The sequence below is a fragment of the Xenopus laevis genome, chromosome 9_10S, assembly GCF_017654675.1.
Source record: "Xenopus laevis strain J_2021 chromosome 9_10S, Xenopus_laevis_v10.1, whole genome shotgun sequence".
Taxonomy (NCBI): Eukaryota; Metazoa; Chordata; class Amphibia; order Anura; family Pipidae; genus Xenopus; species Xenopus laevis.
In genome coordinates, this window is record NC_054388.1 from 78,446,913 (window position 1) to 78,513,769 (window position 66,857).

General features: G+C 37.9%; 2 protein-coding genes across 4 annotated transcripts; one reads left to right on the plus strand and one right to left on the minus strand.

Annotated features, from left to right (window-relative positions):
- The first annotated feature begins 32,447 nt into the window (after nucleotides 1-32,447).
- Nucleotides 32,448-36,110, plus strand: c2orf69.S (chromosome 2 open reading frame 69 S homeolog). Of its 2 annotated transcripts, XM_041578391.1 has the most exons (3): nucleotides 32,770-32,906; nucleotides 33,350-33,432; nucleotides 34,304-36,110. In XM_041578391.1, the coding sequence occupies exons 2-3, from the start codon at nucleotides 33,421-33,423 to the stop codon at nucleotides 35,120-35,122; spliced, it is 831 nt and encodes a 276-aa protein (XP_041434325.1). In that variant the 5' UTR covers nucleotides 32,770-32,906; nucleotides 33,350-33,420; the 3' UTR covers nucleotides 35,123-36,110. The 2 variants fall into 2 exon arrangements, with proteins under 2 accessions (XP_018094483.1, XP_041434325.1); XM_018238994.2 differs by lacking the exon at nucleotides 33,350-33,432 and having other exon boundaries at nucleotides 32,448-32,906.
- Nucleotides 36,111-46,106: 9,996 nt separating this feature from the next.
- On the minus strand, nucleotides 46,107-58,462 carry maip1.S (matrix AAA peptidase interacting protein 1 S homeolog). Of its 2 annotated transcripts, none has more exons than XM_018238996.1 (5): nucleotides 58,003-58,462; nucleotides 55,416-55,487; nucleotides 49,871-49,997; nucleotides 49,179-49,329; nucleotides 46,107-46,689 (listed from the first exon to the last, which is right to left on the minus strand). In XM_018238996.1, the coding sequence occupies exons 1-5, from the start codon at nucleotides 58,285-58,287 to the stop codon at nucleotides 46,611-46,613; spliced, it is 714 nt and encodes a 237-aa protein (XP_018094485.1). In that variant the 5' UTR covers nucleotides 58,288-58,462; the 3' UTR covers nucleotides 46,107-46,610. The 2 variants fall into 2 exon arrangements, with proteins under 2 accessions (XP_018094485.1, XP_018094486.1); XM_018238997.2 differs by having other exon boundaries at nucleotides 49,164-49,329.
- Nucleotides 58,463-66,857: the final 8,395 nt, after the last annotated feature.

Consider the following 66,857-nt stretch of genomic DNA (forward strand, 5'->3'; position numbering starts at 1 on the left):
TGCTAGTAAAAAAATGGTTCTATTAGTTTATCACAAGATCATTATAAGGGATTATATTCAAATCATCTCCAGCAACAATAGTGCTACATTTACAAATAAAAGTTAAAGCAGGGGCAGTGGTTTATTATTTTAAATGAATTGTATTTGCAGCAATTTATTGTCTAAAGGCAGTATATGCATGAAGCTCTCTCTGGCATTAAAGGGTTAAAGCGCTTTTCGATGGCAGCTCAGTACAAAACCAGACCTTTCCACTTGTGCTGAATTACAGACCACACAAAAATCCCTAATAGAAGCCAGCTGGTATCAGGCCTGTGTCACCAAAGGAATCCAGTGTCTTGCTGATGTCTGTTTCTGTTGCAGGTCAGACTTACCAAACCCACTCAGACACAGCGCGCAGTGCCCGTATAGCCTTTCTTTTTAACCTGTTAGAGCTCATTATATGGCTAATAGGAAGTTACCATTGTTATCCTTTCCATATTTCTTCCCTGCATGTGGCCATTATCACTATGCCTTGCATTTCTGAGACCCAAATCTGCAAGGAATTGTGATGGTGACCAGGTATAAGGAAGGCTGTCTGGGGTATCCCCAAAATACCCAGTTAGTGAAGCCTTTTCCACCTCCCTCCCTGGCCCACAGCATGCCCGCAAGAGGAAGGACTGGAAGGGGCTTTGCGTCTGAGCCCCCCTGCCCCTAAGTCCAACGCTGCTAACATACATCCACCCACTGATGACTGACACATTGTTTCTTGCACCATTTAAATCAGCTCTCTCACCCAGCTCTGGCAGCTACAGCTCCCAGAATTCTCAGCCAGCCAAAATGTTTGCAGCTGTTATTTAAATATGCAAGTTTTCCAAAGCTTCATATAAATAGACAGTCCAGCTTATAAATTCATGAACTTTAAGGGGCCTATATATTGAACCTCAAATTTTTCTGGTCAAGGGGAAAAGTCAAAAAAAATTTTTAGTCATATATTTTTTTTAATTTCTCTAAATCTATTATACTCGAAACCTGCTAAAAATCAGAATCTGAAAGTACTCCAGCTAAACCCTGTCATAGTCATGTAGAATTAAATAACTTTTTTTTGTCTTCATGATTGTCAAGAGTTTCGGGTTATTTGATGCTGGTTTACGTTCGATAACCCAAAAAATGTTACTTTTTGGGCAACAATTGGAAAAAGTTGCACAATTAAAATCCTCCCACGATTTTGTGGAGACGTTTCGATCAGAATTTTTAGTAAATTAAACAAGCTCTTGGTTGGAAGTTTTATTTCTAATAAAATGGGAAAAATTACAGTTTTAATAAATAGCTCCCCAAGTGTACATCAGGTAAGTGAGACCCTGTGGCCCTTCAGTTAGGGCATTGCCTGGTATTGTAAGGTGGTAGCAACTCACAGGAACAACGCAACGTGGAAGTTGACATTATCTCCACCCAAGCTTCTCAGCATAACCAGACTGTAACGGCTGATACAAGCACAGAAGTATTTTGGGATATTATGAATAAAACTGGCAATGCATGGAATTATAATGGATGAAATTGGCACTACGTCTATTCTGCCAACTGTACAGGGGTTATTATTTCCTTATTTGAATTATTTTATTAAAATTGAGTCTATGGGAGATGGCCATCCTATTTTGGGGAGCTTTCTGGATAACAGGTTTCTGAATAATAAATCCCATACCTGTATTTCTGTGTATAAAGAACAATTGCCCCTACCCCCCTATATAGTATATTCTAACTGATTGAGAAGAGGAAGTGTTTTGTGTTATCTAAAGTAATAAATCTGGTCGTATTCATACCATATAAATAAAACAAGATGTTAATGCTATTTTCAGCTGTGCACTAAAACAACAGACGGTAACATTTTGCAGCATCATATACACATAAATAATGAGGAAAAAGATGTATTTAGTATCTATTTTCTACAAACCCATCATTCAGAAGAGTTTTACCATAGTAATCTATTTAAACAGAAAATGCTTCATTTTTGACTGAGCAGCTTGTTCTTTATTATAACAAGGCAGCACTTGGTACCTGACTTTAAGCAACAATAAAACCAAAGCATTCTAAATAATAGATCTGTCGTTTTAATATTACAAAGGCACATTTAAAAAAAAAAAAAAAAAAGCATTTTCCAAGAAAGGCTATATATCACATGATATGAATATGAATAAAATAACATATGCAAAACCTAATGGACATTATTATTAATTTATTATGAGACAGTACAAGTAAAAGTGGCTACTATACATTTTATAATTCTCATGCTTCCATATATAATAAAAGGCATTATGTTTGCAACAGGGGCACTAACCCATGAGATTCAATAAAATGCTTGCTTTTAAATAGGTGACCAGTAAATGCTAGCCCTTTGGGTTACTAAACCTAGGCAACATATTACATAACCACAATAGTAGAGTAACAACTACAATAATGCGTATAGTTCAAGCAATTACTAAACTCATTCAGTTGATCATATATTAGTGTTGTATTATGCAGGGGAATATGTAAGGGATGTACAGTACCAAATCAATATAGAATGTGCCCAAGTGCAGGAGCAACTCCAGGGCTGCAAGGTGAATTCTAAGGTAAAAACCTGGAACGTTGCACCTATACACTTTTCACATATACCAAATTATCCACAAAAGATTTCCATGCAGTGGCTTAAGTGAAGAGGAAGCAGGTCTCATGACCATGGGGGAGCTGCTTCTTCTATACAGGGTGCCAATGAGTATGGATTATGGGTAATGCAATTTCATATGTGAATTTTTTTAAGGTAGAAATATTTGGTTAAAATGGAATCTATGGGAGATGGCCTTGACTGACCTAATGGTTTCTGAATCCCATACCTGCATTTGATAATCTTCTTGCTTTATTATACCATGACTCAATTATTAGAAAAAATGATAAGTGATGGTAACATAATGTTACCATATTTTTAAAGTGAAATCCAGGAACACATCACCCAAATTGTTTGTAATCACTTTACTTTCTTCCCCAGTGGTCATAAATGAGGCTTTAGCTCTGAAGTACAGGTATTGGATCCATTATTTGGAAACCAGTTATCCAGAAAGCTCTGAATTACGGAATGGCGGTCTCCTATAGACTCTGTTATAATCAAATAATCCAAATTATTTCCTTTTTCCCTGTAATAATAAAACAGTATCTTGTACTTGATCCAAACTAAGATATAATTAATCCTTATTGGAAGCAAAACCAGCCTATTGGGTTTATTTAATGTTTACATGATTTTCTATTAGGCTTAAGGTATGAAGATCCAAATTACAGAAAGATCCATTATCCGGAAATTCCCAGGTTCCCGAGCATTCTGGATAACAGGTCCCATATCTGTAGTAAATCAGACATGTCATTTCCACAATGGGCGACACTTGCGATGAACAAGAGATTCATACACATACAGTATATGCTAACCTGAACAAGTGCAGTTGCCAATAGCAATCAGTTAGCAATTATCTTACATTTTCTACTACAAGTTGGAAAATGAACACAAGACATGATCGGTTGATACGCCACCCTCAGTGGCGCAACTCCTGGTGGAGCAGGGGATGCGATTAGACCAGGGCTCGCACCCCCGCAGGGCCCCCCGGCAGATCGCGCCCCGCTGCAGCCGGCTGCAGCCGTGAAGAAAATCGACACGGAAGGGGGTGGGGGGCTGGCGTACAGGATATTGCCACAACTCCAGTACATCACATTCAACTGTCTATGTAATGTGCCACCAGCACTTTACACCGTTATTGAATATTAAAGGAAAACTAAAGCTCCAAAAAATAGGGTAAAAATGCTATACCTTATGGGGCAGATTTACTATAGGGCGAAGTAACACTGGCGACGATTCGCCAGCGTTACCGCTTTCAGGCACTTCGCCAACTAACGGGCGCAGGCGTAACTTCGTTAGCGGTCATTTGCACTCTGGCGAATGGATGTTACTTTTTAGATTTTACTGAATGTTACCTTTCGCCAGTCTCGAAAAGACCAGGTGAAGTGCACTGGAATCTTCTGTTACTTACATCATATTTTTAGTGGGGAAAGTTTTTAAGTGCCAATGAACGCTGGCGTCTTTTCCTTTTTTCAGAATGATAGCCTGCAAAAGTCCTTGAAATTTTTTTTGTGTAACCGGGTTCCCCCATACATTTTCTAAAATATGGAACATAAACTATACAGTGGGCTCATGTGTAGGGCATTATAACAACTCTATTTTCTTTATTAAGGTTCCCTGGACTTGTGTAATGTAATGTATTTGCTGCAAAATATACGTTCAGTCAACCATATAATTCCACGCCGTATGCAAATTAGCCTGAGCGAAGACCCATGACTAGGCATAATCTGACTAGGCATAATTGCACATAATAGCGCATCTTCGCTTTGATTGCCAAAGTAAAATTTGCCAGCGTTCAACACTCTGGACGCAACTTTGCATTTTAGTAAAACAGTGTTGTCTGAGCGACTTTTCGCATGGCGAATTTTCACTGCTTAGTAAATTGAACCCTTAGTCTTAAGTTTCTCTACCAGCTCAAATCCACTACAACCATTTAGAAATGAAGATCTGAGCTTCTAAAGATGCTTCCAGTAGCTAATGATTTCCTACTCCTATGCGTAGGGGCATATTTATCATGCTGTGTAAAAAGTGGAGTGAATCATGTGACACCAAGAGCAACCAATTAGCAATTTCAACAGTTAGATAACATAAGCAAAGATTTGATTAGTTGCTATGAGCAACATACACTTTTTACACAGCATGATAAATATACCCCTTAGTTTCTCAAGAGCTGCTAAAAGCAAACTGAGCATGTGCAGTGACATTGACACACTATAAATAGATTGCCTTACGGGACAAGATGAGGAGCTGTTATGTACATCTTTGAAGGTATTGACCATGACTTTATATAATAATGCCAAACCTCTTGACTGGAACAGTAAAAAAAGCAGATTCTGCGCATTAATGATCTTGCAACTAGAAAACAAAAAAATGCTTTTCATACTTTAGTTGGCTTGTTTTAAAAACCAGGGACAGAAAACATTCTTTGGACATAGAATCCGGAAGCTGTCCAGGAAATTAGGTTGCGTTGTCAGCTTCACGTTTTCAACAGAGATTGTTTTTAAAGATGCACAAACCTATCATAGAAATTCCTACAAGAATTTGTCCTAGCAGCTTTCTTTCTGGAATCTAGGCTGATAACAATGGGCTGAAATTTGTGGTCAGCAGTTAAGTCTAAAAGTTGAGTCTAAAAGCATTTAATATTTGTGGTTATTGTGTGAGCAAGAAGAAAACCATCTTGTGGCTCCATATTCTAATTCCAGATGGAAAACTTCTACTTAAAATAGAAGCGAAAGACCAAACATAAATTAGATTTGGTAGGAAAAAAAAACTATGGAAGAAGAAATGGCCTTTTATTTACCTAATGTTTCCATCCTATGCTTGAAATATAGTTACCTCTTATTTAACCCCTTTGCTCTTGGCTCTTCAATGCAGAATTTGTTTGCAGTAAAATAGCGTGAATATGCCACTATGCTAGAATCAAGATTATTTATAATAATTCTGCCTAAAGTTCCAGCAGTCCACATTTGGCTTTTTGATAGACAGTGAATCTCAATGACATTGCCCATAGGTTCACAGATCATTGACACAATGGTGAAATTCCGCCACTCTTCATTCATGTCTATGGGATTTTTAAAAGCGTATTTATCAATGGGTGAAAGTGAAAGTTCATCCTTTGATAAATACGCCTTTCAAAACTCCATAGGAATTAATGGAGAGTGGCGGAATTTCACTCTAGAGGACTGTGGTGACCTCTAACTTCACTCTTTGATAAATATACCCCAATGACTATTTGAATTTTTAGACATACATTTGGGAGATGACATATCATAAGGAAGCCTCCAAGGGTTTCAGGATACTGTATCTATAGAATTTAAGGGAGCCTATTTATTTGTATATAAAGACATCTACAGTGAGGTTTACAATAAGACAGCTCCTGTTGATAAGCATAAGCAATTCTCAGTTATAGTACTATTTACACCTAGCACTTTATTGACCTCGTGGGGAAAATAAGTAGAATATGTATTATTTGGTTACATGTATCTGCATACCTTCCAGTCTAACATCTAATTCCCAAACCACAGCATTCTAATTCATCCTACAGGTGTTTATTGGGTTGCAGTCAGAGCTATGTGCAGGCCATTGAAGTTCTGCTCCCACCATAGCAAACCCATTCTGTAGGGACCTCACTCTGTGCATTGAACATTATTGTGCCGAAACAGCAGGGTCTTCCCCAAACCCTTGTGACAAATGAGGAAGCATGGAATACCATCCTCCCTATGGATAGTTCTTGTGCTAATATTGATTCCAGAGAGAGCAAATATTTTACATAATAAATATCAAGTCTAAGGGCAATAGTGGCACATGGGGCTTTTTTGAGCAATTACGTGATTTGAATGTTGTAGCAGAGACCATGCTCAGTATTGTCTAGCTTGGTATTTACTGGCGCTTTGTAGCTGCAATAAATAGCACTGTGTATCAATGCCCTAAGAGAACATATAGGGTAGATTAATTTATGAAGGTGTCATATAAGAAACATTCAGGAACATCATACTGAAACTCACACTGAGAGTTAGGAAGAAGATACAGGATACTATAATGACTGAGCCAACAAATTGAATCCTCTCATATTTCTCTTGAGTGGCCCCCTATATATGGTATTATCTGTTTGCTGGTGTTTTCTAAAGTTTATACTTAATATTTCCATATTATTAGACATGCCATTAGACAGTGCCAGTTCCAGGAATCTGTGTATGTGCATAGGACTTGCAGATGGATCAAGCTCAAATAAAGACTCATCAGTATCATACACACTTGTAAAAACTTCACTTTCTGCAATTGCCGTTCAAGTAAAGGCCCCTAAATGGAGCACAGCAGACCTTCATGTAGAAATGTAACAATCCCAGCTAGTTATATGAAAATGTGTACAAATTCCACTTCTGTGTGTATCATAAATACACAAAGAAAAAAATTCCTGTTTTTCTAATGGACTCACATAGTGTAAGAACTAAACAAATTTAATGATCTTGTTGTTTCTTCCATCAATTAAATATTATTATCCAGCGCTTACACGATATTAGCATTATAAAGGTACAGCAAAGGCTGTACAATTAATGACAATCTGTCACCTTATTAAAACAGACATTGTTATTTGTTCTTAAGGGCTCTTACTAACGAGTAGGGATGTCGCGGACTGTTCGCCCGCGAACTAATTCGCGCGAACATCGGCTGTTTGCGTCCGCCGAATGTTCGCGAACGTCGCGCGACGTTCGCCACTTTGGGTTCGCCTTAGCTGGCGCTTATTTTTGACCTCTCACCCCAGACCAGCAGATACATGGCAGCCAATCAGGAAGCTCTCCCTCCTGGACCACCCCCACACCCCCTGGACCACTCCCCTTCCATATATAAACTGAAGCCCTGCAGCGTTTTTTCATTCTGCCTGTGTGTGCTTGGAAGAGCTAGTGTAGGGAGAGAGCTGTTTAGTGATTTGAGGGACAGTTGATAGTAACTTTGCTGGCTAGTAATCTACTTGATACTGCTCTGTATTGTAGGGACAGAACTCTGCAGGGATTTGAGGGACAGTGAGTTTAGGTTAGTTAGCTTTGCTGACTAGTAATCTACCTTCTACTGCAGTGCTCTGTATGTAGCTGCTGTGGGCACTGATCTCTTCTGATCTCTCATCTGCTGACTGCTGCCTGTAACCCAATAGTCCTTGTAAGGACTGCTTTTATTTTCTTTTTTGTTTTTTTTACTTTGCTACTGTAAGAGCCCAGTGCTATTAGTCTAGCTGTGTTGGGGAGTGGGACTGGTGTGCTGCTCCTCCTAGTAGTTCACCACTACCAGCACCAACCAGAGTCAAAATTGTTACAAAGTATCTTATTTGCACCTGTTAGCTGTTCTGAGCTCTCTGCCAAAAGCTAATTAAGTTAGAAACTGTTTTTTTTTCTGGCTGTTCAGTGCAGAGAAAAGAGGGACTGGTGTGCTGCTCCTCCTAGTAGTTCACCACTACCAGCACCAACCAGAGTCAAAATTGTTACAAAGTATCTTATTTGCACCTGTTAGCTGTTCTGAGCTCTCTGCCAAAAGCTAATTAAGTTAGAAACTGGTTTTTTTTCTGGCTGTTCAGTGCAGAGAAAAGAGGGACTTTCCAGTACAAAAGAGGGACAGGGGGTTGAGTGGTCAAAAGAGGGACAGTTGGGAGGTATGCAAGTGCCACCTAGCTGTGTGAGCTTTTTCACATTCCGTGTCCAGAAACATCACCTGAGTGACGTAGTGTGATTTCTGCCCTTTACAGCACAAAACGCAGCGCTGTGTCAACAATGTATTTTTCAGATACATTTTTGCCCTTGATCCCCCTCTGGCAAGCCACTGTCCAGGTCATTGCACCCTTTAAACAACTTTAAAATAATTTTTCTGGCCAGAAATGTCTTTTCTAGCTTTTAAAATTCGCTTTCCCATTGAAGTCTATGGGGTTCGCGACGTTCGCGAACCGTTTCGCATTTTTGGACGCAAGTTCGCAAATATGTTCGAACATTTTTTCTGCCGTTCGCTACATCCCTACTAACGAGTGGTTGAAGCTGCGTTCCGTTTTTCTGCGTTCAGCCGCAGGGGGCGCAGGAATAGACGCATTTAGCTTTTTTCAGTGAGTTTGTACTCACACAGGCGCGTGTAGGTGCCGAACGCAGGAAAAATGCAGCGCCTGTGTGAGTACAGCCCCATTGAAAAAAGCTAAATGCGTCTATTCCTGCGCTCCCCTGCGGCTGAACGCAGAAAAACAGAACGCAGGGGGGCGCAGCTTCAACCGCTCGTAAGTAAGAGCCCTAAGAGCTATGTAGGATAGCACAACCTTGTAAATATGATAAGCCAAGCCACTGGAACTAATAAGTATGCAGTCATTGAGGCTTAATGAAGCTGTTGGACCATAAATGAATTTTTGACGTGTAAAATAATAAAGCACATATCACAGACAACATCATAGGAAGACAGGCCTGTGAGTACTAATGGAATGCGGTTAAGTCTCAGAATTTGCTCTAGGGTGAACTAAATGTTAAAAATAAAGGAAAGAAACATGCTAATATAATGAATAATTAAGCGACACAACAGCCACTACAACAAAACCGCATTAACAAATAACAAGTTTTCTTGCTTATGGAGAGCAGCAGGTCATTTCTAATTAAGTGCCCCATGTGTCTATAAAAACAATTACATCTTTAACATAACCTTATTAGCTTTCTTTGGGAGTAAAATCTTGAGTACAAGCAAGTACATTTCTGCTGGTGAATGAACAGAGAAAATGGAATTCTTTAAATGCCAAAGGGTCTTAATTATATGAGTAAACAATCAAACATATGCATTAGATAGGCAATGCCAGCAAGGAATCTGTAAGCTATAGGGTAAAAGCGCATATGGGTTACAAAAGGCATTTCTAGCCCAGACTTCATTAACCTCATATGAGCCTCGAATCTATCACCTTGCTTCACTAAAAGGTTTAGGGGCATATTTTTACATACAATAACCACATATATTCTATTGCAGTACTGTTTGTACAAATATACCTTGCGTTCTGCAACGTGTACACAACATAAGAATTTCGACAAGACTGCCACCCACAGAGCAGAGCCAAGGCAACATAACTAACACTGATTTTACAGTATTGCAAAGCAAGTCAAATGCTAATTGTACATGGGTGTTGTTTTGTGATCGGAAAACTATTTCCCAGATTCAACGGCCAATACGATACAGTGTTTAATGCATGGGTAGATAATGTAATCATATGTTTGCATTCTGGATATGTATGGAAAAACTATTTAGAATCGAATAAAAGTTGAGAGTAACAACAAATAACTTGACCCAATTATTTTGTTACATGTAGCCAGCATTAATGAAGTGGTTCCAAGTTATTATATGGCATTTGGCTGCTATTCAACTTATCACAGCCAACAGCCCTATGCATGGTAAGAGTCTCTGTTTAACCAGAACCTACCTTCCATGAGCTATTGACTTGACCTGCCTCCTTATTCCTACTCCTTCCCTTTTTTGGACCCTACTGCATGCTCACTGAGCCCCGGAGTGTTCAAGGTACTGGTGCACAAGCGGGTGGCTACAGAGAGAGTTTAATGTGAGATTTCATATTAAAAGCGTCTCTTTGCATGCACATGGGGCTGACCCACCCTAAAACGTTGGGTTCTTCACCCTTTTGTACAATAGTCTCAGGAAGGGATACAGCAAACGTTCTAAAGCATGGGATGCCAGCAGCATGGGATGCCACCAAATTAATATAAATTAGCCACAAACAAAATATAGAACTTGACAGATGCCAGAGTCAGCAGCAAGTAACTGTGTTTATCCTATGAGTCATTTGGTCCTATCTGGGTGTTTGTACAGAAATATTTGCTAAGAAATATGTGTCATTTACGTCACTGCCATGCAAACTGTAGCACACAAGACAATGGAAAATCAATCAGAACATTAGTGGAGAATTTGGCAGCATTAAGCATTCTCTAAGTAAAAATTTGGTTGTACTTGAAAAAGTGTCAGTGGTTTTTATTCCTCCACACCCCCACACCCCCACCCCCTTTTAGGGCTCTTACAGACGAGCGTTTGAAGCTGCGCTCCCCTGCATTCCGTTTTTATGCGTTCAGCCGCAGGGGAGCGCAGGAGTAGACGCATTCAGTTTTTTTCAATGGGGCTGTACTCACACAGGCGCATGTAGGCCATCCATTAGGGATTTCCATTGGAAGCAGCAGACTTTGCATAAATGGTGCACTTACAGGTGTGCTGAAATCATCAGAGTAAGTAAATAATCCATGTACATCCCAAACATGCTTTGGTTACCAAAGGTCCCCTTTTATTTGGCTCAGATAGGTCAGGGAAATCATTACAGTGTCTAAGCAAAGCAAGCTGCCTAGTTTCATTATACTTCTGTAATGTGGTGAGGTTACGAAGAGCTGTGTTCTGTTGTTCACAATGCATTGCTCAAGATGGTAGCATTTACAGAAGCCTGCCTATAAATGAATGCATACCCTTGAGGCTCTGCTCATTCGATAATGGGGCTGCCTTGAGCTGTGGCTCTGTAATTGATACTGATAGTCCTACCATAGAGTTACTTGTGCTGCATACAACACTCATCATTTACTGTAGACTAGGCACAGTAATTCATGAGAATATATTATCAGATAGGAAAGGTATCTATTTAGATCTCTCACCCTTTAAACAAAACAGGGATTGTTTGTCCATATATTGCAATATATTTAAGCTGGCCAACTAAGTCCAAGTCATCCCTGGTATGGCTAGTCCTACACTCAACTTGAATCTGATTCATTGAGAATTATATTGCTTCGGTATACATTTTACACAGGAGCTAAGTTTTACCTGCAACTTACCTGCTGCTTTCAAAGTTAAAACTCCCAAACATGGTTGCCCTTTTATTGGGCCACCAGTGGGATCACCTGACTATAGCTGGAAAGGGTGGGAGCTACAACATGGAGTTGGTCACTGCTCCTGTATAAACCATAACAAACTTGTGCTCACCACTAATTTTTAAAAAAACATTATGCGGGGGTGCAATGAGGCTGGCCATACCAAGGATGACTTTGGCGTAGTTGGCCAGCTTAAATATATAACAAGGGGAGTTGTGCTCACCACTAATTTTTAAAACCATTAGGCAGGGGTGCAATGAGGCTGTGACCACAAAATACTTATAGACAAATACAAGATTCCTCTGCACTCAACCCATTATCAATATATTTAAGACAGAGACATTTTGTGCATACTGCTACTGAAAAATGCCTTACCCTTTAAACAACACAGGGATTGTTTGTCCATATATTGCAATATATTTAAGCTGGCCAACTACGTCAAAGTCATCCCATATCTGGCCAGTCCTATGCTCAATTTTCATCTGATTCATTAAGAATTCTATTGCTTCATTATACATGTTACAGATTTAAAAAGATGGAAATGGAAATATACAAACATAACTGCAAGAGAAACAATCCAGGTTTACACATAGGCACCAAAAAAAAGCTGCAAAAAAAGTAAAAATTATTTTACATAAAGCTGAATTGAGAAATGTTCACATATAGCGGCCCTTTAAAAAAACAGCCCCTTCCCTTTTGCGTTATGGGAACCCTTGCAATTATCCACATAATTTGTCCCTACTTTTTATATACGGTTGCTATTGTTAAATATGTACACACTTTACAAATATCAATACCAGAACACAAGATATTTGCAGTAGAAATTGCTTAGCTGTATTTTACCACAGAGGCTCCTGCTACAATAAATTGGACAATGTGTGATGTGGTGAGAACATGTGCAGAGACAGACAATTATACATGTGCAGCTCATTTGCTGACATGTGAGTGGCATGTTTCAGCATTAACTGTTTCTCACTTTTTTTAGATAGAAAACACTTGCCAGCATAGCACTGCTTGAAATGCTTGACATATTGGAAACATGCTTGGCTTTAGACAATTTACATGGTGGTTATTATAATGGTCTCTTGAGATTGCCATCAAAACGGTTACTGAGAGTACTGCTGTGGATAGCTCCATCAATTGAAAGACTCTAGAAATCAAGTCAAATTATTGTAGCAATGGTGTAGGAAGCCTTGTTTTCAAGTCAAATTATTGTAGCAATGGTGTAGGAAGCCTTGTTTTCCCTTACTGGCCCAGACCACAGAATCTAAAAAAAAGTTCATTGGGAAAGAAGCATTGTAAGTGTAGAGCTGAGCAGAGGAGGCACAGTATTGATAATGTAGTGGGGCATGACACATATTGTCCAGATTACTACCAATGGGCATTCCTTAAAAATATTATACATAAAATGAACACAACACACATTATAAGTATGACTATACAACTGGACATTTAGGGGCAGATTTATCAAAGGTCGAGGTGAATTTTCGAATGAAAAAAACTTGTACTTCGACTAGGAAATAGTCCGAATTCGATTCGAATTTGAAAAAAATTAGAATATTTTTTACATGAGTAATTAGTGAGAGCAAATAGCTTGCCTATATTACTATATACTCTCTGGTGTACTGCTGTGTTCCCATTATAATATGGGGTGTTGGTGGGGGCCATAAGGGCAAATCTGTTGCAACACTGTGTACTCTGTATTTTAACTACATAGCCACTGCAATCAGCTGTTCTCTTCCCCATGCCCTGTCCCCAATTGAAGCACCATTGCCTTTATTCTATTTTCCAGAAGTATTGAATAAAACATTTTGGAACATTGTGGCTACACTACAATTTCTAAAATACACTACAAATTATTCTGTTTTGGTTCTCAAAAACTCCTTGAAGCCCCAGAAATTGGCACTACACAAAATAGGCTATTGTTTTTTTCACAAATAAACATAGACCTATAACAATAAATATTTGCTATACATCCTAAGATTGAATGATATTGATTATTCTTGAAAAGTTTTTGTGATAAAATGGCTAAAATTGTATATAATCCTTAAAAGTTGAGTGAGAATTTCAGGCGTCAAATTCGAGAAATTTGTACCTATATCAAGTCTTTTCCTGCACCAGATTTTTCGAGTCATTTTATTGATATACAGGTATGGGATCCATTATCCAGAAACCTGTTATCCAGAAAGCTCCGAATTACGGAAAGGCCATCTACCATAGACTTCATTATAAGAAAATTCCAATTTTTTACAATTATTTTCTTTTTCTCTGTAATAATAAAACAGTACCTTGTACTTGATCCAAACTAATATATATTAATCCTTATTGGAAGCAAAACCAGCCTATTGAGTTTATTTAATGTTTACATTATTTTATTGTAGACTTAAGGTATGGAGATCCAAAATACTGAAAGATCCCTTACCCGGAAAACCCCACGTCCCGAGCATTCTGGATAAGCAGTCCCATACCTGTATAAGGCAAAATTGTAGCTGGCACTACACAAAATAGGCTATTGTTTTTTTCACAAATAAACATAGACCTATAACAATAAATATTTGCTATACATCCTAAGATTGAATGATATTGATTATTCTTGAAAAGTTTTTGTGATAAAATGGCTAAAATTGTATATAATCCTTAAAAGTTGAGTGAGAATTTCAGGCGTCAAATTCGAGAAATTTGTACCTATATCAAGTCTTTTCCTGCACCAGATTTTTCGAGTCATTTTATTGATATACAGGTATGGGATCCATTATCCAGAAACCTGTTATCCAGAAAGCTCCGAATTACGGAAAGGCCATCTACCATAGACTTCATTATAAGAAAATTCCAATTTTTTACAATTATTTTCTTTTTCTCTGTAATAATAAAACAGTACCTTGTACTTGATCCAAACTAATATATATTAATCCTTATTGGAAGCAAAACCAGCCTATTGAGTTTATTTAATGTTTACATTATTTTATTGTAGACTTAAGGTATGGAGATCCAAAATACTGAAAGATCCCTTACCCGGAAAACCCCACGTCCCGAGCATTCTGGATAAGCAGTCCCATACCTGTATAAGGCAAAATTGTAGCTGGGAGTTTGGAAAAATAATGAGAACATTTTGAGTTTTAGTAAATTACTCCTCTAATAAGTGCAAAAAAAAGTTCATGTAGAAGTCAAAATCCTAGGCAAAACTGAAGAATTTTTTTTAAAGTTTTTCAGGTTTTTCTAATTATTTTTGAGAGTATATAGACTCATTCAAAATGATGAATAGAATGTGAATTTGCAACATTCAAGGTTTTTTTCTCATTTTCAATTGATCAAGTTTTTTTTCAAGTTTTTTAATAAATAAGCATACATTCCAGTTTGATAAGTTTCTCAAGTATTTTCAAATCACAGAATTCAAATTTTGATGAACAGGCCTAACCATATTGCTCTAATCGTATAATCCAAAACTGGTGGTATAATTAGGGTAATGGTATTATTAAGGGAATAGTTATGCTAAAAATTGTGTGGGTTTGAAAAGTGAATATTCCTGGCTGTAAGTTAATAGCTGGTAAATTTATAGTGGTGCTTTGTTTTCATTTATGTACCCTTCTTTTGCACACACTAAAACCTTTATTTCTGTGTGAGTTTTTTTTTTAGAAAAGCAATTTGGAAACCTTTCTGGAAAACGTTTGGTAATATATTATATCTGGAAAAGAAACCAGAACATTGTAATCTTAGTTTCACTAATCACATTTTATGCTACAAGTATATTACATTACCCTCAACATTTACAAGACAATATCCCTAACACATGACAACATAGGTAAGAATTATATCTTTGTGTACAGGATACAGAGAACACTTAAGAAAGATGAAGTTTAGTTAAAAAAAATATAATCAATTTTCTTTTGTTTCTCCGATTCGGTGCTATCTTATAGAACAGGGGTCAGCAACCTTTACTATCAAAAGAGCCATTTTGCCCCACTCCCACTGAAGAAAAATAGTCTGGAGCCGCAAAACATACACAGCTTATACACTTTTTTAACCTTTTTTTAATTTTAACTGTTACAACAACAGAATACAACAAACAGAAGTGCATTGTGTATATGCAGCTCTACTTTGAAATAAATTAAACACTGAATAGCCCTATTAAATGCTAGTGTTCTCATCTGTTTAATGTGACTTCTGTTTCTGAAGCTCCATGCTGATCGTCTCTCTCTTGTCTTGAGTGTGTAACTGCGGTAAGGACCATGATGAATCATCTTGCTGTGGCTCAGTGTTGCCTGTCACTCCTGGGATTTCTATACAGCCCTCACACCTGCTGGCGACTTCTTGCATGTGCTTACCGGGGTCGCACACTCAAGAAGCCACCAGCAGGTGCGAGGGTTGTAAATACGACCTGACAGACAAAGCCACAAGACTGAGCCGCAGCAAGCAGGATGAAGAGCCGCATGAGGCTCTGGAGCTGCAGGTTCCCTACCCCTTATAGAACAACAAAACCTGCCCATGTAGTGTTAAGGTCAACAGGCAAAACACTCATATTGGGTTTTATTAATCTTTATATCATATTTTAATTGATTTATGTGGTAATCCAAATTACAGAAATATCCCTTATCTGTAAACCCACAGGTCCCAAGCATTCTGGATAACAAGTCTTATGCCTGTAGTATCATGGCTGCATTAGTATTTGTCAAATAGCTGCACATACAGTGGGGTATATGCTCTTCCAATGGCCACATCCTGAGTGCAGAGAGTCACATTGCAGTACATCACATAAGGACTTGCACCGACACCTACAAAAACACGTCTAATTTTACACAAGTGCCACTTAATCATTAAAAAAAAAAAGTTTACACTCACACTCAAGTCAAGTTTTATTGTCAAACTTTGATCAACCTTCTACTTGGGAAGGTTGATCAAAGCTTGATTTCTTTATACCAATTTTGAATTTATTACCTTTTACAATTGGAAAGTTCTTCAGGAAATTATGATTTGAAGAGGCCTATTTATTAAATTAAAATTTGGGAGTTTTAGCATTTTTTCTACTTCGAATAAGCCCATATTGTAAAATACCTGGCACGGAGGTAACACAAAATAAATACATACACATGCTAAATGGAGAATTTGTTTTAAATATTTAATTACTGTACATATATACATTAATATGGTAAATAGAAATACACAATTGGAATATGATCGACACCCTTACAAAAGTAAACATGTGTTAAGGTCTATTTCACATTGCTACTACCAATATTAATAATAATAATAATGCATATATATAAAGTGCAAACATATTCCACAGCGCTGTGCAATCCCTGCTATGTAAAATGGATATACACAAGGGGGGTTGTGGGAGCACCCGCATTGCTAAGTAAAAATATATAGAAGTATAAGGGAAGTGCTACTGGCATATCCAAATGGGTCAGTGCACATTCCCTGGGCCCCTGTCTAAGTAATTCAGTAGATATGCAAATGCATGTGTTAACAAAGACGGGGGTTTTTAGTTGCAAAGTTATGATCATAAAGTTGAAAAGCCACCATACCACGTCAAGGTAAACCCCATATGGCGGTCCCTAACTTGTTTACCTACCAGTCATAGTATTGAGGATCCTGTGTCTCTCTGCATAATAGCATTAGTAAAGTAAAAAGTAAAAGTCTGCTGAACCTTGGTTTCTGGAGGCCTAAATCCTCCCCCGCTGCTGAATTGTAGCTTTTAAGAGAGAGTGATTGCCCAAACCAACGCCCATTTTTGACAAAAAAGTATAAATATGGTGCAGTTAAAAGCATAGGGCCACTATTAATTAATAGGGGTGGGGGTGGGTATGGGGGGTGCTACAAGCCACAAGAAGCTTAGCCAAAGCTACAGGCTGTAAAAGCAAATACACAAGGGGGGTTGTGGGAGCACCCGCATTGCTAAGTAAAAATATATAGAAGTATAAGGGAAGTGCTACTGGCATATCCAAATGGGTCAGTGCACATTCCCTGGGCCCCTGTCTAAGTAATTTAGTAGATATGCAAATGCATGTGTTAACAAAGACAGGGGTTTTTAGTTGCAGAGTTATGATCATAAAGTTGAAAAGCCACCATACCACGTCAAGGTAAACCCCATATGGCGGTCCCTAACTTGTTTACCTACCAGTCATAGTATTGAGGATCCTGTGTCTCTCTGCATAATAGCATTAGTAAAGTAAAAAGTAAAAGTCTGCTGAACCTTGGTTTCTGGAGGGCTAAATCCTCCTTCTTGTGGCACCCCCCCATACCCACCCCTATTAATTAATAGTGGCCCTATGCTTTTTAACTGCACCATATTTATACATTTTTGTCAAAAATGGGCGTTGGTTTGGGCAATCACTCTCTCTTAAAAACTGCAATTCAGCAGCGGGGGAAGATTTAGCCCTCCAGAAACCAAGGTTCAGCAGACTTTTACTTTTTACTTTACTATTATGCAGAGAGACACAGGATCCTCAATACTATGACTGGTAGGTAAACAAGTTAGGGACCGCCATATGGGGTTTACCTTGACGTGGTATGGTGGCTTTTCAACTTTATGATCATAACTTTGCAACTAAAAACCCCTGTCTTTGTTAACACATGCATTTGCATATCTACTGAATTACTTAGACAGGGGCCCAGGGAATGTGCACTGACCGATTTGGATATGCCAGTAGCACTTTCCCTTATACTTATATATATTTTTACTTAGCAATGCGAGTGCTCCCACAACCCCCCTTGTGTATTTGCTTTATGTAAAATGGATGGCAGAAACCAACCATATACATAAACAGAAAATGCACTGTTTTTTTTCTTGAAATTAATTATTAGATACACCAAGCCTACTGATATCTTAATTAGTGCCATTGGATGAGACATATTATATTGTTACATAGTTACATAGTTAAATCGGTTTGAAAAAAGACAAAGTCCATCAAGTTCATCCCCTCCAAATGAAAACCCAGAATCATTACACCCCACCCTACTCTCAGATAAATTCTATATACCCATATCTATCCTAACTATAGAATTTAGTATCACAATAGCCTTTGATATTATGTCTATCTATGGGGACCTTCCCCATAGGCTAACATTGCACCTCAGTAGGTTTTACTTGCCGAAGTAGGGGGTCAAAGTTTTTTTTAAAGAGAGTCGAAGTTTTTTTTAAAGAGACAGTACTTTGACTATCGAATCGTCGAAGGTCAAAGTAGCCAATTCGATGGTCGAAGTAGCCAAAAAAATCATTCGAAATTCGAAGTTTTTTTATTCTATTCCTTCACTCTGTAAATGTGCCCCTTATTGTATAACTTGCATTTATATTATTTTTGCCAAAGTGCATAACCTAGTGCATTTATCAACATTGAACCTCATTTTCCAGTTTGCTGCCCAGTTTTCCAATTTAGACAAATCACTCTGCAAAGTGGCAGCATCCTGCATGGAACCTATAGTTCTGCACAATTTAGTATCATCTGCAAAAATAGAAACAGTACTTTCAATGCCCACCTCCAGATCATTAATAAACAAGTTGAAAAGTTGAAATATGTATTATATGCATTTTACACAGTGCAGTTTTTGTCCCAATGTAAGCACATTTTAATTAAGCAAATAATGTTTTTGAATTAATTATTATATCATACCCAGAATGTTCTATTATTTGTGTTCTGAAGAAAAGTATGAAGTCTGCCTTAAGAAAGCTAGAACATATATGGCAAGGATGTTTGCGGTAGCATTATTATTAAATCCATACACACAAGCAAAACGTAGACAAAACAGTGGAGAGGAACTCTATAAAAACAGGGGAGTGGGGTGAAGCACACAGACAAAGGGATATGCTATTTTTATTGTTCCCTCATAACATGTTCTCCCAGAAATCAAAATCATTTATTTAGAGTGAATAGAATAAGCCAGATCTTATTCATGATAAGTGTATTGGATTGGCTGCACATAAGTCTGGCATTTCAGTAAAATAGGAAGGATATGGCTATTTTGGAGTAATTGGAATACACCCATCACAAGGTTTGTTTGATTGCCTCCAAATGTTTTTGTATTATGATTTGAATACCTATGTAATTATTAATATAGCAATAATAATACATAATTTAATACTTTTCTTCCAAGTAAGGTGTAATACAACTGTCAAGGCAGCTATTTTTGTTTGCATTAGGATGCTAGGCCACTAGGATACACATTCATGTATTTAAAGCCCTAAGAAGTATTGGGACTTATTTCCACTCATAAATTATCAATTTATATAAATTTTACTTTTTTTGGGTTTTATCCCAAAATCTGTCTTTTTGGGATGATATTTGCCATCTGTTACAGGAATGCAAATCCCGCCCCAAAATACCACCATTCTTTCCAAATGAATTGCTGCACAGAATGAATACAATTAGTTTGATAAATTACTGTACAATATCTTGACATGTCTTGACATACTCCAGAACTGGCGGTAGCTAAATGGCCGCCTAAGGTTTAGGTGCAGGCATGAACCAAAACAGCGTTGTGCATATCTCAATATTGTGTCACGCTATTTTTATGGCTTTGAATATCAGCCTTTAGTTTGTTGAAATCAATTTCTGTTTTGTTCGTAAAGTAGAAGGATAGGCTTGGTGCGCTTGGGGTGCTAGGTACCCCCAAGTGATTGTATTGACTTACCTGAAACCCCGCGGGTGCTCCTATCAGCGATCTTCTTCCGTCTTCCTCTTTCTTCGTGCCGCTGCTCATGCACAGTAGAACAAAAAGCTGAACTTTAAAAACTCAGCTATTCCGTTCAACTATGCATGCGTTTGTCCCGGGAAATTTGAAGAAAGAAGAAGACGGAAGAAGATCTCTCCGTGGTGCTCACTGGTATAACCCCGGACTGGTGCATTTTTCTGCTGATAGAAGCACCGGCCCGGGGTTTCGGGTAAGTCAATACAATCACTTGGGGTGCCTAACATTTGGCACCCCCAAGTGCACCAAGCCTTTAATTCTCCTTTAAAGGAAAACTATACCCCAAAATGAACACTTAAGCAACAGATTTCATTTTTTTCATTTCATATTAAGTGGCATATTAAAGAATCTTACCAAACTGGAATATATATTTAAGTAAATTTTGCCCTTTTACATCTCTTGCCTTGATCCCCCATTTCGTGATGGTCTCTGTGCTGCCTCAGAGATCACCTGACCAGAAATACTACAACTCTAACTGTAACAGGAAGAAGTGTGGAAGCAAGACACAACTCTGTCTGTTAATTGGCTCATGTGACCTAACATGTATGGTTTGTTGGTATGTTTGGGAGTACAGTGAATCCTACGATCCCAGGGGGCGGCCCTTATTTTTTAAAATGGCAATTTTCTATTTATGATTACCCATTGGCACATACTACTAGAAAAGTATATTATTATGAAAATGGTTTATTTACATGAAGCAGGATTTTACATATGAGCTGTTTTATGCAATATCTTTTTATAGAGACCTACATTGTTTGGGGGGTATAGTTTTCCTTTAAACCAACCCAAATCTCTTCTTTTGTGCACTAGGCTTTTCTGTTCTTGCAAATCAGCATACCCAAAGAGAAAGATACTGCATCCTGGAATTGCAGTGACCATCCCTTCAGCAATGTCTGGAAACACTGTATGAGATACAGTATATATTTGAGACATGGCAGAGACAAACACCAGAACATTCATGGAATATATATATATATATACATACTAAAGTCCTAATTAAGCTAACAGAACTCAGTCTCAGTCAACTGGGAGTCATTTTGATTGGTCACAATCAGCTTTGATGCAATGAAATGCACAACCACCTTCTTGGTTAATGTCAATAAAGAGGTTCTAAGTACTTACCACTCATGTCAATTTCTGAAAAAAGACATGTAGAGTGCCTATAATAGTTTATTCTCTATGTAATCATTGTAAAAAAAAGGTTAGAAGGCAAATGGTATCTAATGGCTTAGAAGAGATACAATAGTGACATCTAGTGGCTTCAAGACTATACAAATCCTATGAATAATTATATAATATACTCCCTAAAAGAACATACAATAATTTTAAAGGCAATACCCCATTGAGATAGTTTTAATTAATGATGTCTGCTTTTTTTAGTATTTCATAAGTGTACTCATTTTACTACATTGCTTTATTAAAAATGATTTACAAACTCACCCCTGGGCACTTCTGCATATTTTTCCAATGTTATGTTTGACAGTGGATAAATAGGTACAAGATCTACAGCTCCAAGACAGAGATGCATTCCATCATGCTCAATTAGGTCAATGGAAGCAAAGCCTTCAATGCATGCAGACACCACTGACTCCCCTATATACCAAGGCATTAAAACAGTTTTTGAATACATACAGTATAATTGTGAAGTCAGAAAAGGTACAACAATGGATGAAGTATGTTGGAAATGACATGAGGAGGAAAAAAGCACATTATACCTGTGTATTGTAGACAGACATGCAAGTTTACTAGCTGGCAGGATAAGCCCAGACAGGGTTCTGAATTGCAGACTAGATAGTTAGCTAGAGAGATAAGGGAAGTATATCTTATAGATTATTAGGAAAACACTTTTTTAATCAAGAGGTTAGGAAGTTCATACAAATGGATAATCATAGTTTGCCTGCCTTGGAATCTTGTAGTTTGTGTACTACAATATTTATACCTTTACTAAGTATACTTTTGGCCAAGAGGGTCTGGTCTTTGCAGCCTACCCTAACAATGGCCCTGTTTCAGAGAGAGCATCTATCTATCTATCTATCTATATTTCATTTAGGTGTCAGACCAGCTAACTACATCACTAAGAAGAGTTAAACAAGAACGCATGAGAAGGAAATGAAGTGTTAGTGTCTTCATAAAGAGTTAAACATTTTATGAGCATCTCATTTCTTGAGCAAATGAAGTAATTTAATTAACATCTTTTTTTAATTCCCTTGGGACCTGTTTTTCACTTGCTCAGCTAAAATAATGTTTACACATGTTCTTCTGAGCTCTTAAAGTAACAGCAAGCTTATTTATTAAGTAATAAGGCCTTTTATAGTCCATTAATTATATCCACTGACTAACTGCATATCATTGCCTAGCAACCGAGGGTTTCGTCAAACTCTTGACTACAAAATAACACAAATTTTAACACAAAACACATCATTTGACAGTGGTTAATGCAGCATATATTTTCCTGTGCATCTTGGAAAATGTGATTGCCACTATATCATGCATCGCAATATTAAACCCTGTCGAAATACTCCCAGATGGATCATTTCACCGCACAATTGCACAATGTGGCTTACAAGACTTAAGAAGTCAATTTTAAAATAATCTAGTGTTTAAGGGATACCGTCATTAAAAAGTCAGCGGGCCTGAAAACAATATGTGATATTGAGTAGAATAATGCTGTATAATAGTTTGCTTAAAATGCATTTAAAATGTCTTTAAATAACTGAATATACGTTACACAGTTACTCTTTGATCTATGGTGTGGCGAAGCAAGGCCGAACACACCCAAAACTTAAATGATTATGCAAGGAAAATAAGGGATATTATCACTTTTTAATTAAGCTGCAACTCACGGTTATTAATGGCGAATAATCATTATAATATTTAAAAAAAAAAATAAAAATATATATATATATATATATATATATATATATATATATATATATATATATATATATATATATATATATATATATATATATATAGCACCATGTCAACTACTAAAATCATCTAGGCAAATTAATGTAAAATTGATGAGAGTCCAGGTATGGGATGCGTTATCTGGAAACCCATTATACTAAAAGCTCCAAATTATAGAAAGGCCGTCTCCCATAGACTCCATCATAATCAAATAATCCAAATTCTTAAAAATGATTTCCTTTTTCTCTGTAATAATAAAACAGTAGCTTGTACTTGACCCAAACTAAGATATAATAAATCCGTATTGGAAGCAGAACCCGCCTATAGCGTTTATTTAACCTTTACGTGATTTTCTAGTAGACTTGAGGTATGAAGATCAAAATTATGAAAAGATCCATTATCCAGAAAGCCCCAGGTCCCAAGCATTCTGCATAACAGGTACCATACCTGTACTATTCTATGCACTTTTGCAATTTACATGCATTTTTTTTAATTCCAAGATATTAAGGGATAGTGTACATGTATTGACTTATTTATCAAAAAAAATCAAATTTGTAAGGTTTAGAGATTTTTTTCTACTTCAATTAGACACAAAATTAAAAAACCTCAAATGTTTGCCTATTTATTAAAAATCGGAATATAAAAAACTTGATTGAATACAATTATGGAAAAAAAACTCAAATACATCGAATTTGTGAGTTTGCTAGTTCAAAAAATCTCAAAAACCTCAGATTTAAAAAATGGCCTAAATTTTGCCTAGGACAACTACCACTGACTTCTACGTGAATTCGCAAATTTTTAGATGCCGAAGTTTTACTTTGAGTTTTTCGAATTGTTTGTGGTTATTAAATATAACAGTAAATTTTCTGCATGACTTCTAAGTGAATTCGAAAGTTTTTAGATGCTAAAGTTTTACTTTGAATTTTTCGAGTTGTTTGTGCTTAATAAACATAACAGTCAAGTTTTTGAATACGTAATTCAGATTTGTGAGTTTTTGTGCCAAACAATTTGAATTATGACAAAAATTTTAATTGAACATTGATAAATCAATCCTGTACTATTACTATAATTGAATTTTGTTTCAACAGCACCACCTGGCAGGAGGAGGGGGTCATTCTTCTATTATACAGAGCGCTGATAAGGCCCCATCTAGGATACACAGTACAGTTTTGGTCTCTAGTGCTCTAGGACATTATTGAATATGAGGGAAGCTATGAGGAAATACTGGCCAAATTGGGGTTGTTCACACTGAAGAAGAGGAGCTTGAGGGGCGATATTATAACTATGTATGAATATATAAGGGGATCATATACTATCTCTGATGCTTTATCTACCAGTAGGTCCTTCCAGCTGACACGTAGTCACCCATTCCGATTAGAAGAAAGAAGGTTTTGGCTAAATATTCGGAAGTGAGAGCCGTGGAATTCTCTCCCTGAATTCTCAGCTGATACATTGGATAGCCTTATGAAGGGATTGGATGGCTTTTTAGCAAGGGAGGGAATATAGGGTTATGGAAAATAGCTAAAGTTGATCCAGCCAGGGACTGGTCCAATAGCCACCTTGGAGTCAGGAAGGAATTTTTTCCCCTTCTGAGGCAAATTGGAGAGGCTTCAAACGGGAGTTTTTGCCTTTCGCTGGATCAACTAGCAGTTATACAGGTTATATATAGACTTAAAAGACCAGTAACATAAAAAAAAAATAGAAAAAAAAAATGTGTTTCTTTGTAACGAAAAAAAACTTTTAACTTTTAAATCGTAAAGCTTTTATTAAGAAATTATTACCAATTCTCTGTGTGCGCTCCTCTTTAGAAACGGCGACAGGGCTATGATCCATCGCGCTGCGCTTGATTTCTCCTTCCTGGCTATCTCCTATAGAAGGCAGGGAGGAGAAATCGAGCGGCACACAATGGATCATCGCCCTGTCACCATTTCCGAAAAGGAGCGCATGCAGAGAACCGGTAAGTGATTTCTTAATAAAAGCTTTGCGATTTAAAAGTTAAAACTGTCTCGGTGGGTTTTTTTTGTTACAAAGAAAACATTTTTAAAAAACATTTTTTATGTGACTGGTCCTTTAAATGGTTGAACTTGATGGACGTGTTGTCTTTTTTCAACCTAACTTATGTTACCGGCTGGTCTGATTTTCTTATGGTTAGGAAAGATGTGAGAAAACTACCTAGTGGTCAGAATGGTGGACATCTGACCAGTAGGTGGCACTGTTACACAAAATGCATTCATTAAATCGTAGATGTATCCCTTAATATCTTGGAATTTAAAAAAACAACAAAAAAATGATTGTAAATTGCAAAAGTGCTTAGAGTAACGCTCTCATTAATTTTACATTTACTTATTTTAAAGGTTTACTTATGATTTATGCACAAGATTTCCTTGAGCCTGTCAGAGTTTCACTCGGTGCCTTAAGTTTACTAAAAATAAGCCCAATAAGTTGTTTTGCCTCCCATAATCATTAATAATTTTTCAGTGTTGATCAAGTACAAGGTACTGTTTTATTATTATTTCTTAACACATAATACTACTAGAATGTCTGTGTTTTGTGCATGGGGGTGCAGTAAAGTATGGTGGGGGCTCCATGCACCCACTTGGCCACACCATATTCTATCCAGTCCAACTGCTGACAAGCCCAAACCTCACCCCTTTAATGTAAGCCCAGGCTCCCCATTTTTGACTAGGCCCTGTTGCTACCTCCCAGCCCTGGGTTATTGTATGGCCCATAGAACTACTGCACTTGTATCATGGGAGAACAATGTTATCTAAATGCTGGATGTTCAGAAGTGTTGTATTTGGATGCACTTTACCTGCAATTACAATACAAATTCTATTTCCTGAGAGGTGAATAATACTGATAAAGAAAAAGGTATAATTAAATCAATTTTGTTAGTGAGTAAGGGCTCCCTGAGTCAACTTGAATGTATACTAATATACATTATAACTATTTATACTAATATAACTATTTTACTGCTACACATTCCAAACAACACATTAACAGACGATGAACAAAACAATAAAAAGGACATAATTAATAAAATCTATACAATTACATTCAAAATTACGTGCTCAATGTTAATAGAAACAGAAGAGCTTACCATACAATTGTGTTTGTAACACAGACACAGATTTAAGGGTTTTAAGTGATGGCATTCCAAAGGTTAAGGCATTGGCCCATAAGTCAAAAATGATAGCCGCTCCAGACTCACCCCTTGTGGGTTTTCTTACTCCACTCAGTTCCACTCCAGTACCAGGTGCTCAGCCACCAACGCCCCAGCTGTGCCTTATTGATATAAAAACAAATAGGCGGCACTCCGGATAAAATTAATAAGGAGAATTTATTCCAACAGTAGATGGATCCACATGGCCATTTCTCCCTATTCCTTTTATCCGGAGTGCCGCCTATCTGTTTTTATATCTATTGGCCCATAAGTGCCAAGATTAAATCTTATGCAGTGCTAGTACTCTAAGAGGCAGGTTTTCAGGTTCAATTTGAAGAGGCCCATGGATGGTTCTTTTAACAGGATTCAAGGCGGGAATTCTATAAGTAAGGGGTATTAAGGAAGTCAAGCTGTTGGTGAGAGGACAGCACCAGAGACAGGTACCTTGAAGTAATGTATCTCTCTCCCTCTTGCAGGAGTTGAAGCTATAAAATCAAGCAATTTGAGGGACAATGGCTTAAGGATAAGCACTGACAGGTAAGCATAATGTAGGCAATAAACAGGAGCAAATCTAGTCATATGACTGCTAAGTTCAGTCAATAAGCAATTTTCCTGGGCATTAGACTAGTGATATGTGTTTTGTGAGTTGTAGAGCACCAGAATGACTGCTTTATATTTGGTTATAGCAAACAAAGCTGATGCCATGAGAAACACTTTTCTTAATGTTGGTAGAAATGATGGCTAAATATCTAGAGGGGACATATTTATTGCCCAAACACAAATCAAAGGAGGTAGTAATGTACCAAAAGTAAGAGGTGTTGATAACCCCGGCATACCACCAAGTAACCCAAAACTAAATATCGCATATAATGGGTTTGCACACTCTAAATAATATACAAGCAAAAGGTGGTAAAGTAAATTTCTTTTTATATATAGATAGATTCTATCCCCTTGACAAAGGCTAGTGGGCCAAACGTTGGGGTATTCTCATCCTTTAGCAAAGTATATCCGTCCATTGTGGTTTGTTTTTTTTCTTTAGCTTTGAAATTGGTGGTACAGGTATCGGACCTGTTATCCAGAATGCTCGGGACCAGGGGTATTCTGGTTAAGGGATCTTTCTGTAATTTGGATCTTCATACCTTTTAGTCTTCAAGAAAATAATAAAACAATAAATAAACCCAATGGGCTGGTTTTGCCTCCAATAAGGATTCATTATATATTAGTTGGGATCAAGTACAAGGTCTAGTCATAGAGGCGGGGCAGGCAATTACTTTCACTTACCATTCAGCACTTTCTAGATGTCACTGCACTCTTCACAGTCCCCTCTTTTTTTACCATTTAATTGTGTAGAAAGTGCATGGGGATGGACATTAGGTCCACCATTCTGGTGCACAAACAAGATTCTGACATGATGTCCACAAAAAGGCCTGCTTGCTATAATTATGAATTCCCAGACCGAAGGAATCACTATTCAAATAATTTATATAGTGCAATTAAAGTTTATTTTGCTTGACCAACGTGATAAAATAGGATTTGTAATAATTTTTTCAGATGACAGGTCCCCGTTAAATCTCCTTGTGTGCCATTGCCCTAATAGTAAAAGTTAAAGGAGTTTGTTTGCTTAGCAGTATTCCTGTGTTGCTATTTGAGTGTGCACCAGGGCCAGCCTGTAAGGTGTCTGATCTGAGCTGCTCTGTTACAATATATAGAAGACTGCATTGGACTGACCATCTTTCATCAACAAAATAAAAATTGCTCCAGGACACGCAATGTTGCCCACTGAACTATTCTGTGGCACTTTAGTGTCATGGTCCCACTGAAAAAAACTGAATTTAATAAAAATTTCAGTCCATCAGCAAACAATGCAGTCACTTTAGTGTGGTGGCCCCACTGAAAAACTGAATTAAATGATACTTTCCCCAAGTGCATCACCAAACACTTGTGGCTAAATCTGTCATGCAGAACTGAGGGGGATGGGGTTACCCATCTCTTCCATGATCGGCACTTGTGAATTCCAATCTGGAGCCATTTACCCTACGGCTGGCCCTGATAGGAGTTTATTCTTGCCCATGTGGATTTAATAGCATTGTGTGGAAGAAAATTGACCATGATACTGTATGATTTCTTACTTTACTGTACCTGCTGTAAACAGAAGCACAGATTAAGAGTTTAGGTCCAATGGATAAAGATTTCTCTTCCCTTAGCATGTACAAGTCTAGAGAAAAATCCATGCCGAGAAAAGTAGGGAGAGATAAAACAGTGTTGAAGGTCAGTGTGAACCCACACACCACTCCTTAGTTGACAGGGTAAGTAGCACAGGTTATTAATATATCGATATATCTAACTTCTGCTCAAAAATTAGTCTGCCTTACCTATATGCCCCAGTGAAGGAACTCCATTGCCTATCACTTACTTCTGTTGGGGTGGACACAGGACCTTTGCCTCATACTTACTAGACAATCTCAGATGTTTTGGATTTAAGTCTCATTGTCATCCAAAAGTTGCCTTCCAGGCCATAGTGGGCTTCAGGTGTACCAGCAATGAGGCACATGGACTCTGGGTGCCATAACAAGAAATCTGGCTCTGAAAAAGGTAGAGGTACTTTGGATCTTAAAATAATTTTATTATCAATTTAAGAGTTGGTCTCTTACAACAGACTATGGAATATTATTCTTAAAACAATATATTTGTGACAAATGTTATTTACTTAAAACACATAGTTAAGAAACAAATATCTAATTTTTTCAAGAAATGTTTACATATGCCCACAGCTTTCTATTATTTTAAACTGCTATATATCTAACAGCAATTTTGAAAACTAAGTAGAAACAGAGAATATCGTTAATAGACTTCGATATACAAGTATGTTGTTGCACCACCACAGACAAATAAGCTGCTTATACATAGTGAATGGGAATTAGTACAATTAAAAAAATTGGTAAAAAACTAAAAATGAAGAGCCTAAGGCATTTTCTAGCAAATATTCTTTATATTGTTTCTTTATGTGCTAAATGAGAGTATCCCATTTGTGAGTGATGAGGCAATGATTCTGTCAATCTGGCTCCTATAAAAACTTATGGGCAATACAAAAGTTCAAGACAATAGCTCTTTCAAAACACTGAGGAAGCAAATCATTATTTCCTAGTCAGCATGGTTTAAAAGAAGGGGATGGGGGGGATAATGGGTTAGAGACAAAGAGACAAGTTTTTAATACATTTCAGTATTATAAGCATGCCACAAAAACATAATACAGACAAACATTGTTGGGGCTAAAACTAAGATAAGCACTAATACGCTCATAGTTTCTGTGGTTTTGGAAATATCTGCAAAAGACCCAAGAAAATAATTTGTGGAGTCTACTAGGCATGTTAACATTCCATTTAGGTTTCACAGTCCAAACCAGTTTCATAATCCAAATTTCATGACAACTGACAAAAGAACTGTCCAATTCAGATCTATCAAGTACAAAGATTATTTTTGCTTGTTTTTTTATAGTTCTACATAGTGTGGGTAGAAATTAACACACACTATCAAAACAGTATCATTAAACTAAAAAGGGATTATTCTCGCTAGAAAACCGAAAAGGATACATACATTTTTTTCTTTTTGCCCGAGGCACTTGATTTCCTCTCCTCTTGTACAGCAGGATGCAATATGGAACATGAATTACAAGAAACCATGGACACTTCATCTTAAAGAGTGTAAGTTAAACAGTAGAGATAAACTATATCACCAAAACAGACAGAATATAAGTAAAACAAAAGCATCCAGAGATCCAGAATGTACAGTGTTTAGCTGTCAAAAGATCTGTAACAGAACAGTAAAATGTTGGAGACTTGTTTGGTGCTTTTTACAATAAACTGAAAGTCTCCCACAAATCCTAATTTCAGTGGGTTTCCTACATCCTACATGACCAACATTACATTTCAACAAATGTATGTTGCTTCCTGTTGCCAACAACTAATATAACACACAGGGATGTACAACTCCTTCTGTTGTTTTGTTGTTTCATGGTAATTATATAGTGCTGACACATTTTTGCAGCACTTAACAGAGATTTTACATCATTCACATCAATAGGCATCATACAGTGGTTAAACCAGTAGAGTTCATTTATGATGCAAGTGCAAACTGAAAAATTCAAGCACAAATAATTAAAAAAAAAAAAATCAAAATACAACCTTTTCCCTAAATTTCCAGTGTAATATTAGGAACATGTGAAGTTTTGCATATTAAAACTTGTGTGTGATGCACCAATATGGAAGCAAAGCAACATCCATTTTCGTAATTTGCCTGGAAGTTGGGCACTCAGAATTTCCACAATATTTGTGATAATGTTGCATGCAGGAAGTGGCACAATTCTAACACTGGCATTAGAATCCAAATCATCTTGCCACAAGTCAGTTGTGGTTGTGACAAAACTGCTTAGGCAACCTGGAATTACTTGCAAGTTTAAGTTGATGGTAATCAACTGTTCCCATGCATCAGTGGGTGCATTAATGCATAATACATCAGAGAATACAGGATTGTCTGTAGACACTAGAGAAGTTGATATGGGAGGTCAAGAGGAATTGACGACTTTGAAAATCATGAGAAGGATTTTGAAAGAGTTCAACTGCAAAAAGGAATTGAGAGTATACAACAGACTGAAGAAGGGTGAGAGGTTTGGGAAGGCCAGATAAAGTACTTAATAAGCTATAGGATGAGATGGTCCTTGAAACAAGGTGAACATTGTGTAGAAAAAAAATAACAGGTTTTAACTGTGACGTCAAATATTTCTAGGTTAATGAGCATACAATTAACAATAATAAATGGTCTGTATATATTTAGATGTTAGCTTAAATGAAAGGATAAATTTACTGTAAAAAAATGCAAAACAGCAAGCAGGCACAAAAAAATAATAAAACGAAAACGTAGGATGAGCAGAAGATTATTCTTTCAATGTCTCATTAGTGAACTACAGTGACATCTAGAGTTGCCATTTGAGCATTACCGAACATTGGTTGTACATGCACTTCGCATGGAAAAGGTATATATGGTAAGATAATGTTTCCAACACAGGAATTTTTTGATAAATTGTATAATAGAAATGCTGGGAAGCCTTCGGGACTCCTCAGATTGAGCCTTAATATAACAGTTGCTAACTATACTTAAAATTAACTTACCATTTTTGTCATACAATGCAGGTCTTGCAATTTTCTCTACAACATTCCTTTTCCTGGCCTCTGAAATGTTTAAAAGAGAAGCGGCAACGCAGACCGAACTTGCTGGATGCCATTGCACTTTGTTAAACAGACAAGTATATTATTTTTAATTGCTTAATATTATGATTAGAAAATATTTTATGGAGAGAATCACCTGAATCTGCACACTTGGTAACTTTGACTTAAAGGGGTGGTTCACATTTGAGATAACTTAGTATGATGTAGAGAGTGATATTCTGAGACAATTGCTAGGGTGCAAATTCCCCTAGCAACCATGCACTGATTTGAATAAGAGACTGGACTATGAATAGGAGAGGAGCTGAATAGAAAGATCAGGAATATCAAGTAGCAATAGCAATACATTTGTAGCCTTACAGAGCATTTGCTTTTTAGAAGGGAGTCAGCGACGCCCATTTGAAAGCTGCAAAGAGTCAGAAGAAAAAGGCAAATAACTATAAAACTTTAAAAAATAAATAATGAAAACAAATTGAAAAGTTGCTTAGCATTGGCCGTTCTATAATATACTAAAAGTTGCCTTACAGGTGACCCACCTCTTATAGAGCTTTCTCATTGCCTGATTAGGCTTTCACTATGGATAATGGCATATAGGGCCATTCCAACTGTTATATCCTCACAGTGATTAATAGCTCTGTGGCCTATAAATCACCCCCATTCATGGCAATTTCCTACAAGCAGCACTTGCAGGGAATGAGATTTTGCTGGAAAATGTGCCAATCAGTTTCACAGTTGCAAGGGCTGCAAAACCTCATGCAGGAAATCCCATACAAAAGAATGGTGGGAGGTTAAACATTCTAATGCAACAATAATTCATGTATAACTTGACAACAACCCCGGCATCTGCTGGCAGGCGTCTAAGCAAGATGGGCTACAATTACTGCAATAATGACGTATACATTGTCTTGATGCAAAATGTTGCTGTGCAGAATACTGCCCCCCTGCGCTTCTTATCCCACAAGGCCCCCAAGAATCCTTTCATCACGTGAATCAGTCTCTCTTCCCCTGCCGACTGACAGACTGGCTCACGTGACTCTCCCCTACGTCTGACATTGCTCAGTCACAACACTGGCACGCGCCGACCCTGTACTCGCCTCTGTTTCCGGTCTTCTCTTTTTCCCACTTCCAGACCCAGGGAATTGCCCACGTGGGGCGGTGATGTCACGTGATTGACAGGGGAAAGTCCATTTTGCAAGGCATAGGAACTGGGCACTAGCTTTGGCCCCATGCACCAAGTGCCTCGAGCGTTGCGATCTGGCCGCAAGCTGCTGCGTCAAACAGTGGCCGGGGTCATTATCATGTGCGCTGGATTTTCCTCAGTGCCCAGCTCTTCAGCCATCTACAGGTTGTCCGCCGTGCCCGGGTGCGAGGCTACCAAGTGCAATGACGTTGTGCTGTGCCGGGCTCGGGAGAGCTGCCAGAAACCCCAGCATGTGCTTTATTTCCCAGGGGACGTGCAGGTGAGGTGGAGACTGGTGTGTAGTGTAGTTACAGAGCTTTGCTCTGCAAGGGGGTGTTCAAACCTGTAGTTCAGCAACTGGGAGAGTGCATGCTGAATGGGGGATTCTGGGAACTGTAGTTCAGCAACAGATCTGCAAGTGTTTCAAAAGGCTGGGCACCTTATCTACCACCAGGCAGGAACCTGCAACCTAAGCTAAATGCCTTACACTCCCTCTGGCTATATTGTCCAGTCTGAGCTGGAAAGTGTGGCCAAGCTAGATCTGGATTAGAATTCAAACCAGGCCCTGCCATGTCAAGTACACAGAGGCTCAAACAGCACCTTGGCCTTCAATACCAGCCACTAGTGATGTGCGGACAGGCCCAATACCCCTGGGTTCGGACCGACCTAGAAATCTAGGTTTTCAAATGCCGGTTTTCCGACTTCCTGGTTTGTCTTTTATAGACGCTGCACCTGCTTGCCCTGCCCCTTTTGTGATGTCATCAGCGGGTCTATGAAAGCAACCTGTAATTCAGATGCGGGCTAAGGTAGGGTCGGGAAAATCTCGACATGCACATCACTACCAGCCACATATTGATTCCAAATCCTGCATGGCTAATTAGCAGTTAATATAGATGCATGCTGCAGACAAACAGGCCCCAATTTGTGGAGAGGCCACCAACGCCCGGGCCTAGGGCGGCAGGATTTTAGGGGGCGGCATACTGCCCAACCACACCCATATTGGTTCAAAAACACTGGGGATCCGCAGGGGATACAATAGTTTTTTACATTTCCTGTGCTCCAATTACCATTGCGCACAGGAATGAAAATTTGAGCGAATAAAAGGGAGGAGAGGGGGTGACGAACGACAGCAGGTTTAGGGGTGTCCGCTATGTAAATCCGGCTCTGCAGACAAAACTGATGATATGCAGCATGCATATAAGATAATTGGTAATTACTAGCCATGCATGGTGTGAATTCAATATGTGGCTGGTATCAAAGGGCTAAGGTGGCAATCCTACCCAAAAGGCCAAATACATAGTGACTGTCTATGGTATCTTACTGGAGGCATTTGCCAGAATCTACAGATTGCCAGTCTGGACCTGGGTCATAGTAGAATGATAATTTGGGTGTCCAATCCAAGCAATGGAACAATACACAAGTGGCCATACACCTGTAATGCCTGTTGTCTTCACTTTGTTAGGGGAACATATTACAGTGGCATCTTTGAAATCGTAATCATTACAAATAATGCTCTTCTTTTGTGCCTAGCACACATCCACGCATCCCATAATGATTATACCTCTACCTGTGTGGTAGTTTTGTCAATAAAACTTTTATATTTTTGTCCCCTTTCATACCCTCCGGCAGAAACAATGAAGCATAATCTAACAAGCTGCCAATGTATTTTGCTTTCAGAATTATCGTGATGTGATGGCAAGCCATTCAGAAAATTTCCGATGGAAACGGTGGAGTCTAGAAGATGTTGCTGACATGCTTTCCCAGCGCTTTCCCAATAGTTACATCTGGATCATTAAATCATCACGAATGCACTTGCACAAATTCAGCTGCTATGACAACTTTGTGGAGAGCAACATGTTTGGAGCTCCGAAGCACAGCACTGAGCTGGGAGCATTTAAGCAACTTCAGGCACTGCTAACAAATGCTTTTAGTGCAGCACAGAAGATTCTAGTATCACATAATAACAAATACAGTGTAGACAGAGACTATGATCTGTCTAAATTTGATATATGTACTACATACACTACAAATGGTTGTCCTTCCAAAAAAGACAATTTAATTCATCCTACAATGAATCTAGGTATTCCTTCCTTAAAGGATTCATTGTCCATTACAGTGATTGGATTCAGTAAAGGGTGTGTTGTATTAAATCAACTACTTTATGAACTGCAAGAAGCCATCAAAGATAAGGATATTCAGTCTTTTATTGCTAACATCAAGGCCATGTACTGGCTTGATGGGGGCCATTCTGGTGGCTGTGACACTTGGATTACATATCCTGATCTCCTAAAAACCTTTGCCCAGACAGGCATTGCAGTGCACACACATGTAACGCCGTACCAAGTTAGGGATGTTATGCGTTCCTGGATTGGGGAGGAGCACAGAAAATTTGTGCAGCTCTTGAAGCAATATAATGTAAAGCTTGATAACCGGCTGCATTTTTCTTATGAAATGCCTTCCCTAGATAATCATTTTCGAGTTCATGAAGTGTTCTGAAGTTATCACACACCTGCCTGTGGCACTAACTACAGTGAACTAGTGGCTCACATCACATGAGATAAAGGACAATACATCATTTTCTATGCAAATTTCATTTCAAGCAACAAGAGCCTCATTCCTTGCATTAGTATGATCATAAAGCTAGGCTGACCCTGCATGCAGTATTAGCAGTTTCTTCCATCAGTTTGCTGCATTGTAATATTTACACTTTATTAATATACTTGGTTAATAAGCTATGCATCAATTTGTGTCCAGAAGACTTGGTTTTGTAGTGAATTCTGTTCACATTCTGTGGTTAATGTAGCAGGTTTTGGGAACATGTTAGTGTTTATTCTGTGGACCTTGTCCTATGTGTTTTGTTTTCAATGTTAATAACTACATGCGTTCCTTAAATTAATTCTGTAGTCACACAATTCTGTTAGTGTTATCACAATTCATAACAAAAATAATTATTTTTTTATCTTGATCATTCCAGAGTGTACATCTTAAGTCTTAGCGGGGCAGATGGTGGCTGTTATACAGGGCTGCCATCAGAAATCATGGTGCCCTGCAGAACAAATTTTTCTGTCCCTGCCCCAGACTCCACACACCCCAAACCACAGTAAAACATGCAAAAAAAAAAACAATTAGTTATCAGCGCCCCCATAAAACTTTAAAAAAAAATAAAAAAAATCTTCAATTGTGGCCAGGGCCCCCCTTACAATTTCAAAAACAATTAGTGGTCAGGGTCCCCCCCTCATAAAACTTAAAAAAAAAAAAAGCTTCATTGGTGGCCAGGACCCTCCTACAAGTTAAAAAACCATTGGTGGCCAGGGTCCCCCTTACAAGTTCAAAAACAATTAGTGGTCATGGCCCCCCCCTCAAAAAACTTGAAAAAAAAAAAAGCTTCAATGGTGGCCAGGGCCCCCCTACAAGTTGAAAAACCCATTGGTGGCCAGGGTCCCCCTTATAAGTTCAAAAAACAATTAACGGTCAGCCCCCCCCCCATAATGCTTAAAAAAAAGCTTCACTGGTGGCCAGGGCCCCCTACGAGTTAAGAAAAAAAACCATAAGTGGCCAGCTACCCTTCAAGTTAAAAAAAAAAGAAACATTGGTGGCTAATACCCTCCCTTACAAGTTTAAAAAAACATAGGTGGTCAGGGGCCCCATAGAAAATTGGTGGCCAAGTCCCCCCCCCTTACAAGCTATGGCTAGGGTCCATTGGTGGCCAGGGGTTTAATTAAAAAAAAAAACCATTGGTGTTCAGTGGAACTTACCTAAGGTTCTTCCTTGTCCTCATGATGGCAAATTCTTCGGTTTTGTTCTTCAGCATTCAGCTCCTTTCAGGGTTTGGGTCTTTCTGCGACTTTGGGTATTTCTGCCGCTTCAGGCCTTTGCACACTAGTAAGTGGGGCCCAGCTTTATCTGAGAGTGCAGCACAGCCAGGCCCCCCTTTCACCTTCGATTTTGCCAAGCCCGGGACAACTGCCCCCAATGTGCCCCCCTGATGGCGGCCCTGCTGTCATATATACTATACATTCTCATACAGTCTGTAGATGTGGGCACAACTGTAATACAGCTTGAATTAAATTTAGTCTTTGTAACTAGTTTGGTTACATTTACAAGGCAATGTCAGCAAAATAACACTTGTATTTATGCCTGAAACCAGTTTATAATCTTTCATTAGGGATGTTTATTTTAATTTTACCACTTTCATAACTAAAAAAATTCCACTGAATGGAATGTAATCTTTTTGACCCAGTTAGTACATTAGACTCCCCTATGGTATACTGCCAGGATTGTTCACCAGTGCTTTTTTTTTTTTTTTTTACAGCAGACTAATCCAGATTAGGATTACACACCTAATTGTAAATATTAAACAGTTGCACCCCACCAACCTGATCTGACAAGCAGCAGCACAACTGTGCCCAAGTGTATACAAGTATATACTATGTGTGAGGCCTTAATTAGATTCTCAAAATCTGTCATGTCTAGAAAGTTCATTTGTAATGTTTGTGTGAAGCTTTACCAGCAGGGCTGGAAAGTTTGTATGATTTTTAAAAAATCCCTATGATAAAAATAAAATATTACTTTGTTGTAGGGATGCACTGAATCCAGGATTCGGTTCGGCCTTTTTCAGCAAGATTCGGAAGAATCCTTCTGCCCGGCCAAACCTAATCATAATTTGCATATGCAAATTAGGGGCAGGGAGGGAAATTGTGTTACTTTTTGTCACAAAACACGGAAGAAAGAAATGTTTTCCCCTTCCCACCCCTCATTTGCACGTTCGGTATTCAGCCAAATCTTTTGTGAAGGGTTCAGCCGAATCTTGCGTGAAGGATTCAGGGGTTCGATGGAATCCAAAATAGTGAATTCGGTGCATCCCTACTTTGTTGAATGTACTTCCTCTGTTATAAGAACGACATGTACCCACCCACTCTCTTGAGCACTGTATACATACTTCCCTGCTCAGGTTTATCACTCATGTCACTATTAAAGATACATCTGAGCAGAGAAGGCTTCACAGGTTGCCTCTTGCATGCTGGTTTGTTGGCTGCTGCCCCAGGAAGCACAGGGAATATCTCCCTGTTATAAAACAAAAACTGCAGCTATAATGATATTTAAAAATAAATTAAAAAGCAGTGCAGTTTCATATAGTTTTATGGGTGGGTATATGTCCCCTTTTAAGGTGGAAATCTACAACTGATACCTTACTGCCATCTAACATGCTTTCACTTTGGTAGCTATATTTCAGTAACACTTAAAAAAGGTATAGGTTGTAGATGCCCAACAACAAAATGATGCACTAATGATAAAATACTGACATAGTCTTGTATGGATTTGGATACTGTAACATTTAGATCAAGGTAACAGTCCGAATAAAATAAATGATAAAATCAGGGTTGTATTGTATTGCCTTTTATCAAAAATAGATCTTTTTTGTAGATCTCTTTCAGTTGATTACAAAATGCAGTTACCTTTATTGCTCTACTGTCAACCGATTACATTGTTAAATGTAATATTACCTAATATGGAGTTGGGCCATTCTAGTTTGCTTGTCTTGGACTATGCTTATGAGCAGGTACATACACTCCTTTCCATGCAGCAGCAGCAGCCTTCATATAGAAGTGGCCTTACAAAGATAAAAAATTATGAAATGTGTTATTGGATTGGGGTGGCAATATTTTGGCCATGTCTCTGCAGTGACTAAAAAAACACTTATTTTATCACCTCATTTTTTAGTATTGATTTGGAAAAGAATGTATGGCTACAAGGGTTTCCAAATGATTGAGGCATTTAGTTATTCCAGCAGAAAGGAGTAGCTATGGGAATAGGAGCTGTAAGTAACATATTCCAAGTGAAAACTACATTAAAGTCCAATGAAATTTGAGGAACCTAAGTTTATATGGTTCATGGAAGATATAAATTTGATAATAGCAGATTAGTAGTCAGCACAACTGCAACTCACTTCTTTGGCTGGGTGCACGTCCTCCAGTGGCCACCTTCCACTGGCAATATTAGCGAAGAAAATTAGTCCAGCACCCACTGTTTCATGAATAAAACGGCCTTTATTGGACCAAGGGCATTACAGCAACGTTTCAGACCAACTGGTCTTTTATCAAGCTAACCAACATGTGATTCAATAGTGCTATTTATACACTCACACACCATCTAGTGGTCATTAGTGACAATTAATATATAGAGAAAATGGACTAATCATTAAATCATCATTTTGCATATAACAATATGTCATTATAGCAGTATACAAAATCAGTGCCAAATATAAATAAGAAGACGACCAAATGTGAAAAATATCTGTAAGACATAAAAGATAATACAAAAAATATAAACAACAGTATTAAAACAGATAAAAGTATCAATAAAATCATCGGAAGATAGGACTCAGATCATACTCTTTGTTTAGGCCCCCAGGTTCCAGAGTTTCCAATTTTCTGATCCAATAGGCCTCTTTATACAACAGCTCCTTTAGCCTATCTCCTCCCCGACGCTTAGGTTCAATAGTTTCCATAATCTGAAATTTTAACTGATTAACTCTATGAGCATGCTCAATAAAGTGACCAGCCACTGCTTGATCTTTCTTCCCCGTCCTAATTGCAGATTTATGCTCACGTATCCGTTCACGGACCGTTCTCTTGGTTTGTCCCACGTATGCTAGTCCGCATGGACATTTAATAACATATACTGCATACGTGGAGCTGCAAGAATAACGACCTCTTATTTTTATGGGGTTACCCCTTCTGGGGTGAAAAACATTTTCCCCTGTTTGCACATTTGAGCAACAATTGCAGTTAAGGCAGGGATAAGAACCAACTTTCCCCCTAATTTCCATATTTTTATGTTTACTATTACTTCCAATATCTGAATGTACTAGCATTGAGCCAAGTGACCTCCCTTTCTTATACGCTATAACTGGGGGTCTGTCAAATGCCGTTACTTGGGGTAAGTTATCTTTGACTAGTGGCCAGTGTCGTCTTAGAATATTTGCAACCTGTTTACTCAGGGTGTTATATTCTGTTACAAATGTGACATGATTTTCCCTGTGCTTCTCTTTCCCTTTTAGCATCTCTGTTCTTTCCTGATTCTTTATTTCTTCTAGTTGACTATTTAGAAGGCTATCTGGATATTCCCTCTCACGAAATTTGTTACACATTTCCGACAATCTTTTCTCTGCTTTCTCACTAGAGGTTACTATTCGCTTTACTCTACTTAATTGAGATTTAGGCAGTGCTCTCTTAAGTTGTGGTGGGTGGAAGGACCGATAGTGTAGTAACAAATTTCGATCCGTGGGTTTAACATATAAATCCGTCATTAAGCACCCATCTTGTTTGTACACCCTAGTGTCCAAAAATGGGATCTCCTCCAGATGAGCATTTAGGGAAAATTTTATGAAGGGTAGGGAACTGTTTATTTCCTGAACAAACCTCTCAAGGGTCCAATATGGCCCCGCCCACAGCGCAAACACGTCATCTATATAGCGTATCCATTTTTTACAGTGTGTTTTAAACAGTTCGTTATCATATATAAATTTTATTTCAAATTGATTCATGAAAATGTTTGCGTATGCGGGGGCCACATTGGACCCCATTGCCGTGCCCCTTATTTGCATATAGAAGTCATTCTCAAATTGGAAATAATTATTGTGCAAGAGTAATTCCAAACATTGTAGAGCAAATTTTTTTTGGGAACCATCCATGGAGTCATCTTTTAGCAGCTCAGATGCGACAGCCTCCACACCCCCATCGTGTGGGATGGAGGTGTAGAGGCTCTCCACATCAAGAGTCACCAACCAGACCCCTTCGATATCCTGTGAAACGCTTGTTAGTATAATCAAAAAATCACTGGTATCTCTAATGTATGACTGATGAGCCACTACATATGGTCTGATGACTTTGTCAACAAAAATTGCAATAGGGGAGAGAATTGAATCCACACAGGATACAATAGGTCTACCTGGGGGATGTTCTAAGTTTTTGTGAATCTTGGGGAGGACATAGAATACTGGAGTGAGAGGACTATGTTGCTGTAGGAACGCTGCCAATTTCCCATCAATTATTTTTATTTCCAACGCTTCACTGAGCAATACTTTGATTTTTTGTTCGATTTCAGTTGTAGGATTTTTATTTAATTTGCGATACGTTGTATCGTCACTAAGTTGGCGTAGTACCTCAGCAACATAGTCCTCCCTGTCCAGCAACACCAGTGCCCCTCCCTTATCAGCCGCCTTAATCACGATTTCCGGTGAATCTACTAGATTTATCAGTGCCCGGTATTCATCTTTATTCAGGTTATTCGGTAATAGGTGAATATCCCCCTTCCGATACTTTTCCTCCAGTTGATGCACTTCCCTGGAAACATGCTTGATATACATTTCTACAAAAATGTTATCACTCTTGGGCATAAATGTACTGGGGGGTTTAAGATCTAAAGAATCCCCACAGAAAGTATTAACAGGATTCAATAACTCCCCACTCTTGACATTGCTGAACTGCACCTTTAAACGTAATGTTCTATATAACCTGAAAAGTTCAAGATCTAATTTGAAAAAATCGGGTTTGTTAACAAGACAGTATGATAGTCCCTTGTGTAGTACCTGTATTTCAGTCTCAGTCAGTATCTTGTGGGACAAATTCACCACCGCATCCGCCGGCGTTTGTTGGCCCCCTGCTGTTTTTTTCTTGTGATGTTTTCTCCCTCCTCGTTTGTATCTGCGCGGTCTGGCGTGATTGAGCCCTGCGATCCACCTAAAAAAGAAAGAGAAGTGTCCTGCGGGTCAGACGCTTCCGTAGAGGCGCGTACCCGTCTGGTCTCTCCTGTTCTCTTAGCGGCGTTCTGTGGCCTTCTGTTTGCTGCGGGATATTCGTTCCGGTATGGCACCCATTTGTACACCACTCCGTCCTCATAGTCCATCGCATCACGTTGAAATTTATTGCGCTTGCGGGTCTGTACTTCCATCCGAAAGCTCTGAAGATGGTCCGTCAGCTTTTTCTTCCCCTCTGCAACCACCGCTGGACTAGCATGGTTCCGCAACTTGGTTTCAACCTCATCGCTACTTTGTATCACACGAGGTAATTCTTTATGGATCTCTTCAATTATCGCCACCATCAGGTCTAGGGAGCATTTGTTCAATATAGCTTCCCATTTTTGACAAAATTGTGCATTATTAGAGAACATGGTGGGTCTCAGGTGGGAGCGCAAGCCACGTGGGATCCGCTTACATTTCACATATTCCCCCAATGTTTGGGCATGTAATTCAAATGCAATTTGTTTTCTTTTGATTTTTTCCAGCTCTTTAAAATCAATAGAGACATCTGGCTTGTTCAGAAAATTTTCTGATTGTCCGATCATGCCAGTTATACGTGTAATGTCCGCATCAGTATATACAAAAGTCATGGTGAGATTAGTCGTGCACGACTTACGTGGAACAGACAATAGCAGATTAGTAGTCAGCACAACTGCAACTCACTTCTTTGGCTGGGTGCACGTCCTCCAGTGGCCACCTTCCACTGGCAATATTAGCGAAGAAAATTAGTCCAGCACCCACTGTTTCATGAATAAAACGGCCTTTATTGGACCAAGGGCATTACAGCAACGTTTCAGACCAACTGGTCTTTTATCAAGCTAACCAACATGTGATTCACATGTTGGTTAGCTTGATAAAAGACCAGTTGGTCTGAAACGTTGCTGTAATGCCCTTGGTCCAATAAAGGCCGTTTTATTCATGAAACAGTGGGTGCTGGACTAATTTTTTTTTTTGAGGAACCTAAGTTTATATGGTTCATGGAAGATATAAATTTGATGTCTGGAACAGGTACATGGTGAGCAGTGACTGATGCTTTGTATACCGTACGGTGATGTTGATGTTTTGGAGTTATTATAATAGTACAGATAGAATGGGAGACCAAAGGGGTCATTCAACTTCCAAACATTGTTTTACTTATATTGTTTACTAATAGTTAATCAGAAAGAATTAGTTTATTTTTTAAATTTTATTTTGACAGTTTATTATTCAGCACTACTAAGCATAATTTGAGCAGTTATTGTTGATACAATAGTTACCAGTTCAGAATCTGCACCTTATTTATGACGCTACCAAACTGAAACACCAGAGAAAGGAACATTAACGTTTCAACTCTAATTTTAGAAAAACTGTCAAAAAATAGAACAGAAAGCAACTGAATACAGTTTCCATTTCTGGTGTACTATCTGAAAACAACTGAAAAAAATGTTTAGAAGGTGAACAACCCCTTTCAGAATGAAAATATCCAGAAATGTTTAGGTCAGGAATAGGAACCACCCAGGTTGCTAATGACACAGAAAAGTTAATTCAGTGACAAATTGGAAGATAAATAGAAGAATGTCTGAATAGAACAGAATGACTATTATGAATATGAATGTCTGAATATTACAAAGTAACAACATTTTGCTCACAGAACAAAATATTTTTTGGCTGCCAGGGTCAAACTAAGAAATAAAAGTAAATGAAAGGACTTTATATAAGTTATACTGTACTAATAACATATTAAAATTAACTTAAGGCTAATGACCCAAGGGGTATTCTTAAGCCAGTTTAACCTAAAGCACCGACACCTTTGCTTGCAACATTTCCATTCAAGTGAAAGGGAGTTCCAATAGTTTATTACAGATGCTTTTCAGCCTAGAGGAAGACTTTTAAAAATTTCTTTTTTATTCATCTGCTGTGGAGTGCATCCAATCCTGGCTTACTTTGAGACCCAAATGTTACTCATTCATCAGGTGTCCTTGTGTTAATTAAGAGCATAACAGAGGCAGTATACCTACCAGCTGAGGGGGGGATTTAGAATTCTGATTTTTTTTTTTGTCCAGGAATCTTGAAAAATGCATGGGTTTTCTATATTTCATAAATGCTCTAAACATTTGAAATGCATTAAGTGTAAAAACCATGAAAACCTCTTAAAGGAATTGTTCAGTGTAAAAATAAAAAGTGGGTAAATAGATAGGCTGTGCAAAATAAAAAATGTTTCTAATATAGTTAGTTAGCCAAAAATGTAATGTATAAAGGCTGGAGTGATTTGATGTATAACAAGTCAGTCACAACACTACTTTTCAGCTCTCTTGGTTTACACTGACTGGTTACCCTGGCTACCAGGCAGTAACCAATCACAGACTTGAGGGGGGGCCACATGGGTCATATCTGTTGCTTTTGAATCTGAGCTGAATGCTGAGGATCAATTACAAACTCACTGAACAGAAATGTACCATGTGGCCCCCCTTCAAGTCGCTGACTAATTTAGAGTTAGAGAGCTGAAAAGCAGGAAGTTGGATTCTGGCTGTTTTATTAGACATCTGTTCACTCCAGCCTTTATACATTACATTTTTGGCTAACTAACTATATTAGAAACATTTTTTATTTTGCACGGCCTATCTATTTACCCAGTTTTTATTTTCACACTGAACTATTCCTTTAATGCAAAGCATTGACAAGAAAGAGTTGTTGAGGTCCTATAGAAGTCAATGGGAGCTGCGCTGATCTCATTGGACTGCTTTAAATCAAGACATTTAGAGGTTTTCAGAATTAATATTTGCTAGGAATTGTCAGAAAAACACTGTTTTATAGGTATTCGTAATTTCTGAGCCCTTTTTCTTGTAATTTTTATTTTTGGATCTTTGAATAAATTCCATGACATTCCTGGTTTTAGAGAATGTCAGTTTAGTTGTAGTTTCAAATACCTCTAAAAACCAACCTGTAGCTTCTAGTTACACCATTGAATCTCCATTTGGGTAATGTTGCTCAGCTACAGAAGGTGGCATAATGGTTAATAGGGAGAAGAAAATTGTGGTCTTAAATGTAATATACTGAGTACTACATTAGTGGAATCCACTAATAAAAATGTTTCAACAGTTATCATAGCTGACTACATGTATTGAGTTTTTTGAGAGGTTGACAACAATTACATAACTCCTACTGAACACTGATCCCTTTGGAAGTTGAAAAAGCCATGCTCTTACTGGCTCATTACAGATCTTTATAACTGGCTCTCTAAATAGCTATGTGGTAACAGGTTCTCATTTTACATCTTGCCAAAGACAGACGCCAGAAATTCACGAACACTTACATAATACGCTGAACTAACTCCAGAAAGGAACACATGCTTGCTTAGTAAGGCTCTGGGTCTGTGGGATATACAAAAAACGGTAGAAACTCCAAAGCTACAAGGGACATATGGAGGAACATATATTTCTGCAGTGTATATATATATATATATATATATATATATATATATATATATATATATATATATATATATAGATCAAGACTGTGCAATGCCGGCACAACTCGTATAAAATAGTACAGTGCTTGGGTGCAAAGCTATGAAAATAGTATGCAGGCTCAATGGCAGCTCGCACACACAGGACTTATGGAGAAAAAAAGGTGTTTATTGAACAAAAAAAGAACTGACGTTTCGGCTAGATCCGTAGCCTTTCTCAAAGTGCTGAAGTGTGAAAGCAGCAACCAATTTAAAACACAAGTGTCGGGAAGGGAGCAAAGGTGACGTGACACAAACATTATTGACGTGGAGGCTAATTACAAAACGTATAAATAACCATAAAAACAACGATAAAGGCAAAATATACAGAAGTCACTGATAAAGAGAGTATCCATAGCTCATTGGAAACAGTCAGAAAAAGTGTATATACAATGTTGCAATAAGTGCTGATAAACTGATTGTATCAGTAGAACATTAGTAATCCGAAGAACCGTGCTACAGATATATAAGTCATGTGCCCTTGAAAACAGTCTTAGATCATGCTGTTCTGTAATGTTCTACGATACTTTAAACAGAAATAAGCAATACATATATCGTAGCTGTCAGCTTTAACAATCTATAGTGACATGTTAGTATAGCGTGAGAAACATTTAGCTAAAAGAGAAATAAAGAAAGAGTGTAATAAAACATATTCAATTTTATCTTGTAATAGAAAACATAACAGAACATACCCGTAGTTAGTTAACTGTATTCAGATTAACGTGGTCATATGAGTATAGAGGTGGGGGAAGTGCTGTGTCATTTTCCGGGTGATCTGGAGGACTTCTTGCATATGTCTATGTGAATTTTGTGGTCACATTATTAGTGGTAAGCACATTACTTGTATGTATATATATATAGAGAGAGAGAGAGAGAGAGAGAGAGAATTTCTCCATTCATCCAGCTGAATGGTATATTGGAAAACAACTGAACTGAATAAGTGTTTGAATATGAACAACCCCTTGACGACTTTACTTGTATTTAGATAGATATGACAAAAATAAAAATCACCATTCACACCAGTGTTACTTGTATTTAGATATGACCAAAGAAAAATGACCATTCACACCAGTGTTACTTATATTTAGATATAAAATCAAAAAAATAAAGACAAATAAAGATAAAAGACCAAAAAAAATGACCATTCAAACTAGTGTTAGGTAGGTCACTCACTCACTGAAACAACACAATGGAGCTAGAGAAAGCATGTTTTATTCCAATTCATAATTCTATTCTTTTTACAATATATTTAATATTCTACTGTATGGTTTATAATTGCATTTAGCGATGTTCAGATTTCTTACAAAGCTCAAAGCAATGCTTAGCTACATTACAATATTTTCTGTAATTACATTAGACCTTAGATGAACAGGTTAAAAAACAAAATCCAAAAGAGAGTTTCCATAGCACTGGCAATTTTATATCCATGCTGCATTAGCTGCCACCCTCAAATATTCTCTGGGAACAATCTGAGCACCTGTGAAAACCAGTAAACCAGCACTTAAACTAATGTAACTAATGAACCTACCGGTAGTTGTTTTCTATAGAAGGCAGTGACTTGCCATTCTCGTGAGTATTTCCTATTGAGTCCCAATATTCACAAGGAAATTAAATGTATTTGGCAGTTTGAATAGGTATAATCAATAAAAACTCAAGAATATGACACGATACATTTCTTCAGCCTCCAGGCTCAGGTCTTTCTAATCTAAGAGTTTTGAGTGCTCAATACGAGTGATGATCCAGTCTGGTTTAACTCCCTGAGTGAATTCCCTGCGAAACCTAAAAAGACAAACACCATAGAAAAAAACAATGATTTCACCAAATTGTGAAAATACCAGGCTTTTGTAGTAATATAATGCTAAAGTGACTCATACAAATCAACCAGATTATCAATTTAATTATTATAACGGAAAAAAACTACCTGGCTGACTGGGTAACTGTAATGGGGCAAATTTGCACCATGTTATTATTTAAGACTACACAACTCATGAGAACCTAAGGTATCGCCAAGCTGACATCAGCATTGGGGAGAGAAATTCTAGGTTTTTATTTTCCCGAGGTATGTAATAAAGTATTTTTTTACTCCTATGGCATTGCTTTTGCATTCCCATCCACTCCCACGTTTTTCATCTTTCCATTTATTGGTTTGCTTGGCACTTCCTTTTTATAGCACTGCAAAGTTTCACTGAACATGCATACTCAAATATTTTTAAAATGACGGAAAATATAAACCTATTAATGTGTTTGTTTTTTTAAACTACCAAAAACTTATAAGGTCTTAAAGGGGTTGTTCACCTTCCAAACACTTTTTTCAGTTGAGTTGTTTTAGATTGTTCACCATAAACAAATATTTTTTTCAATTGCTTTATTTTTTACAGTTTTTAAGTTGAATGTTTGTGTCTCTGGTGTTTCCATCGGGCAGCTCAGTGATCCAGGAGTAGATTCTGAACTGTTACAATTTGCTGCATTTAGTTGATACATTTCTCAGCAGCATCTGTGGAATATCAGCAACTATTGTATCAATTCTAACAGGTGCCTTTAATGAAACTCAGGGATTCTGCTCAGCAGGGTCAAAGATAACAAATGTATTTAGAACAGTTAAAGAGTCAGCGACCCCCCCCAAGCTTCTTTAGACGGTAAAAAATGAAACTTTACACTTCATTATTAGAAAAACGGTCACAAATAAAAAGTGATTGGAAAAAGTCTTAATTTCTGGTTAACAATCTGAAACCAACTGAACTGAAAAAAGTGTTTCAAGGAAAACAACCATTTTAAAAGGCAAAGATCAGTTATGAAATACTATGCAGAGCATCAGTCCATTGGCCTAGTGACAAGTAAACCTAATCCCACCCAAATGATAGGCCAAGGGTGCTATGCATTCTCTGTGCTCCACGAGTCACTTTGCATATAAGAATCCTAAATTCAAGAATTTGCATATTTGAGTATAACTATATCAAGGGCTGCCATCAGAAATCACAGGGCCCTGTACAAGAAAATTATCAGCCCCCCTCCCTTGAGCCTAGTGGTTAAAAACCAAAAACACACATTGGAGGCCAGGGTTCTTAATGGTCCCAGTTTCTCCATTAAAATAAGAAAGGTATTTCTAATATACATTTATTTAAAAATCGGTAACATTTTTATATAAAATGTGTTCTGATTACTAACTGCAAAAATGCTTAGATAGCCGCTGGCTGCATTACTTCTAAATAATGTTCTGCAACTCCCACTCTCTCAAAATTTAAGGGGAGCCTTTACTCTGTGCACATCTCAGACACATTAATATATGTAGCAGTAAAGTAAAGCTTAGAAAGACACTAGCATTCATTCTTTCTTCATAGAGCTGAAGTAGTTATCTCTGATTTAGTTGATGTGCAATGAAGGTCTTACAAGTGCTACCTTTGTTTGATTCCCATTAACAGAATGCTCTTCCCCTTAAAATAATGTGCTAAATTCCAACTGTCACTTAAGGAGGGACCGGTTTTTGAAACTACGAATAAACGCATTTCCAGGAATGTCAGTCATTTATCAAAAAACTCCAAACTGAAAAGGCACAGAAGGAAAAAAGTCACAGAAAAGTTGTAAAAACCTTGACTCTTTCAACTTTTTTTTCAACTTTTTCTTATTGTTGCACAAAAGCCAGCATCAAAACACCCGACAATCTCAAAAACCACTTAAAAAAAAGTTGTGTTTTTGTTGCATAATAAATACTGGAAAAGTCATGATTTCCCTGTAACCTTTGCAGGTTTTTAGCGACAAAAGGCCCAACCGAAAAAGTCACGGTTTAATAAATCAGCCCCTTAGTATCCGAATTTAAAATCGGCCCTGCAGCATCAGTTTATATGACAGGCAAACCTAATTTTTTGCTTGTTCATTTGTGACTACTTCTAAGCTTAGCTTCTCAACAGCTGCTCAAAGCTCACTGAGTATGTATGTGTCACAGACACTCCTATCAAAATCCAAGATGAGAAACTCCTGTGACATCTTTGAAAACCTGGATCATTACTACTATAGAGATGCTGAACCTTTAGGCTGGTCAATATATAGTAAATAAAATATTGCATTTCTAGCCATATTTATATTTAGAGTTTAGATCTCCTTTAGAGCTAATGTTTCACAGTGTATTTTCTAAATGAAATGCAGGACAGTGACAGATGATTGCAATAAGTAAACATCTGCCTGCAGTATAGATCTATGTGAATTTATTAAATTACTTTACAGCTCCCCTAATTGTTGTTGTTAATGTATTTTATTACCAATTGTGTCCTTACTCATAGTTTGCAGTGAGAAGGCGTTTTGTGTTCTTCGTCGTCTCATCTCCCATGATAAACTGAAAAACTTTTGTTCCTTCCAAGCTTTCATCTGGGAGCTCAGCACAAGTCAGGTACCAAAAGCGCATCAGGATGCTAACAAACTTTTTTCCTAGAAAAGAAAAGGAAAAATATATTTATTCATTTTGGTTCAGGTTTTAGTACATTTAAGCAAAATGATCAAACTGAACAGTATTTAAAAATATGGCTCCCTCCAAATATGAATGAATAACATAAGGATTGCAGTAGAGAGTTTGAGATAGAGGCATACTGTAGATAGATTGCACACAAGTATATTTTCAAATTTTATAAAATTATACAGATTGATGCAGGGGGAAAGAGCTGTCATATTGTTTAAGGGTGATGGCACACAGGGTGCTTTGTCTTCCATGGGGAAATCTCCGCTCCCTTGATTGACAATACATGGAAGTTAATGTAAATCACTTTGATTAATGCACCCCTTGTGCCATTACCTGCAGTGTTGCTTTGAATACCATACAACCTTCTATTTTTGTCTTCTTTGGTATGATCAGGATACTAACGCAGGAGTCAGAAGAATTGCATTTTCAAATGACTTTAATAAGGTGAAGGTGTTTCTGTAAACTATAGGTATACTCCCTAGTCTGGTAGGGATCTACTCACATCACACATACCATTATTATCATAATAAATAGCAACGTCGCCTGTGGTTGTATACATGATTTCATCTGAATGTGCTGCCAAAGCATTTCTGTGGTTGTCAGAAAGTGAAGAACATTTTTCCTTGATATCTTGTAGGAGCTAAAACAACAGGACAAACAGAAAAAAACAAGTTATCAACATTTCATCAGCTAACCTATTTGTGTGAAGAGTCTAGAAAACACTACATATGTATTACTACTGATAAAGTATTCGTGGACAGTGAATAGTGCAGATGTGCTTATATGAAGGACTCCCTGTCACCTAAATAATTGGGAAAAGTCATTTTAGAAAAATATATGCAAATGGAAAGCAATTGGAGAAATTATTTAATTAATGGCATGTGTTTATAAAGCGATTTAGAGAAATTGTTCACCATTCACATCAGTCCCTGTCCAGAGGAATTTACACTCACATGGTCAATCTTATCAATTGCTTGTATATTTAATCACTATTTAAAGGAGCCTTGTGATTATGCAGGTACCCACAGAATAAAGAAACACTGTGGAAACGACAGCTCCATTGTTATATGGTCGTCAAAGAAAAGACACTGTGCCTAACACCAGGATAGATGTATACATGAATTATGTGACTTTCTTAACCAATACAAAAAGGGGACTCCTATGTCACAATTTGAGAACTAAAATCTACAAAATTGAAAAGTGCTAGAAATGTTGTATTATACAAGATGAACTGTACTGACCTAGAGGTTTAGCAGCTCCATGTATGAATTTTATATATGTATATATTAAAGGAATTGTTCACTATAAAATTTTTTAAAAAAATGGGTAAATATATAGGCTGTGCAAAATAAAAACATGTTTCTAATATAGTAAGTGAGCCAAAAATGTAATGTATAAAGGCTGGAGTGACTGGATATGTAACATAATAGCCAGAACACTACTTCCTGCTTTGCAGATCTCTTGGTTGCCACTGATTGGTTACCAGGCAGTAACCAACCAGATACTTGAGGGGGGTGCACATGGGTCATAACAGTTACTTTTGAATCTGAGCTGAATGCAAACTCACTAAACAGTTATGTCCCATGTGGCCTACCTTATAGTCACTGACTAACTCAGAGAAAAAAGCAGGTAGTGTTCTGGCTATTATATTAGACATCCAGTCACTCCAGCCTTTATAAATTTCATGTTTTGCCTAACTAACTATATTAGAAACATTTTTTTATTTTGCACAGCCTATCGATTTACCCAGTTTTATTTTTGCACTGAACTGTTCCTTTAAAGCTTAGGTAGCGAACAGTATATACTGTAAAACAGCACAAATAAAGATGGAGAGCTACTGGCAGCATATATGTTTGGAGACACAAAACGCCATTACTAAATCACTGTGGTGGTCTAGGTCTGGTACAGAAGCTATAATATAAGGTGTAGCATTTCTAACCTAATTTTTTGTTGTACCTTAGTTCATTAAATTAGAGTTTTCTTTCAACAGTTTATAGCATTCTAACCACAAGATGCAGAACCACATTCCACATTCTGGAATCAGAACAGGAACATAGGATTAAAAAACAAATATTCTGGAATACAACATTCAGAGTACAGGTATGGGACCTGTTATCCAGAATGCTCAGGACCTGGGGTTTTCTAGATAACAGACCTTTCCATATGTGGATCTTCATACCTTAAAGGGGTTGTTCACCTTTAAATTCACTTTTAGTATGATGTAGAGAGTTATATTCTGAGACAATTTGCAATTGGTTTTCATTTTTTATTATTTGTGTTTTTTGAGTAATTTAGCTTTTTATTCAGCAGCTCTACAGTTTGCAATGTCAGCAGTCTGGTTGGTAGGGTACAAACTACCCTAGCAACCATGCACTGACTTTCCTAAGATACAGGAATATGAATAGGAGAGGGTCTGAATAGAAAGAGGAGTAATAGAAAGTAGCAATAACAATAAATGTGTAGCCTTACAGAGCATTTGTTTTTTAGATGGGGTCAGTAACCCCCATTTGAAATTTGGAAAGGGTCAGAAGAAGAAGGCAAATAATTCAAAAACTATAACAAATAAAAAATGAAGACCAATTGAAAAATTGCTTAGAATTTGTCATTCTATAACATACTACAAGTCAACGTAAAGGTGAACCACCCCTTTAAGTCTACTAAAACATCATATAAATATTAAATAACCCCAATAAGCTGGTTTTGCTTCCAATAAGGATTAATTATATCTTAGTTTGGATCAAGTACAAGGTACTGTTTTATTATCGCAGAGAAAAGGGAAGTCATTTGTTAAAAAATTGATTATTTTATTATAATGGAGTCTATTTGAAATAGACTTTCTGTAATTTGTAACTTTCTCGATAACGGGTTTCTGGATAATGGATACCATACCTGTACTCTGAATCATACAGATAACCTGACCAATAAACAATACAAAATCTAACTAAACAAGTTAATAAGTAGTGTAATAATTTATATTGTACATTTTAGTTATACTTCAGCCTACTCATTGTGGCTGAGGACAGCCCCCCTGATAGCAAACAAAACTGCATCTGCCACATATAATGTAATCCCCATCTCTGCTCTACAATGAAGCAGAACAGCAATGTGCCAATGAAAGAATGTACAATATCTAGGGAGTGTGCATAACCAACCTATTCCGACACAATGCCTTACCAAAAACAGAACTGTCTAAAGCAGTGATCCCCAACCAGTGGCTCACTAATAACATGTTGCTTACCAACCCCTTGGATGCTGCAGGTGCTTATTTTTCAATTTCAGGCTTGGAGGCATGTTTGCATATAAACTAGGTGTACTGTCAGAGAGCCTCCTTTAGACTGTCTGTCCATAAGATTTAGGCAAGGAAGAGCCTGAGAGGCAGAACAACTGCTCAAGTGAATTTATTTATGTTTCACACTACATGTTTCGAACACTCCAAATGTAAGAGAGTTTCTCACAACGGAGTATCCACGGACGCCTGTACTATACCTTCTTCCCAAAATCCACAAAGCACTGGTTAACCCTCCGTGTAGACCAATAGTGTCAGGAATAGGATCGGTTTTAGAACCATTGTCGAAGTTTGTGGATAAGTATTTACAACCGCTTGTAAGTGAAATACCTACTTGTTTAAAAGATACCACAGACTTACTATGCAAATTGAATGGAATTAATATCGAACCAGATACCATACTATGTAGCATAGACATACAAAGTCTGTATACATCCATTCCACAGGAAGAAGGTATTAGTATAGTGGAAGAAGTGCTCCTGGATACTAATCTCTCACATCACTTAATTTACTTTATTGTAGATTGTTTGGCTATGGTCCTACATAAAAACTATTTCAGGTTTGGGAATGACCATTATTGGCAACGCCAGGGGACCTCGATGGGTGCTGCGGTCGCACCGTCCCTCGCCAACTTGTTTGTTTACAACCTGGAGAAAAAATTGTTCCTAGAAAGTAAATTTAAGTCATACATACAGGGATATTTCCGCTATGTAGATGATATCCTGGTGTTATGGAAAGGCCCATTACAAATGTTTGAAGAAATGATATCAAATGCAAATGAGGCCCATAAGACCATTAAATTCACAACAGAAGTTGGACTAGACACACTTAACTTTTTAGATGTCCAACTTAAAATCATAGGAGGGCAAATCCATACCAGTTTATACCGTAAACAAACTGATAGGAATAATATCCTTCATGCTACTAGCTATCATGCCCCAAATGTCATCAAAGCTATACCTAAAGGGCAGTTTCTGAGAGCTCGGAGGATCTCATCAGACAGCAGCCAGTATATAGAAGCAGCTGATAACTTAAAAAACAGATTTGCCAATAGAGGTTATAGTCAAAAATCCATCAAAAAACATGCTCAAGAAGTGTTACAAATAGACAGGGAGAGTTTGCTCACCCATAAAAAGAAAGGAAAAACAACATTAACCCCGTTGGTCTCGACATACGGTGCACAAAGTAGAGGCATAGAACAAATCATCCGTAGATACTGGCCAATAGTCTTACAAGACAAAATCTATAGTAAAATACTCCCAGAGTCAGTAACGTTCAGCTACAAGAAAGGGAAAAGCATTAGAGACACCTTATGTCCAGCTGAAATTGAACCCATCAAAAAGGATACACAGAGATTCCTTGGTAAACCAAAAAAAGGCACATTCCCGTGCCTAAATTGCATTTGTTGTCCATCAATTATAAAAGGGGATAAAATTAATCATCCTACCAGAGGTACCCCACTACAAATCAATAGCTATGCTACTTGTGAGTCACGCAATGTAATATATCTTTTGAAATGTCCATGTGGCATGGTCTATGTTGGACAAACCACAAGGGCTGTAAAAGCTAGAATAAAGGAGCATCGGGGCAACATTCGTAATTATAAGAAAGATACTTATACTGATACTTCAGTGTCTAGACACTTCACTGAAAAGAAACACAATGTATCACAATTAAAATGGCTGGTACTGGAAGTGATTAGAGCGCCATCTAGGGGTGGAAACTTACTCCAAAGAATCCAACAAAGAGAAATGTATTGGATTAAGAAACTAGATACGGTTACACCTAAGGGTCTAAATGAAAATTGGAGTGTTAAATGCTTTCTATAATATTAATTGCTGTTTATCCCCTTTCGCAGGCCTTGAAATTTTGCCCATTCAGAAATATTTGAGTACTTCTAATGGTAAAGTATGGGTTATTTTTCCGCTAAAATTTGAAAAATTTGAAATATTTATTGAAGATTTTAGATAGCTATTTGTGCAAGGAAAACTGATTATGAGTAAGTGGTAGGTTAATAGTTTGGTAACAGTACCATGTAAATCTTACTTATATAATGCTTTTAACTGGTTTTAATAATTTTTACTTCCAGCACTTTTCACAGGGTTCTTAATTGGACTACACCTTTTGCACAATGGACTATTTACATGGACTTTATGGACACTGTTATTCGATTTAATGCTCACCTTTAGGGGGAGGGTGATAATTGGTAATGAAGATCACATTGAGGTCATTTCCTGTTTGTATGCTTTAAAAGTTTCATTGAGCATTCTGTGTATTACACTTGACAAAGAGCCAGGAGGCTCGAAACATGTAGTGTGAAACATAAATAAATTCACTTGAGCAGTTGTTCTGCCTCTCAGGCTCTTCCTTGCCTAAATCTTATTGTTCCAGTTTGAAGTGTACCCAGGTGGAGGTACTTAACAAGGATTGAAGCCGACGAATTGTATGCAGTAGGGTCACAGGTAACAGTCACCAGACTGATTTGACTGTCTGTCCATATAGGGGCTACTAAAAATCCAATTATTTAGGACCCCCCAGGAATTTTTCTTCTTACAATTGATTGTGGCTCATGGGTAAAAAGGGTTCTGGTCACTGCTCACTTTGTCACTTTTGTCTTTTCTTAAATTAAATTTTCTATGCACCAAAAGTGACATTTTATGTCAAAGAGCCATGTGTTGGTGGGTAACACATAATACACTCTGTGTATAGAGACACAATTTTCACAATCTGTCATTTAAACTATCTTGTCATTATAAAAAAAAAATTATTTACCTCACTGCTTATGAGATTCTGCAAGGCGTCAAATTTACATTGAGACAGCAACTTGGAAACCAATGTAAAAGCCTTAAAAAAAAAACAATCTCAGTATTAGTAAGTATACAGTAGAACAACAGACATTATAAGACCATGATTTATCAAGGTTTGGATTTGGGTTTTTCCCAACCATTACATTTTTTGCACAAAACGCTGGAATCCAAATGATGTTTAAAAGCAACAGAAAAAAACTTATTTTTGGCATCTAAACTCTGTTGACTTCATGTAGAATTAAATGAGAGCAGTCTATGGCAAATTTAAGGTGGTTTTTTATTTTAAAATTTTCAGCCCCTGGAAAATGAAAAATAGATAAAAAATCTGAGGCTAAAGCCTAGGGGCCCAGTGTAATGAGGAGCCCATCTAGCTTTTTTCAGTTATTATTTCTTTAATATGTATTTTAATTCACTTATCCTCCACTGGTAAGTATACTACCTTGTTCAATATGATTTCAGTGAACAGAACTGGGTTTCAGCAAAATCCCAAACTGAATCCTGGATTTGGTGCATCCTCAGATTAGGAATCATTAAGGGATACAACCCTGCACCAGTTAAAGGAGACATATAGGATAATGAAAATCCCCTAATTTTGTAGGCAATAATATAGGTTGCTGGTTTTACTTTTGACAGTAAATTTATATTGTCTTCAAAAATGGCCCCTTTATTTGAGCTTCCCATAGATGTTCTCTGGTCCCTGTCTTATTGCTAATGAGGGGTGTATATGTCAGACAATCCATGCCAGAAGCACAGTAGGAGCAGGATAGCCAATCACAGCCCTGCAGTCACACAAGCAAACACATGCTTCAGTTCCCTATTAGGACAGTGTAGTTGTGATTGTTTCTTATCCTACAGTGCAGTGTGCTGAGTGCCGCAGGCTCCCCTGCACAGCCCAGTGTTGCCAAGTTGGCGTTTTTTTCCACCAAATTGAGCTACTAATTACAAGCCCAGGCGGGTTTCCAAAGTACAAACTAGCCAAGGTACGGATTTGGGCTAGTTTTTGGAGCCTTGGCGGGTTTGTACTTTGAAAACTACAATACCAAAAAAGCAATGGGAGTAGAATGGTGTAGAAAGCCTCCCTTTTCTATTTGCTGCAGTTCTATCCTATCAGTCCCAACCTGTCTGTACTACAGCCTGCAGCCCGCTGTATCTGGTATGTGATAATCACATGTGCCACACAAATACTGTAGACTTTTAGTTAGCTGTTTCTATATGCTGTTGTCATATTGATTGTTGAGTGTACACATTGGGCTTTTTTTAGAATGGCTTTTGGCTACTTTGTCGCTAGTTTTTTGATAGTCTTTGGCTGGTTTTGAAATGTAAATCTGGAAACCCTGACAATTCAGCAGGCAGAAAGTGGAAGAGATGAGCAGGACTAGTAGGGTTTTTGAAGATATTTTCAATAAAGTAACCAGAAACACAACTTTTTAAAATAACATTTCTTGTCTAAAAGAGTTTAATGCACTGGTACATTCTTGTACGCTGCATGCTCCCCACTCATCAAAATGGAATAGAATGATGCTTCATACTGGGCCTTTGTGTATTTGCTATGCCAGGGACTATTTTGGATCTGGTTGCAGACATGTTTACTATCACCCTAATGGCACGTGGGTATAGGATACATCTGATATCAGTGATGTCATAGCAAAGGGACAATTCGGTCAGTAGGATACTGTGAGTGTGTTCCGGGATTAAAGGTGTGTCGTCTTTATTTCTGCAGGGCAGAGACACACATGGAGATTCGGGGACATTAGACATCACCTCTTCTTCGGGCAACTAATCTCCCTGCAATACAACTTTTTAAAAGAACATTTCTTGTCTAAAAGAGTTTAGTGCACTGGTACATTCTTGTACGCTGCATGCTCCCCACTCATCAAAATGGAATAGAATGATGCTTTATACTGGGCCTTTGTGTATTTGCTATGCCAGGGACTATTTTGGATCTGGTTGCAGACATGTTTACTATCACCCTAATGGCACGTGGGTATAGGATACAGCTGATATCAGCGATGTCATAGCAAAAGGGACAATTCGGTCAGTAGGATACTGTGAGTGCGTTCCGGGATTAAAGGTGTGACGTTTTTATTTCTGCAGAGCAGAGACACACATGGAGATTCGGGGACATTAGACATCACCTCTTCTTCGGGCAACTAATCGCCCTGCAATGCCTTCCCGCCGTCTAGAATCTAAATCGCCAGCGGGATGGCACTCAGAGTGGTTTGTTTTCTGAAGTCGCCCGGAGTTTCCTCGTGAGGCAACTTCGGAAAAGGAACAGCTCCGAGTGCCATTCCGCCGGTGATTTAGATTGTAGCCGGCGGGAAGGCAGTCCGGGGATAGAAGAGCGATTCGTAGCCGTGCGACTAAATCCTCCCGAATCTCCATGTGTGTCACTGCCCTATGAAGTACAATAATCAAAGATGAAACCTTACGGGCTCGTTGGCAGGAAAGGGGCATACAGGGAACATCAGGGACACCACTTGGGGGACAACAAAGGAGACACACTGATAAAAAAACATAATCTTGACCCCCTCTGCATGGATCTCATTCCCCACCTGCTTGGCCCCATCCGTGAACTCCTCAATGTTAAACTCCCGGTCGAAGTAGGCTCTGATAAGGAAGAAATAGATCCTGCTCCGAACCCAGATCACCGGGTTAGGCAGCCCAACTACTACCACTTTCCGACTCTCGGTGCCGCTGTTGCTGCTGTACCCCCGGTTTGGGCTTGGGAGACCTGGGGGGCGGGGGAGTTGCGACGGTGACACAAGAGGAGCTCCCCATTGGGGCCACAGAGATCTCCGGGTATATAACCGGGACAAAAGGAGCACAGAGCGCTGCATCCTGTGCACCAGAAAATTCGGTCCCGCCCGGAAACCCTCTACAACGGGTTCCAGCCTGGTAAAGTAGGAAGACAATCGTTTGGCTTTTCAGCTGCTGTAGAACGACATGTTCCAGACTCCAGTTACCCTTTCCTAAAGACTTTAGCTGGCAGGTGGCGCTACTGAAGACGAGCTTTGTAACTAAAATAATACAGTGTGTAACAAATATGCGTGGAGATATTATAAATGTGACTACAAATGTGGCTTACGTTTGTACATTTTGTGTTACAGTTACATAGAGACTTATGTCTGATGCCCAAAGGTAGCAATGTTGTTCTGTGGTTCTTAGGATTCTGGTTTTTCTAACGGAACAAATGTGCTTTGGAGATTTTACTACGGGAAATATAGCTGAGCGGACAATTGAGACGCTTCCGGTACACAGATCTGAAGCATGCAGATAAACCAATGTGGACAGGATGGTGTCTGAATCTACTACCAACAGTGTTATAGTGGATGGGACGTGACCTATAGTGTTATAATGGTGGGACCTGAGCTAATGGGAGGCACATCAGTTAATCTAAATTACAGTTGTCCCCATAATAAAGATCAGAGCAGAAGCTTCATGGGGTTATAGATGTTAAACAGCCCAGCATTTATTTGTGTTTGGGGGATCTCATCATTTTATACACTGCTTTCTCAACTTGTACTGAAATTAAACATAGGAGGTGGGCCCTTAGGGTGGTACACAGCAGATTATAAAGCAGTGAGGTTTGTTCTTTATCATAGCAACTAATCAATCTATAGAAATTTCTATTCCACTGGTTGAAAGCAAGCACCTGATTAGTTGCCATCGGTTACTAGATGGGGCGCAAAAAAAAAAGTGTTTTTTCCCCCCAATTGCCTACTCATATTTTTTTGCCCCGTAAAATCAAACAAATCATTCCCCATTATGATATATGTCTCTCTCATACCTGCCTTGCACATCAGTCAGTTTTTATCTTTTTATGATTAGATCTGCTATTAATCATATGCACACCTGAACCCTTTGGGCTCTGCAGCATTAGGTTCACTAATCCAGCAAGGGATGCCCCCCCCATCATGGGATGCCCCCCCCCCATCATGGCTTAGTTTTTTGTATTTTTTTAAATAATATTTTTGTAGCAGACTACAATTATTTAATTATAATGTTACAATATATGTGCACTGATCACTGAAACCAAATTGCACCATGCTGTTTAAATAGTACCCAGCAGGTGTCAGTATACCGAATCGTAATAACTCAGCCTGACAATATACCTGCTAAAAGGGAAATGTCCTGTTGCCTTTTGACACCTCTGATTGCCCTTCCAATATATATTTTATTCATCAGCTTTTAAACACAGTTCTGCACGAAATTACAGTAATTGGTAAAACTGTTACAAAATCTTTCTGGATTTTAACAGAAAATGCCCCTTTTTCTACGTTTATCTCAGCATATGTTGATAGTCTACTAATTTTGCTTTCATAAATAAAGGATGAAATATACCAGAAGCAACTCTTGCATTTTCATGTTGTCAAACTCCAATTCCCTGTAGAAAACTTGTGGGTGGGAGAAAGGGCATAAAACAACTTTCAGAAATGGAAATCTCATTTATCATAGAATATTTTTTATGAAGAAGGGAGGCAAATTATTGTACTGAACAATTATCTATGTCACACACATAAGAACCTTTTAAAAGCTTTGGTGTGTATATGGCAATAGGATAAAAAACAGACATGAGTAGGTAGCAATTGCTTTTAATCTCACAGCAATGGAGTGTTCCTTTAAAGAAGACATATAGAACACTCCCTAATTTTTTAGGCAATCATGTATAATAATAGGTCCATAAATCTTTGGACAGAGACAACTTTTTTCTAATTTTGGTTCAGTACATTACCACAATGAATTTTAAATGAAACAACAGTTGAACTGCAGACTTTCAGCTTTAATTCAGTTGGTTAAACAAAAATATTGCATAAAAATGTAAGGAACTAAAGCCTTTTTTAACAATTCATTTCAGGGGCTCAAAAGCAATTGGACAAATTAAAGAACTGAAAATAAAATGTTAATTTCTAATACTTGGTGGAAAAGCCTTTGCTGGCAATGACAGCCTGAAGTCTTGAACTCATGGACATCACCACATTCTGGGTTTCCTCCTACTTAATGCTCTGCCAGGCCTTTACTGCAGCCGCTTTCAGTTTGTTTGTCGGCCTTTCTGTGCGAAGTTTAGTTTTTAACAGGTGACATGCATGCTCAATGGGGTTCAAATCAGGTGACATTGCACCCCCTGCCCCCCAATGGTTTAAAAATAGTGGTAAGCACAACTTTCCCCTTTTTTAAAAGAGTATGTTTGCTTGTTTATGCGAGTTATATGTGTTTGTGTGGGTTGGTAACAGGCCCTGACACGGGCAACCTGTAAACTGATAAATATCAGAGGAGCTGCTGTAAGATGCAACAGACAGTTACTATTTATTGGCCTTGTTTGGGCCTCTGTGTACCTGAAATGCAAAGGACTGTTTCAATTCTCAGTCTGGACATTGTGGGTAATATATAGTTTGCTAAAAAGGTCACACCCAAAGGATTTTTTTGTGGCGAACATGTTATATAAGATCCTGTAAATGTCCTTGATAGTCTTTATACTGATTTATGTTAATAATGATAATTAAAATATTCCTTTCACACCATTCAATAGGATGGTGTATATGTGAAACCTACAGATTACATAAAAAATATTGACAGACTGGGCCAGGCCAAGCTGACCGGGCACCCTAGTTAACCCAGTTGGCTAACTCTGCCCCCCCTGGTGCGTGCGTACAAAGGGGAAGCGGAAGGGAAGGATGGAGGGGAAAGCGACAGAGGCGGTAAGTGAGAGCTGCAGAGGGGAGCGAATCTGGACTGGGGCAGGCAGAAGAATCTGCCTACCTCTAGTTCCAACCCTGCTGACAGTGATGCAGGGAACGGGCTCACTAGAGAATACACCCATATACCTTGTAATAAATATATGTATATTAATTAAAAATGACTTCTACTCTCCCATTCCTCAAAAATCAATCACGGCTCTATACAAAGTGCTTTAGATTTTCCAGAAAAGCCTGTATTTTCACTGGTTTTAAAGTCATTTGCAAATGTAATTGCAACTGAATGTGGTATCTGTCTGGTCTTTTCTGCTCTGCTGGTTCTGTCTCTTGCAACAGGTGGTTCTCTCACTAAAAACAATGTCGCAGAAGTCAGACATGCATTCGTTTAAACTTATCTGCTACACTGTTTGAAAAGTCAAAACCAACAGGGAGGAGAAAAGGATTTTGCCAGTTCTTAGCTGGATTAAAAATATAAATTATATTTTGGTTGTATTAGTGACAGGATTGTTTATAAACAGGGCCAGCAAAATAACTGGTGCAGTAAAGGTGCCCCTTTACTAAAGTGTATAACAAAGCATTAATGTCTTGTGGCAAAATTGCAAGTCAGTTCTCTATTTCCAAACTTTTTGCCACAGAAATGTCTCGCTTATATCTGTGCGACATAACTCGTTCTATAGATGTACAAATGCTCAGTGTTAAAATTTGTGCCGAATTTGCATTAGTGACTAGAAAGTGCCATTATATAATTTTTAATGCAATTTAATGTAAACATCTAACATCTGTGAGACCTGTGTATCAATATCTCGTTTCTTTAACTTGAAACAATAACACACCTGGGGACACATTTACTTAGCTTGAGTGAAGGATTAGAATGAAAAATACTTTGAATTCCGAAGTATTTTTTTCGCTACTTTGACCATCGAATTGGCTACTTTGAACGATTCAACTAAAAATCGTTTGACCATTCGATAGTCGAAGTACTGTCTCTTTAAAAAAAAAAAAACTTTGACCCCCTACTTCGCCACCTAAAACCTACCAAGCACCAATGTTAGCCTATGGCGACCTTCCCCATAAGCTTTCTAAGCAATTTCTGATAGAAGGAAAATCGTTCGATCGATGGATTAAAATCCTTCAAATCGTTCGATCGAAGTAATTGCAGTAAATCCTTTGACTTATTATTCGTAGTTGAAGGATTTTACTTCGATGGTCGAATATCGAGGGTTAATTAACCCTCGATATTCGACCAATAGTAAATGTGCCCAACAGTGTAAATATAATTGCTCAACCAAAATAAACTTGGATTCTTGTGCTGCAGATGATGTACCATCTAATACATATAGGGTCTGACCCTCCCTGGGTGCTACAACCCTACCATCCCCTTGAGCTCTATTCTGCCGCAACATGATAAAATAAGGTACACATGGGGGGGGCAGGGACTAAGGGAGGCTACGGCAAGGGGTGGGGCCCCAGGACTAGGGGGCGTGAGCCCTCCAGTCCGATGCTGAATACATATATTATACACAATAGGGAGTGCATTATTACCTATATAATGCACTAAAGATTTTTTATGGGGTTAATTGCCCATTGTCTATAGACCTTGCGTTTGCCTTATTTTCACTAAAACACATTGGCATAGCTCATTCCCTAGGCAGGAGTCTGGTGTATGTGTATCTTTAATTACTCATCTATAGTTTGAGGGAGTAATTAATTATCTGACTTTTGTTGTGTATTTTTCTTATGAGAGATTCAGGCAAAATGGTAAGGCATGTTTAAGCCATTTGCAAAGCTGTGTGATACTCACATGTCCAGTGCTCAGTCACAAGTAACTGTTATTCCAGGGTTAAGAGTTCAGTAATTCCTAGCAGGGTTACAGGAAAGGTATTTTTATTACCAAAGATCCAATTATCCTGCATTACTGTGTTCTTTCTGATGTTAGATATACAGTATACATTTCCCATTATAAGCAAAAAACATTCATTCATACATAAATAATACATAAATAATACAGTAAAAGATATTGTTTGTGCCCCATAGACAGTATTTACACACAATTCAGAGCACAGGAATTTAAACGTCTGCTGCTCCTGCATATTAACTATAGAGGAATCAAACCCTGTAACTGTTAGGATATTAATTTAAATAATTTTTTTTTTTTACTGTAAACAAAGCAAAAAGTATCTCATACATTGCACTTAGTAGTTATAACTTCAGAATTAAATCACCTTTATTACTTGAGATCCCTCCTCCAATTCCTTTATGCTGAATCCTCAATTCCTCAAAAACTGTATAAGTCAATTGCACATCAAATATTTCATAAATTATCAAGTGAAAAAAACTGCATTAATGAATAATTGCATTATCCCATCGCTGTATAAATAATTGAATTATCAAATACTTTAAAAATCTAGTTGACTAAATGGCATCATCATATTACAGTTTATTATTAGTAGTCCAATTAATTAGTTCCAGTCCAAATAAATTATGTAAACTGTTAATATCAAGGTGGCTGTGTGTGGACCCACTTAATTTGTCTTGTAAGGCTGTTGTGTATTAAACCACATTGTATCTTATTCCAGAGACAGAGAACCTATCACTGGGAGCACAATAGTCTTTTAGTCCAGTGCCCCTAAATCATTCTCCAATGATGCTGTGATTAGTAAACAGGTTTTGGCCCTAGAGAGATGTAGATTATGTATTGCGCTTTGGGCAGGAGGAAAAATGGATGGAGTGCTGCATGGCGTATCAGTACTTCCGTTTTTCCAATGGAACCGTCAAAGAGTGCCTTATACGTTACTGCTCCACTTTATCACATAAACGCCCATGGAGATAGCAACTATCCACGCTGTCGCATTCTCTGTTGATCCTTCCTGACCCTTTATAAGCCTTACCGATAAACCACCACAGGTCCTTCTTTTTAACAATTGTCTCCTCATGTCAACGTGGGCTTCACTGTGACTTGTAGGGTATTTCAGGAATTCTAGGTACACCCAAATTACAGAAAACCCCAGGTCCAGAGCATTCTGGATAACCGGTCCCATACCTGAATTTAGAATGGTGTATTATGCATGACACAAACATTTATTTCAAATTAGGCGTATGAATGAATATGTATTGGCCAAATCAGTAGCACTTCCATTGTATTTAAACACATTTTAACTTAGCCTTGAAATGCACCCACAACCCCCTTTTTTCTTTCTTATATGAATGTATCCTAAAACATAATCTGATTTTTCAGTAGATGAAAAAAAGCTAGTTAAACAAATAAAACAAAAATTCCTATTTGGTCATGTATTTATTGAAAAAAAATTATACAATAACATATCTGTGTGTGGCAAAAGTATAGGATTATCATATAATTTAAAGGGGAATTCAGAGTCTGGTGTTTTCAGTCACTGGTATGACAATCCGGTGTGAGTGAGAGATCCTGTTTTATTTAAAGAGCAGGGATCCAGCAAAGCCTGATCACATACAAAAAACATTTGTGGATGTGTATCATGGCTCGAACAAAGGAGGTGTTTGATAACCTCAGAAAGCTGTTTGTGCCTATAAAGCTGGAAATGGTTATCTCTTAAAACAGTTTTGATTCCACCAATCAACAGTCAGATTATGTACAAATAGAGGAAATTCAAGACCGTTGTTACCGGACCCAGAAGTGGTCGACCATCAAAGATAAGTCCAACTGCAAGGCGTCTAATAGTCCAAGAGGTTACAAAAGAACCCAGAGTAACTGAAGGCCTGTCTTATGAAGAAAGTTGATTTTAAATGAGTCCGCCATCAGGAGAACACTGAACAGTAATGGTGTGTATGGCAGGGTAGTAAGAACTACAAAAATATTGCTGGCTGTCTGCAGTTTGCTATAAATCATGTGGAAAAAACAGAAGGATACTGGAAGAATATTTTTGGATGGATAAAGCCTAAATAGAACTTTTTGGCTTAAATGATGAGTGAATACATTTGAAGAAAGAAAAACACAGCATTCCAGTATAAGAACCATATCCCGTCTGTGAAAAATGGTTGGGCCTGTTTTGCTGAGCTGCACCTGGATGGCTTGTCATCATTGATGGAACAATGAATTCTTAACTATGCCAGAAAATCTTAAAGGGAAATGTCCAGACATCTGTCTATGAACTGAATCTCAAGAGACAGTGGGTCATGCAGCAAGATGACAATCCTAAAGACACAAGTCATTCTCCCAAATAATAGTTAAAGAAGAATAAAGAGAATGTTCTGGATTGGACAACTCAAAGTCCTGACCTTAAAGGGGTTGTTCGCCTTCCAAACACTTATTTCAGTTGAGTTGTTTTCAGATTGTTCACCATAAACAAACATTTTTTTCAATTGCTTTTCATCCTTTATGTTTTTCCATTTCTCCAAAATGTAAGTTTAATGTTTGTGTCTCTGCTGTCTCAGTCTGGCAGTATAGTTATCCAGGTGCAGATTCTGTTACATTTTGCTACATTTAGTTGATACACTTCTCAGCAGTATCTGTGGAATATCAGTAACTATTGTATCATTTCTAACAGCTGCATTTAATGTAACTCAGGGATTCTGCTCTGCAGGGCCAAAAATAACAAACGTTAAACTGTTAAAAATTCGGCGACCCCCCCCCAGAGCTGCTTTAGAAGGTGAGAAATAAAACTTTACACTTCAATATTACAAAACCGTCACAAGTAAAAAAAAAAAAGTAATTGAGAAAAGTATTTTTATTTCTGCCGAATTATCTGAAACCAACTGAACAACAAAAAGTGTTGAAGGTGAATAGCCCCTTTAATCCAATTGAAATGTTGTAAGACCTAAAGTGAGTGATTCATGTGAGGAAACCACCAACATCCAAGCGTTGAAGCTGTTCTGTATGTAGGAATGGGCTAAAATTCCTCTGAGTTTATGTGCAGGGCTGATCAACAATTACCGCTGAAACTTACGTTTGCCGCATGCAGATATGTTATTAGATAAAAAAAATTTCAATAAATAACATGACCAAATACAAGGATTGTTGTTTCATTTGTTTAACTAGATTTCCTTCATCTACTTTTTGGACTTGTTTGAAAATCAGATGATGTTTTAGGTCACATTCATATTAAAACATAAAACATTTTAAAGGGTTCACAAATTTTCACGCACATAATATATATGCCACTGTCCATTAGAGCCCATAAAACAGCCCTCTTTTGGGTATTTAACCCTGTGAACTGAAAGCCCATTTTTTTTTTCATATGCCAAAACTAGTTCTTTACTTTGCAACCTTAGTATTTTCTAGGAATAATTGCCTGCAGTCTCTGGTATTGTGTATAGTTTCCAAAGGTGTGCTGTAAATGACCTGAGCTGTGATAATTGCCCAATCACAACTCCCCTATAATCACTAAATCAGTGATGTTATCTAGCACAGCAAGATAGGAGGAATGTAATTAAAGGTGGAAACATAAATTAGAAACGTGCATTTTGCAATGTAATATTCTGCAAGTTTTAATTACACATTGCACACTTCTACAGTGCTTGAAGGTAGTGTATTTTTGTGCAAAAATAACTTGTTCCAGAGCTGCTCAACAAAAACAATTCAATGCCACAAACTAATTTAAGAAAACTTTAAATTCTCATCAATGCTAAAGTTTATTTACATCATTTCAATGAGGCTTTGTATAGTACATTACTACTCACTCCCTACTTCTCTAGTTCGATCATCTACAATTGTGCCTACACTTAGAAACAAAGATGAA

What these genes read in the sequence shown, in the direction of transcription:
- c2orf69.S (XM_018238994.2), top strand. Translation starts at nt 32,673, where the DNA reads ATGCACCAAGTGCCTCGAGCGTTGCGATCTGGCCGCAAGCTGCTGCGT. An exon ending in ATTTCCCAGGGGACGTGCAG is followed by an intron (nt 32,907 to 34,303) that starts GTGAGGTGGAGA and finishes TTTTGCTTTCAG; the next exon opens with AATTATCGTGATGTGATGGC.
- maip1.S (XM_018238996.1), bottom strand. Translation starts at nt 58,287, where the DNA reads ATGCAGCGCTCTGTGCTCCTTTTGTCCCGGTTATATACCCGGAGATCT. An exon ending in TCACGGATGGGGCCAAGCAG is followed by an intron (nt 55,488 to 58,002) that starts GTGGGGAATGAG and finishes TTTTTTTTTAAG; the next exon opens with GCTTTTACATTGGTTTCCAA. An exon ending in CTTCTCACTGCAAACTATGA is followed by an intron (nt 46,690 to 49,178) that starts GTAAGGACACAA and finishes TTGTCTTTTTAG; the next exon opens with GTTTCGCAGGGAATTCACTC.